Source organism: Argopecten irradians, chromosome 15 (genome assembly GCF_041381155.1).
Source record: "Argopecten irradians isolate NY chromosome 15, Ai_NY, whole genome shotgun sequence".
NCBI lineage: Eukaryota > Metazoa > Mollusca > Bivalvia > Pectinida > Pectinidae > Argopecten > Argopecten irradians.
The window spans coordinates 30,154,546-30,226,634 of NC_091148.1; the positions used below are offsets into that span (position 1 = coordinate 30,154,546).

The 72,089-nt window shown below is 35.7% G+C and overlaps 3 protein-coding genes across 4 annotated transcripts; 1 reads left to right on the forward strand and 2 right to left on the reverse strand.

The window, feature by feature from the left end:
• Positions 1–11,233: 11,233 nt before the first annotated feature.
• Positions 11,234–21,374, reverse strand: LOC138309838 (protein archease-like). 2 transcript variants are annotated; one of them, XM_069251076.1, is made up of 8 exons: positions 21,247–21,313; positions 20,909–20,933; positions 19,165–19,175; positions 18,520–18,633; positions 17,431–17,513; positions 16,751–16,803; positions 14,975–15,011; positions 11,234–11,443 (listed from the first exon to the last, which is right to left on the reverse strand). In XM_069251076.1, exons 1-8 carry the CDS (start codon positions 21,296–21,298, stop codon positions 11,360–11,362), a joined length of 459 nt encoding a protein of 152 aa, XP_069107177.1. In that variant the 5' UTR covers positions 21,299–21,313; the 3' UTR covers positions 11,234–11,359. The 2 variants fall into 2 exon arrangements, with proteins under 2 accessions (XP_069107177.1, XP_069107178.1); XM_069251077.1 differs by lacking the exon at positions 19,165–19,175 and having other exon boundaries at positions 21,247–21,374.
• Positions 21,375–21,394: 20 nt separating this feature from the next.
• On the forward strand, positions 21,395–32,874 carry LOC138309837 (dentin sialophosphoprotein-like). Its single transcript, XM_069251075.1, has 4 exons — positions 21,395–21,537; positions 24,540–25,584; positions 26,413–26,534; positions 31,073–32,874. Exons 1-4 carry the CDS (start codon positions 21,463–21,465, stop codon positions 31,118–31,120), a joined length of 1,290 nt encoding a protein of 429 aa, XP_069107176.1. The 5' UTR covers positions 21,395–21,462; the 3' UTR covers positions 31,121–32,874.
• Positions 21,828–23,147, reverse strand: LOC138309573 (THAP domain-containing protein 11-like). Its single transcript, XM_069250800.1, has 3 exons — positions 22,706–23,147; positions 22,371–22,446; positions 21,828–21,997 (listed from the first exon to the last, which is right to left on the reverse strand). The coding sequence occupies exons 1-3, from the start codon at positions 22,988–22,990 to the stop codon at positions 21,828–21,830; spliced, it is 531 nt and encodes a 176-aa protein (XP_069106901.1). The 5' UTR covers positions 22,991–23,147.
• Positions 32,875–72,089: the final 39,215 nt, after the last annotated feature.

Sequence of the window (72,089 nt, forward strand, 5' to 3'; positions counted from 1 at the left end):
AAACTTTAACTATCAAAATCCAAGATGGCTGCCTGGCGGCCATCTTGTTGACCGATCGGTCCCAAAATGCAATATGCACAACTAGGGGCCTAGGGGAACCATACATATGAAATTTGAGACAGATCCCTTTTGTATTTTCTGAGAAATAGCGATAACAAACTTTAACTATCAAAATCAAGATGGCTGCCTGGCGGCCATTTTGTTGACCGATTGGTCCCAAAATGTAATATGCACAACTAGGGTCCTAGGGGAACACTACATATGAAATTTGAGACAGATCCCTTCAGTACTTTCTGATAACAAGCGATAACAAGAATTGTTAACGGACGGACGGGACGGACGGACGGGCGGAACGAACGACGGACCACGGACAAAAAGCGATTTGAATAGCCTCGGGTTTTACTATTTTTGTGACCTCGGGTAGAATATCCCTATTCTTCATATCCACATATGAAAGAGTCTTATAGTATTGCATATACTAAATTTGCTCGAATGGTGTTTTATCAATTAATTAGGAATGGTGTTTTATCGATCAAGGAAAATGGGTCAAATTAATTTGAAATTTTGCAAAATGGCTTTGGGCGTTGGAAAAGTATGCGTTGCATATAGCTTCCAGGGCTGAAGTAGGACAGTTTACTTTAGATTGTTTCATAAATACACAAGCTTTATGCTATTTAAGAAGGATCTCACAAAAGCACTGGCTGTCAGTAATCAAAGTGCCAAGGCCACTCATAGATGCTGTGAATGAAGGACTCAACAAAGGAATAAAGAAAATGGTTTTTCATTTAAATATAGAATTTAGTAAACTATACATAAGTGTGCAGTGTTGAATTTCGGAGTTTAATAAAAAAAAATATTTACGATATACCGTATTTATTTTATGATATTTGAAGTTTTTCAAGAACAATAAGTTGAATAACTTATTATCCTGAAATAACTGTAATAAATATTTATTTCTAAACTATTTTTGAAATAACGATTTCAAAGAAACCGTTCAGAATCTTTAGTCATTTTTTTTATAATTCTTTATTAATTGCTAAATTATCAATTTCATCAAACCAACAAAGACGAAAAAAATAATAAGTAAACACCGTATCTGAATATCCATAACTTGCAAGAACATTTTTCGGAGAAATATTACCAGTCGGTATATGTTCTGGTTCCCTTTTTAGAAAACTAACATGGGTTACTTTGACGACTTTTTGACTTAAATCATGGCCAGATACTTTTGCCAAATGAAAGGTACATAATTCCATTATATAATCACTCGGATTTCTTTTAAATTCACGAAGAACGCTAGCCTATAACATCATAGAAAACTTCATGTAATGACACGGTCTTAGAAAGTGTCTATCTGTAAGCCTAAACAGTAGACTGTGGTTGCGAGATATTATCGTGGAGTTTAGCATTTGCCGACATTTTGACTTATAAATAAAAAGGCATTGGCCAAGATTCGTTTTTTTAGTAAAAGGGTACATTATTTGGTTACCAATAACAGTCAAATAGACTATTATGAATTCATAAGAACCGTCTATCATCAATAAAACTTCTTGCCAATACATCGGACTTTATGCAAGTCATCATATGGCTACCGTACATTACACGGCAATATATGTTCATTTGTCAATTATAAGTTTGCACGTACAAAAAAAGATCTATAACATCATTATATTTTGTTAAGTTTTATGTATGATAAATTTTGGGTTCTTTTTTCCTGTCAAAATTCTGCATTTGTCGATAAACAAAAGAACAGAACTCCCAGTGACAGATCAAGCTTAGGAGGAGGCCACTTACTCTAAAACTATTAACTTTTAACTGCGCAATAATAGCTCAGATATAGTTCGTCAATACAACCAACACAAAAAAAAACTTTATAGGCGTTTATAATAAATTTCTTTTGCAGTTTACCTTCCTAACATTTGATTACAAATAAATCGATCATTAGCATGAATTACGTAAAAATTTTAAAATAAACATACACAATCCAAAATCCACCGAAAGTCTTGTCGCGGAGGAAGACAGCGAAGAATTAAGGCGTTGTCGTGATTATTCGGGTGACCAGTGTTCTCGGAGTAATACAGATTATAATAGAGTCCCAACTGAACACTTAAAATAACACTCCATCCGTGGTGTATACGTATGTACAAAATTCTATGTCTGTGGTTTTGCAAATTATTGGGGTTTTATTTTTCATACCATCAAGTATAACGTGAAATGAACAAAACAACTTTTAATTTCATCGCGGAGTGGTTTCATATGTTTTTTTGATGTGGCACAGGCTCTCCGAGCATACCTAAGAATGCTGGTTCAAAAATAAACATGCAAATGGAACGTAATCTTGGTTTTCTATGTTTCTAATATCATAAAGTGAAAAATAAGATTTCTTATAACTTGAAAATGTGTCAATCCTAGTATGGACGTTTAAAACTTAATCTGAAACCTATTATTCAAATAAATCGATACAAAGTACATTCAAAGCCATTTTTACAACTAAGATAAAAAAAATAATATAATAACAGTCAAAAATATTTATTATATAGTAAATTTATAAACAAAACTATAAGGAGTGAAACATATCTTTCTCATAAAGGATTTCGAATTAAGAAAATGTGCTCGCAAAACTGACGAAATAGCAACCCAAGGATTTTATAAGTCCTTATACGTCCTTGTAGCAACCACAGTTTTATGAAATCGAGCGGGTATGGTTAAAAAAATTCCCCGTTACTCTGCAATTATGCAAATTTTGTAAGAGAATTGAATTCATTTTTAAATGTTCCGTTAACTCTACAGTGGGGAGGACAAGGTTTCTTTAATAGTCATAAAGATGTAATTAACCACCATTTAGCAGATTTTGAAAATTTGATACGACCCTTGTCTTCTAATGATCTAAAATTCTGCAGGATTTAGGCCTCTTTGTTAAAATTTGAACTGATGAAAGCTGTCTTTATAAATATTTAAGTTGTTGTTTTGATCATTACTGTGTGTTTATATGTAAATGTATGTTTTGCTATCGATCCCTTTTGTATGGATGTAAGGAAGCAATAAAGTTGAATTGAATTGAATTAACCGCTTGCCAATTTGACCAATATCGGGTCTTTTGGTCACAGGTGTTTCTGTATAAAAGGGAGAATTTTTGTGAATCTTGGACAGACAACAAATCGACCCCTTGTCACTGTGCAATAAAATAAGCTTTGGGCAGGAAGCATAAAAAGATACTCAGGGGGGGGGGGGGGGGGGGGGGGGGGGGGGGGGGGGGGGGGGGGAGGGGGGGTGGGTGGGGCCGACAGAGCATAAAAGATACTCCATCAAAGACACAGCATAAATGATACTCCACTGCCGACAAAGCATAAAAGATACTCATCCTATGAACAATAATTGGTGTTATATTGTGAATGAATGTATCTAATTAAACACAACAAGAGGCCCAAAGGGCCTTAACGGTCATCTGACTACCTTGACAATAGTAAAATTAATTATATATGGTGTCACTTTGTCAGGATCATGTCAGGATCATTATCAATTTCTTTCAACAAATTTTATTTCAAACAAGAGGCCCAATGGGCCTTTAAATATAGGAACTTAATTATACATAGGTGTCATGGTTGTCATCTTCGATTTGGGATCAACCAGAGATGTAACAATACTTTGTCTGGGACATGTGTCAGGATCATTTCATGCAAGTTTCAGCCAAATCCCTTCGTGTTAGAACTTGAGAATAAGTTCAAAAAATGTGTTTTCAAGATGGCGGCTGTGACGGCCATACTCGGGTATCGGAATCAACCTAAACAAATGAGGCCAAAGGGCTTAACGGTCATCTGACTACGCTTGGCAATATAAAATTAATTTTATATGGTGTAACTTTGTCCAGGACTATGTCAGGATCATATTTCAATTTCGTGTTCAACAAATTAATTTCAAATACAAGAGGCACTTAACATATAGGGAAATCTTATTAGATATAGTGTCATGGTAGCAATCTTCGATTTGGGATCAACCAACCAGAGATGTAAAAAACACAGATTGTCGGGGAACCCAATGTCAGGATCATTTCATGCAAGATTTCAGCCAAAAAATCGCACCAGGTTCTTAAGACTTGAAGAAGACAGTTCATAAATGTCTGTTTATCATAGATGGCGGACGTGTGCGCGGCCCTAATCTTGGGATTTCCGGTATCGGTCCCAGATATTATAACCTAACACTTTGTCGGGACAATGTCAAGATGTCAATTTCATGCATGTATTCAGCCAAAATCGCAACAGCGAGAACTTGCGAAAGATGTTCAAAATGTGTTTTTCAAGATGGGCGGCTCTTTCGGCGGGCCTTGTTGGGATTTCGGATCGACCGAAAAAATTAACAACACTTTGTCACGGGACCAAGTCTGGATCATTTCATGCAAGATTCAAGCCATATCGCACCGGTTAGCAACTGGTGTAAGACAGTTCAAAATGTGTTTTCTAGATGGCTGGCTAGTGGCTTGGCCATCTTGGATTTCGGATCGATGATCCCAATAAATATAACAACACTTTTGTCAGGGACCCTGTTCAGGTTCAATTTCACTGCTAGTTTCAGGCCAAAATCGCAGTGGTAGAAACTTGACGACAGAAGTTCAAAATGTGTTTTCAAGGATGGCCGGCGGTGGCGGACCAATTCTTGGGATTGCGGATCGACCCGAAAAATAACATACACTTTGTCCGGGTCAATGGTCAGGATCCTTTTCATGCAAGTTTCAGCCAAATCGCAACGGTTGTTTAGATACTTGTGAAGGAAGTTACAAATAATGTATTTTCAAGATGGCGGATGTGGCGGCCATCGTGGATTTCGGATTGACCCGAATTATTACAACACTTTGTCTGGGACACCCATGTCAAGGATCATTTCATGCAAGTTTCAGCAAATCGCACCAAGTTAGAACTTGGATGAAGAAGTTCTCAAAATGTGTTTTCAAGATGGCGGCCTGTGGCGAGACATCTTGGATTTAGGATCGACCCGAAATAGAACAAACACTTTGTCGGGACCATGTCAGGATCATTTCATGAGAGTTTCAGCTAAATAGCATCAGTTTAGAAACTTGCGAAGTAGTCTCAAATGTGATTTCAAGAGAGCGGACTTTGGAGGCACTTGTTGGCATTTCGGATCGACCCTGAAAATATAACAAAACACTTCTGTCAGGACCATGTCTGGATCATTTCAAGCACAGTTTCAGCCTAATCGCAACTGGTAGATACTTGTGAAGAATTTCAATATGTGTTTTCAAAGTGGCGGGCCCAATGGTGGCGGCCATCTTGGATTTCGGATCGACACGAAAAAATAACAAACACATTTTGTCGGGGACCATGTCAGGATCATTTCATGCAAGGTTTCAGCCAAAATCCGCACCCGGTAGGTTAGTAGAACTTGAGAAGAAGTTCAAAATGTAACCTTTTTTAAGATGGCGGCTTTGGCCGCGCATCTTGGATTTTCGGATCGACCCAAAAACAATAACAACACTTTGTCGGGGACCATGTCAGGTTCATTTCATGCAAGTTTCAGCAAAAATCGCAACGTGGTTTTTTTTAGAAATGGTTAGTTAGAACTTGAGAAGAAGTTTCAAAATGTGTTTTCAAGATGGCGGCTATTGACTTGTTGTGTGGCGGCCATCTTGGATTCTTCGGATCGACACGAAAAAAAAAAAATAAAAAATAACAACACTTTGTCGGGACCATATGTCAGGATCATTTTCATGCAAGTTTCAGCCAAATCGCACCGGTAGTAGAACTTGAAGAAGAAGTTCAAATGTGTTTTCAAAGATGGAGCGCCTGTGGCTGGCCATCTTGAGATTTCGGATTGACCTGAAAAAATAACAACACTTTGTCGGGAGTCCTCGTGAGTCAGGATCCTTTCATGCAAGTTTCAGCCAAAATCGAACCCGGACGGTGTAGAACTTGGAGAAGAAGTTCAAAATGTGTTTTCAAGAAGGCGGCTGTGGCGGCCATCTTGGTTTTAGGATTGGGAACCCGAAATGATAAACAAAAAAAACTTGGTAGGGACCAATTGTAAGGATCATTTCATGCAAGTTTCAGCCAAAATAGCACCAGTAGCTGAAGATCTTGAGAAGAAAGTTCATATAATGTGGTTTTCAAGATGGCCGGCTTCAGGTGAGTCTGCACCCCAATCTTGGATATTTCCGGATCGACCGGTAATTAAACAACAACTTGTCGGGGACCATGTTCAGGATCATTTCATGCCAAGTTTCAGCCAATTCCGCACCGGATAGAACTTGAGAAGAAGTTCAAAATGTTGTTTTCAAGAGGGCGGCTGTCGGCGGCACATTCTTTGTGATTTCAAATCTAACACGGAATATAACAATCCACTCTTGTCTGGACCAATTGTCTGGATTCATTTCATGTAAGTTTCAGCCATAATCGCTCCAGTAGAAATTCGAGAAGAAGTTCAAAAATGTTGACAAAGTTAACGCACGGCGGACGGCGCACGGACGTACGGCACACGGCGGACGGCGGACGGGTGCACGACGACGGACGAACCATGATGACTATAGGAGCTCTATCCTGACCATTAGGGTCTCAGATGGACCTAAATATAACAAATCTCTTTGTCTCTGGACCATGTCAGGTTCATTTCAGTGCAATGTTTCAGTTCAAATCACACCGGGTAGGAACTTGAGTAAGAAGTTCAAATTGTGTTTTCAAGATGGCGGCATTTGGCAGGCATATTGGTATTTTCGAGATCACCGAAAAAAATAACAACACTTTGTTGGGACCATGTCAGGATCATTTTCTGATGCAAGTTTCAGTCAAATCGCACTGGCTCAAGTAGAAACTTGAGGAAGAAGTATCAAAATTGTGTTTTCAAGATGGCGGCTGTGGCGCGAGCCATCTTGAAGATTTCGGATCGACCCGAAATAACAACACTTTGTTTGGACCATGTCAGGATCATTCATGGCAAGTTTCAGTCTATCGCACCAGTAGGCACTTAGCGAAGTTCAAAAGCAGACTTGGCGGGAACTGGTAGACTTGAGAAGAAGTTCAAAATGTGTTTCAAGATGGCGGCTGTGGCGTATGGCCATCTTGGATTTCGGATGACCCGGAAAAAATAACAACACTTTCGTGTCTGATATGGGGACCATGTCAGGATCATTTCATGCAAGTTTCAGTCAAAATCGCACCGTAGAACTGAGAAGAAGTTCAAAATTGTGTTTTTCCCAAAGAATGGCGGCTTGTGGCGGCCATCTTGGATTATCGGGAATCGACCCGAAAAATAACAAACACTTTGTCGGGACCCATGTCAGGATCATTTCATGATAGTTTTCAGTCAAATGCTCGGCACCGGTAGAACTTGAGAAGAAGTTCAAAATGTGTTTTCAAGATGGTTGGCTGTGGCGGCCATCTTGGATTTCGGATCGGGGGGGACCCGAAAAATAACAACACTTTGTCGGGACCATGTCCAGGATCATTTCATGCAAGTTTCAGTCAAATCGCACCGGTATTAGAACTTGAGAAGAAGTTCAAAATGTGGTTTTCAAGATGGCGGCTGTGGCGGCCATCTTGGATTTCCGGATCGAACCCGAAAATATAACAAACCCTTTGTCGGGGACCATGTCAGGATCATTTCATGCAAGGTTTCAGTTCAAAATCGCACCAGTAGAACTTGAGAGAGAAGTTCAAAATGTGTGTTTTCAAGATGGCGGCTGTGGCGGCCATCTTGATTTCGGATCGACCCGAAAAATAACAACACTTTGTCGGACCATGTCAGGATCATTTCATGCAAGTTTCAGCCAATCGCACCGGTAGAACTTGAGAAGAAGTTCAAAATGTGTTTTCAAGATGGCGGCTGTGGCGGCCATCTTGGATTATGGATCGACCCGAAAAAATAACAACACTTTGTCGGGGACCATGTCAGGATCATTTTTCATGCAAGTTTCAGTCAAAATCGCACCATAAAACTTGAGAAGAAGTTCAAAATGTGTTTTCAAAGATGGCGGCTGTGGCGGGCCATCTTGGATTTCGGATTCGACCCGAAAAATAACAACACTTTGTCGGGACCATGTCAGGATCATTTCATGCAAGTTTCAGTCAAATCGCACGTAGGGGGTAGAACTGAGAAGAAGTTCAAAATGTGTTTTTCGAAGATGGCGGGCTGTGGCGGCCATCTTGGGGATTACAGCCGGATCGACCGAAAAATTTAACAACACTTTGTCGGGGACCAATGTCAGGATCATTTCATGCAAGTTTCAGCCAAATCGCACCTGCCAGTAGAACTTGAGAAGAAAGTTCAAATTGTGTTTTCAGATGGCGGGCATGTGGCGGCCATCTTGGATTTCGGATACGAACCCGAGGCTAAAAATAACAACACTTTGTCGGGACCATGTCAGAGGATCCATTTCATGCAAGTTTCAGTCAAATCGCACCAGTAGAACTTCAGAAGAAGTTCAAAATGTGTTTTTCAAGATGGCGGCTGTGGCGGCCATCTTGGATTTCGGATCGACACCGAAAAATCAACAACACTTTGTCGGGGACCATGTCAGGATCATTTCATGCAAGTTTCAGTCTCAAATCGCACCGGTAGGAACTTAGAATGTTCAAGAATGTGTTTTTTTTGATGTGGCGGCATCTTGGATTATGGATCGACCCGAAAAAAATCAACAAACACCTTTGTCGGGACCATGTCAAGGATCAATTTTCATGCATAGTTTCAAGCAATTCGGCATCCGGGTTGAACTTGAGAAGAAGTTTTCAAAATATAAAACCTGTGTTTTCAAAAGGCGGCTGTCCCCCAATGGCTGGACATGTGGCGGGCCATCTTGGATTTCGGATCGACCCGAATAAAAATATAACAACACTTTGTCGGGACCTACCTGTCAGGATCATTCTCATGCAAGTTTCAGTCAAATCGCACCCAGTAGAACTTGAGAAAGAAGTTCAAAATGTGAAAATTTTTCAAGATGGCGCTGGCTGACGACGCGGCCATCTTAGGATCTCTGAACCTTCGGATCAGATGTACCCGAAAATACAACTATAACACTTTGTCGGGAGGACCATGTCAGGATCATTTCATGCAAGTTTCAGGTCAAATCGCACGGGTAGACACTTGGAGAAGAAGTTCAAAATGTGTTTTCAAGATGGCGGCTGTTGGCGGCCATCTTTGATTTCGGATATCGTTACCCGAAAATAATAACAACACTTTGTCGGGACTCATGTCAGGATCATTTTCATGCAAGTTTCAGTCAAAATCGCACTGGTAGAACTTGAGAAGAAGTTCAAAATGTGTTTTCAAGATGGCGGCTGTGGCGGCCATCTTGGATTTCGGATCGACCCGCAAAAAATAAACAACACTTTGTCCGGGACCATAGTCAGGATCATTTCATTGCAAGTTTCAGCCAAATCGCACAGTTAGTAGGTAACTTGAGAAGAAGTTCAAAATGTGTTTTTCAAATGGCGGCTGTGGCGGCCATCTTGGATTATGGATCGACCCGGAAAAAAAAACTAACACTTTGTCGGGACCGATGTCAGTGATCAATTTCATGCAAGTGTTTCAGTCAACTCGCACAGTGTAAAACTTGAGAAGAAGTTCAACAAATGTGTTTTCAAGATGGCAAATGGCTATGGACATGTGGCAAGGCCATCTTGCGATTTCGGGGATCGACCCGAAAAACCAAACAACACTTTTGTCAAGGGACTAGAAATGTCAGGATCATTTCATGCAAGTTTCAGCCAAATCGCACCGGTAGACTTGAGAAGAAGTTCAAAATGTGAATTTTCAAGATGGCGGCTGGTGACGGCGGCCATCTTGGACTTCATAGGATCGAACCCGAAAAATAACAACACTTATGTCTGGGACCATGTCAGGATCATTTCATGCAAGTTTCAGTCAAAATCGCACCTTGGTAGAACTTGAGAAGAAGTTCAAAATGTGTTTTCAAGATGGCGGCTATATGCCTGTGGCAGGCCATCTTTGGATTTCGGATCGACCCGAAAAAATAACAACACTTTGTCGGGACCATGTCAGGAATCATTTCATGCAAGTTTCAGTCAAAATCGCACTGGTAGAACTTGAGAAGAAGTTCAAAATTGTGTTTTCAAGATGGCGGACTGTGGCGGCCATCTTGGATTTCGGATCGATACCCGAAAAATAACAACACTTTTGTCGGGGACCATGTCAGGATCAATTTCATGCAAAGTTTTCAGCCCAAATCGCATCACGCTAGTAGAAACTTGATAAGAAGTTTCAAAATGTGTTTTCAAGATGGACGGGCTGTGGCGGCCATCTTGGATTTCGGATCGACCCGAAAAAATTAACAAACACTTGGTTTTTTGTCGGGACCATGTCCAGGATCATTTCATGCAAGTGTTTCAGCCAAATCGCACCGGTAGAACTTGAGAAGAAGTTTCAAAAATGTGTTTTCAAGATGAGCGGCTGTGGCGGCCATCTTGGATTTCGGATCGAGCCCGAAAAATAACAACACTTTGTCGGGACCATAGTCAGGATCATTTCATGCAAGTTCCAGCACAGCTCCAAATCGCACCGGTAAGAATAGAACTTGAGAAGAAGCTTTCTAAATGTGTTTTCAAGATGGCGGCTGTGAGCGGCCATCTTGGATTTCGGATCGACCCGAAAAAATAACAACACTTTGTCGGGGACCATGTCAGGGGATCATTTCATGCAAAGTTTCAGCCAAATCGCACCGCGCAGTAGAACTTGAGTAAGAAGTTCAAATAAAAAAGATGGCCGACAGAGCAAAAGATACTCCATCAAAGACACAGCATAAATGATACTCCACCGCTGACAGAGCATACAATTCCAAGATACTCCACTGCCGACAAAGCATAAAAGATACTCATCCTAAGAACAATAATTGGTGTTATATCGTGAATGAATGTATCTAATTAACACAAAAAAATATTATGAAATAATTTATTTTGCTTTTTGGTGCATGCATGTGCAATCAATACTTCATTCCATATTGGACATGGTGCCACACAATTTTTTGGGATGCAGTTAATTATTTATAATATTTTTATCGTGAAGTAAAATTAGAGTTTCAAACTTTTTAATGGTGGTAATGGTTTAAAGCAAGTAATTTTTGAAACTGAAAAAAAAACTAATTTGTCTGCTCCTGTTTTTTATTGAGATGAAATACCATTTGTAAGCGGTGGAGCATCTTTAAACTATTCACAAAGGGATTGCTTTATCTGAAGATCTCTGTAAAGTATATTGATAAAATGCACCCAAGAAAATGAAATATAAAATCACATTTATTAGGAAATGGACGAATAAATTAAAACAATGATGAGTTGCTCACATGGTACATAAATCGTAAATGTAGCGTTTTTATAAAACATTAACATGATACAATGTAGGTATATCAGATATCAATTATAACGAACACTTCATTCTTCTCTTCATGGATTTGCATGTTAGAATAGGTAATTGCCTTCACTTCTGTCCCCTGCAAAGAAAAATATATAAAATTCAACGTCTTTAAAAAGGCCATATAATGATCATATTTCACCCAACAAATAACCCCCTTTCATTTTTGAGGTCTCGAGTTACACTTACACTGATTTTAAATCTTTATCTGAAAATATGTACCTTACCCCTTACCTATTTATCAAATTAAATTGTGATTTAAGCTTTGTTCCTATTAAACATTTCCTCAATTTTTCTTATTTTTAAGAGTCATGGCCACTTATTTGATTGAATATGGTAAAACCTGTCTAGTCTGACACCTGATTTTTCTGTCAAATGACTTTAATAACAACCTGTGCTATCCGACCAAAATAGGCAATAGTGTTGTATTAGACAGGTTTTGCTGTAATTTCTTTTTAAAGCATATATTTAAATTATGTACAAATATTTACATGACGATCTATTGGCATAAGTTAACAGGAGGCCCAAGGGCCTTAACGGTCATCTGATTACCTTGGCAATAATCATATAGGAAATTAATTAGATATTGTGTAATGGTAGCAATCTTCGATTTGGTATCAACCAGAGATGTAACAACACTTTGTCAGGACCATGTCAGGATCATTTCATGCAAGTTTCAGCCAAATCGCACCGGTAGAACTTGAGAAGAAGTTCAAAATGTGTTTTGAAGATGGCGGCTGTGGCAGCCATATTGGATTTCGGATCGACCCGAAAAATAACAACACTTTGTCAGGACCATGTGAGGATCATTTCATGCAAGTTTTAACCAAATCGCACCAGTAGAACTTGAGAAGAAGTTCAAAATGTGTTTTCGCAATATGGCGGCTCTGGCGGCCATCTTGGATTTCGGATCGACCCGAAAAAAATAACAACACTTTGTCAGGACCATATCAGGATCATTTCATGCAAGTTTTAACCAAATCGCACCAGTAGCACTTGAGAAGAAGTTCAAAATGTGATTTTCAAGATGGCGGCCATCTTGGATATCGTATCGACCCGAAAAATAACAACACTTTGTCGGGACCAATGTCAGGGGATCATTTCAAGCAAGTTTCAGCCAAATCAGCACCGGTAGAACTTGAGAAGAAGATTCAAAATGTTATTATTCAGATGGACGGCTGTGATGGCCATCTTAGATTTCGGATCGACCCGAAAAATAACAACACTTTGTCGATGACCATGTTGCAGGATTCATTCATGCAAGTTTCACCAAACAGCACCGGTAGAATTTGAGAAGAAAGTTCAAAATATGATTTTCAAGATGGCGGCTGTGGCCAACTTCGGATTTCGTATGTCCCGAAAAATAAGAACACTTTGTGCCAGGGACCATGCATCAGTTTCATGCAAGTTTTCGCAAATCGCACCGGTAGAACTTGAGAAGAAGTTCAAAATGTGTTTTGAAGATGGCGGCTGTGGCAGCCATATTGGATTTCGGATCGACCCGAAAAATAAGATCATTTTGTCGGGACCATCTCAGGATCATTTCAGGAAAGTTTCAGCTCAATCCCACTGGTCAAACTTGAGAAGAAGATTGAAATGTGAAAAGTTTACGGACGGACGGCGCACGGTGGACGGTGCACAACGACGGACGAAGCATGATGGTTGTTGATCTTTTTAATTCATTTGAAAGCACTACGGAAAAATTTAAACTCAATGGTCTTTGATAATAAAATTGATCATGTTCCATGTTTTCTTTTTAAATAACTCATTCACCCTTAAATTTCATAATAGACTAGGCTAGTCTTTGAATTGGAAGAGCCTAACTGTGACTTCAGAGGTAAGCGAGTTAATTCTTCTACATGTTCTTAGATTTCCTTCAAAAAATAATGACATCACAATTGATCTCTACCTTCAAGGGAGGTATCTCAGTAACATGGAATAAAAAAATAACTTTAACTTTAATAGGTAATATGAGATCCCTGAAATATGAGACAGATCCCTTTAGTTCTTTCTGGGAAACAGCGGTAGCAAACTTCAACTACTAAAATCCAAGATGGCGGTCAGTCGGCCATCTTGTTGACTGATCTGACAGACAATGAACCACGGCACAAGGCAATTTGAATAGCCCGCCATATGAAATGGTGGGCTATAAAACCAACAGTTCCTTTATTTGATTTCTTTTGCAAAATGATTTATATGGCTTCCTTTGCATCAAAAGCTAGTCCAAATTTGGTCCTATTAAATGCCCCCTATTTTTTCAATTATTTATGTGTCCAGGAAGCCTTTTGGGTCATATACAGCATTTTTCAGTAATTACTTGTTCTAACGAGCTGGCTGGCATAATAACACTTGTAATCAACTTCCTTATTTTCATGTCTAACACATGGTCACTTTCATACTTTTGTTTGTTTGTTTGATTAATAAATGTCCTATTAACAGCTATGGTCAGATAAGGACGGTCTCCCATGTATGCGGTGTGTTGCTTGTATGTTGTGCGAAGTGTGTGTTTTTGGAGACTGCGGTATATTCCTGTCGTGTCTTCTTGTATAGTGGAACTGTTGCCCTTTTTATAGTGCTATATCACTGAAGTATGCCGCCGAAGATACCAAGAAACACACCCCACCCAGTCACATTATACTGACAATGGGCGAACCAGTCGTCCCACTCCCTCTATGCTGAGTGCTAAGCAGGAGCAGAAACTACCACTTTTATAGACTTTGGTGTGTCTCAGCCAGGGGACAGAACCCAGAGCCTTCCTCGCAGGGACGAACGCTCAACTCAGTCCAAACACAGCAATACCTCCCTAAATCAAGAATTCGACGGAAGTGGATGTGTCGCCTGCACAGCACCACAAAAAATAGTTATTTTATAATAAGGTGAAGTTACCAAGTTATCAATAAATATTTAAGTTATCGAGCGGAAACCATGGATTTATCTGTTTTAACGATTTTTTTAAAGTCCCATACCTCTTGTAAATATTGACAGATTTTGACCATTATCAAACTCATCCGAGATCTCATTGATATAAAGCAATATACTAAATTTGGTTGAAATTTTGACAATAAATACTAAAGTTATCGAGCGGAAACCATGGATTTATCTGTTTTGAAGATTTTGAAGTCTCATAACTCTTGTAAATATTGACAGATTTTGACCATTATCGAACAAATCCAAGATCTCATTGATATAGAGCAAAATACCAATGTTGGTTGAAATCCGACAATCAATATTTAAGTTGACGAACGGAAACCATTTCGTGGACGCCGACATAGTGATACCTAAGTTTCGCCCTTGTGGTGCAGGCGACACAATTATTGTAAATGTGGATATTTTTGCGAGTACTAATTGTACGATATACAAGTCAGAGTGAACAGTTTGTGTCACAGTGTTATAATATATATACTTCTGGCTTTTGTTAATATAGTAACAAAGTTTTATGTGCAATGAGAATGTTTGCTTTGTAAAAGACGTTCATGTAATGAGTGAAAAAATACCCCCTCCCCCCTTTTGCATAAATTTCTGCATTTACAGTAGTGTGTACATCCTATTGACTGGCTCTCCATTTCACACACCTTGTTTTCTGTTGGTTGATATTATCTATACTACTTACCTGAGGGTGTTTACCGATGACAAACTCTTCACCAAACCTGAAAATAAAATAAAAAAAACCCATAAAATCTACTCTATACACCAATTTGTATGCTTATTGTGTGGTACTATGAATCAACATTTTTCTCATGCTATTTACTATTCATAAAAGCTTATCTCCATGAATTGGTACATGTATTTACATTTTTGTGCATTTGTTTTGAAATACAAGAGATCAAAGAGGGATCTTGGCGCCCACCAAAGAATGATCTATGTCTGACAATGGAAAGAGGGATCTTTTCTCTGCTTTTTAAAACTTTTACTACACATTACTTTCTATGAAATTTGAGAAAGATCCTTTCAGTTCTTTCTAAAAATATATAACAGTAACAAACTTCAATTATCAAAATCAAAGATGGCTACCTGTTGACCATCTTGCTGACCAATCAGTCCCAAAATGTAATATGCACAACTAAGGTCCTGGGGGAACTCACATATAAATTTGAGACAGATCGTTTCAGTACTTTCTGAGAAATAGCGGGTAACAAACTTCTATTATCAAAATCCAAGATGATGGCCTGTTGGCCATCTTGTTCACCGAACGGTACCAAAATGCAATATGCATAACTAGGGACCTAAGGGAACCTGCACATGAAATTTGAGAAAGATCCCTTCATTACTTTCTGAAAAATAGCAGTAACAAACTCTAATACTATCAAAATCCAAGATGGCTCTCTGTCGGTATGAATGTATCAACTAGTGCAAATTGTAACACATGTGAGCAAATGAGAAATTATTTCATCATAGTATGTATAATGACTAAGCGAAATTTTTTCATTCGAATCCATCAGAGTTACTTCCCTTTGTTTCAATGGGAAATGAAATAATTAACTCTTAGTAAGACTGACGAAGTGAAACGAAGGGAAGTAACTCTGATAGATCAAAATAAAAAAAAACATACATAAAAACATCCATACTAACAGGTTATAGTTGGTAAATAACTCTTATATTCACTTATGAAGTGAAATGGAGGAAAACAAATCTTATAGACTAATGGAATGAAATGAAGGGAAGTAACTCTTATAGATCAACATGAAGTAGTATGGTGGCCGGTTAGCTTCACCTCGGGTCGTGAGATAGCAAGGGCAAGGTTGCAAGACGAGATCGAAAGATAGCACGGTGGTCCTAACTGGTCACCATTAAAAAATTCCACACCAGCAAGTCACAGGAGGAGCATACAAAGTCGTGTACATTGTAATATTTACAGTTTGCACTGACATGGACTCAATAATCATGCTATCTAGTATTATCATTATCAGTGTATAATGAAAGCACAACATGTGCGGCGATTCTATTGTTACGTTAATAGTCGATGGCGAAGCAACGTAGGGTCATGACCCCACTTTTGGCGGGAACATATTAATGACTCGATTCCAATCAGCTGTTCAATCGAATTCGTTTACGATGACAAGAGTGAAAAAAATATGGGTATTTAAATAACAAATATGCAACTGCCGCGAGAATAAATAATATTCATTTACGTGTAAAACTGTAAATATAAGGAATATAAATTTTATTTTGTTGAGGTTATGAGGGTAAAATGATAATGGAGCACGTGTAAATTATGTATCCCTGGCGAAAGCCGGGTTACCTTATATTTACACGGGTTCCTTAATTAACAAAGAAATAGAATTAAACACAACATCTTGTTTACGACACATTTTCTTTAGCAACCTGTGAAGCATAGGAGAGAAATGGTGACATTTGTATCTAAAGTATGAAGAACTAGCTAACTTACCCTTTGGATTTGATTTTGAAGTTTTCTCTGTCAAATTCAGTTATCACAATTTTCTGCAAAAGATAAAAATATCATTAAAAACAGTACAGAAATTGCTTTTTTTTTTTTGTATAATCATAGAAATTCACACTGTGTTTTTTATTGCCATTTAACTTTTATTTGTAAACTCATTAGTTCATTATTACAGTAAATTTTACTTTAACATCCTTTAACATCTGTGGCATAACCATTTTTTTTAGAATACACATCTGCATACAATGTGGATATGATACAATGTACATGTACCACAAAAGGTGAAAATCAGTCAATGTGAACAATCTAATTAAAATTAGACTTGTAATTCCGCTCTACTACGATACTCTAAGTTACGCTTCAATACAAGATCTTACGATGCCCCCGTTCAGGGTCACCTCAGCATGACCTCTGACCTAGAATCGGAACATCTCGGGACATACTATATGTAGCTAGTAGCTGTTTACACCTCCGAGAGAATCAACCACACTGAAGATTTCGTAGGCGACACGCTGATTAGCTAATTGTAGGGGTCATGCTGAGGTGACCCTGAATGGAGCATTGTTAGATCTTGTATTGGAGTTAAATGTAGAGTAGCGTAGTGGAGCGGAATTACAAGTCTTTAATTAGATTGTCAATGTAAATATGATACAATGTAAAGAACATACCCGTGGTATGAAGAATGGCTCAGCACAAAACACGAACAGCCATTCATCTAGGAAATGAAACAGGAGCTGCTGCATATCCTCACCTGGTGGAAAATTTGGTAAGTGATGGGGAGACAACTCTATATATAATTCATTTAAATATGTCACCATAACCTAAGTTAACAGCAGGGAAGATAATTATATACTGAATATATAGGAAACAAAATATACAATCCAGGTTGCAAGTGGTAGGTGAAGTGGAGATAATATATACATGGAATGAGTCAAACAATGTTCCAGGTAACACTGGATCCTTCTTTTTACAAATATATCACTCACTGTGAATTTATACATCGTCACTAAGACCAAGAGATCCCAGAGTGATATTGGCACCCACCAAAGAATGATCTATGCATTACGATTGAAAGAAGGATCTTTTCTTTGCTTTTCAAACTTGAACTATCAAAATCCATGATGGCGGTATTGTTGACCAATTGTTCCGAAAAATGTATGATGCAAATCTATGGCCTATGTGAACCCTAAATGAAATTTGAGAATGAGACCTTCAGTGCTTTCTGAGAAATAGCAATCAAATCTTCTTTTGACAGATTTGTCCCAAAATACAATATGCACAACTAGGGTCATAGGGGAACCTAGATATGAAATTTGAGAAAGATCCCTTCAGCACTCTCTGAGAAATAGCGGTAACAAAAATTGTTAACGCACGGACGGAAGGACAGACGGACGACAGACCACGAACGAAGGGCGATTTGGAAAAATATTGATATAAAAAGTATTTTCAGTGACTTTCTTATTCTGCCAAAACTGGTGGCGGTCGCCATTTTAATCCATGTAAAGTAAGTATTATGAAGCACTAAATATGGGGCAAAGAAGAAATTCAAAAAGTGTGGGCAAAGCATCGTTCAATTTTCTGGGAGATCTGCCTCTTTATCAAGACACTTAAAGAACAAATAAATTATATACATTGTATTTCAGCTCTGCAGTTTACTCTGTCGTAGCCAGTTCCAAATCCATGTTGACAAATGAGAAGAGATAACGTCTCTAGTAGACTAAATCTTGACCAACCTAGTACTGTCATACATTACTCACCTTCAGCCTCTGTTTCCTCTACACTTGTCATTTCCACTGTGTCATAATCTGTTGTCATGTACCCAAACATCGCTGTAGCAACCTGTTCAAAAGCTTCCTTCAAGTTATCTCCCCCTTGATTTACAGTTAAGTCAAATTTCATCAAAATATAACATTTTAAATGAAAAGTTGGTAAATGCAACATAATTTACATGTTCATATTGAACATTTATTTTAATGATAACTTTCCTTCATTGGAAAAAGAAAATTGAAAATTGAACATTAATTGTGAACCCAATATGTTTATATATACTTTAGGAATTTGAACACATTACATGTTTGACTAAACTCTAGCTATTCAAAGCAAATTTTGAAAATATGTTTAAAGCTTAATTGTTTAATTTCTATTATCCCTGTTCCTCAAAGTTTATATTGTAGAAAATAGTTGTATTCAGGGTTCTCGTTAAAAGCCGGTTGCCGGCAAAAACAGCTGTCTATTTCCTTGTATACAACCGGCTATTTTTGTCAGAAATAAGTATTGGCAACCACAGGGACCTGTGACCCCCAACCAAATATTATCAATTTTCAACCATCTATTTAAAATCTTAGTGAGAACCCTGGAGTATTTATCTCAATCATATTTTGACTTTGCAACACAAAGGATACAGGAATGTAATCTGAAATACAGAATATAGGAATGTATTGATAGGCATCAAAATGTATTGTAATAGGAAGGACAGGCTTATAGATAAAATCTTTTAAGGATAACTGTGCAACCGAAATAGAAATGTATCCATCTAAGTTAATGAACAAACTTTATATTTACAACCAGAAAAGAAATGTATTCATGTAAGTTAATGAACAAACTTTACATTTACAACCAGAAAAGAAATGTATCCATGTAAGTTAATGAACAAACTTTACATTTACAACCAGAAAAGAAATGTATCCATGTAAGTTAATGAACAAACTTTATATTTACAACCGGAATAGAAATGTATCCATGTAAGTCAATGAACAAACTTTATATTTACAACCAGAAAAGAAATGTATCCATGTAAGTCAATGAACAAACTTTATATTTACAACCAGAATAGAAATGTATCCATCTAAGTTAATGAACAAACTTTACATTTACAACCAGAAAAGAAATGTATCCATGTAAGTTAATGAACAAACTTTATATTTACAACCGGAATAGAAATGTATCCATGTAAGTTAATGAACAAACTTTATATTTACAACCGGAATAGAAATGTATCCATGTAAGTTAATGAACAAACTTTATTTTTACAACAGGAATAGAAATGTATCCATCTAGGTTAATGAACAAACTTTATTTTTACAACCGGAATAGAAATGTATCCATCTAGGTTAATAAACAAACTTTATATTTACATGTCCACCATACAGTATCTACATGGCTATCACTTATACATAAGCCCATCCTCGATACTCCAGGGGTTCCGATTACTTACGATCTCTACACCCCTGGACTATCTCATAGTAAAATTGGAGGCAGCTCAGCGGAAAACATTTGACCAATCACAAGCCAGCAAAGATTTCCTTTGAAGACTACAGAGAGAGGGACGCCCAACTTCAAAGCCACACAGTCAACCACAGTTTATCGTTATACGGCTCTTTTGATGCACACCAAAAGACTACATTACCTGTTCTGTTGCCTCCAGTTTTACTATGAGATAGTCCAGGGGTGTAGAGATAGTAATGATCGGAACCTCTGGAGTATCGAAGATACCATAAGCCTGAACTGACTTTTGACAATTCATCCCCTTTAACTGATTGATATATCATATGAAAATTAATGGTTCTTAAAAGTAACATGATAATAATTAAACATAATAGTCTAATTAGAAAACATTATTTTACTGTACATTGAATTTTACCACAACACCTTTTATATGTCATATGTCATATGTGGGAAAATTCATAGGCTAAGGTTAATCAATCATATAACCATGTACATTGTAGCTTATTCTTGACGACACTCAGATGTAAATTGTATAAATTCACTAGTTTGATTGAGCGTATTACGTAATATACAATGCACTGCCACATGTGTATGAATTTTGGAGATTTTTTGAGAAACATAAATAAGTTAATTTGACACTGATTCCATACACAATACAATGTGCGTAACAGGAGAGGAGAAAATGTAACGTCCAGACCGGGATTTGAACCTGGGACCTACATGCACCAAAACTAGCCGATTGATTTACATATACCAGGTCAACACAGTCCAATCCCGCTTCTGATGTTCAGTTGTCATACATGTGCAGTCTGGTTTGTTGATGGTCGAGATAGTGTTTAGAAAGAAATTTGGTTAATTAAGACATTTTGGTTAATTACCGGAGAAAAAATAATGTTTTTTCTTTAAACGTTTTTTACTTACTGGACATCTGCAGTGTGGTCAAGATCTGAAAATTGAAAATAAAATGTTTTTTTTTTTAAGTAATTAACAAGGGCTTGAGTTATACTTATGATAATTATGTACATATCATAGATATAGGGTAAATATCGGATTTATATATAACTGAGATTTCATCATCGACTGACACACATAAAATATGGACACACATGTCAGCTGATCTATGACTAGTTTTACATTTTTAGTGTTATTTCATTCACAAAACGACGGGATCAAATTTCTTTTCAGTTGACTCAAAATATGGTACATGAGAAATGTGATTCTATAGAGTAAGATGAATGACTCCGTATAGTTCAACTCACATTCATACTTAATTTCTGGTATTTCTTCTTGAAATTGACAAGCACCTGCCATGCTTTTGGTGTCCCGAGGAGTTCCGAAAACAAAACACTCGTAGTCAATGAGGCGCTTGTAAATTTTATTTTTAAATAAAAACATTTGACGGATCACATTCGGAACTCGTTTCCTATGTAGAAAAAACTGACCAATCAAGTCTTGGATACGAAACATGTTTAAATATGGCGATGGGTGGTAATGAAAGTGGAGGGAACGAAGAAATGGAAGGAGACTTCAGTTACGTTACACAGCTACAGGTATGATTAATGCGATAGTTGATCAATACCCCCTGACTACTTTACAGCTTACTCCGATTTGAACATTACAAAATCAGTTTAATAAAAGTCATCACGTTCCTTAACACTCAATAACAGTTTATTTTCACAAATTATCACAGGCGTCTGCTTCTGGTTTTGGGAAGATATAACAGCCTACCTCAATATGTACTCAGTACTATACGAACATAGGGGTAGACTGTATATTTGATTCAATTTATTATACAACACATTGCAGTCTGTGTCAGTATTGTACATCTGTTTTCCTACAATCATGTTGTAGCATTATCATACTCAGGATCCTTACCTAGACTGGTTGTTACATCCATTTCACACACAACACATGGCAGCTGGTTGTCCTGGAATATCTCAACGTTTTCATCCACAGGTCTAGGCTCAGGATCAAAGTCCACATCAGTCTGTTGTCCATCTGATTCATCTTCTGGAAAAATGTTCAAAATATAAAATTACATACCTTTTTATGTTGTATTGATATTTTATATAAAATTTCCTCCAACAAAAGGAAATAATAACATTGATTTTATTCATGATTACTAGTTTCGAAAGAAAAAAATCTATATAGCTGTGTAGTCTATAAAAATACAATGAAAAAAGGACAACAATCTACCATGGGGTAAGCTTTACAAGACCCCTCCAAACTTTATCCAGACTACCTGTACCAACTAATTAAAAATCAGTAATGGTAAACTTAATTCAGCCTCCATACAAAGTATGAAATGGCTATTAAACTGACAGGACATGTTTACTTAAAAGTACAGCATACAGGGATTGATTCCACAAAACCAACACTTTACCTTGAGTAACTGTCTTTACTGATTTCCATGTCTCTCGCTTTTGAATTGCAGCCATTGAACGCATATTGTTGGATTCCTAATGAAATGAAAATTATTTTTCCTATTACAACTGTATTTAGATTGAAACATTTTTTTTAATTCAAGACTTTCATTGTATAAGGTCTGTTCAGTATGATATGTATTGTACAGGTTTTATTATAAAAAAATCTACTTTAAAATAAATACACATTGCATAAGATGCTGTTTCCGTGTTTACATTATACGTACAAGTCAACAATGTAAAGTATTGTCAGTTTTCATTCGCCTATAATAATGCCGTTTACGTGTTTACTTACTTTATAGTTGTTCCACGGAAAGAGTTCCGGGATGTCCGATTCCTCATTAAAGTGTCTGCTGCAAACCCTGTGCCATGGTTTAGGATTGTAATCTAACCGCCGTATCATAGATAACCATCGTGATCTTAACCGGGGTTGTCTCTTCACCGTAGGGAATGATCTGAATGTTACATTTCGCATCCATGGGTATTTATCTAAATTCAAAGATTTGCGGCTGTCGGAAATACATCCTGGAACAGCACACCAGTATTTTGTCTTAGAGTTCTCACCTTTGGCTCTGCCCATTTCACTGCATTAATGTGCATATACAGCGATTGCGTGAAGCTGGGCTGGTCGCTAATGACGCCATCAAAAAAGTGCCCTAAATTCTTGGCGGTCACATGATCAGATCACCTATTTCTATCTCCGCATCAGAAGAGTTCTTTTATCTCGGAAACGGCGTATTATAATTAGGGATTTAAAGAAAATTGCATATTATACTAGCTATATTTATAAATACTACAAATATATATGTGGGGGATGGGGTGGGGTGCGGTGAAAGGGTGGCTTTAGCTGAGTCAGTAAGAGCGTGGACCAGTAAGTCTGGGGACTTAAGGTTTTATAGATTTGACGGATTTTTGGGCTGTGCATGAGTACTCCTCCCCTATTACAGTACACTAGTGACATGTACCCCTTCTGAAAGCTACATATTGTAGGCATGTATCACAACTACAGTAATTTGTACATGCAGTACACTAGCACTGATGACATGTCATAGCTTTGAACGATGAACTGAAGATTCCTGACAGATGGTCACCTGTCGGGAACGGAGTGGGGACAGGGTATGATTATTTGTTACAGCAGTAAACTAGCTGTATCAAATTTAATTACTGCCTCTGCCAGGGATCGAACAGGGGATCTATGGACTAGTCTTGTGCTCAATCAATCGAGCTAAAGAGTTCTATCTATCTGAGCGGTATATCTCAGTTAGTATTGACCAGTGTTACATACTAACTCCCCCGCCAGTAATGAACTAGCTTGTCCTCGATTGAGTTTCCAGGGGTCACAATGAATCATTCGCAGTACAGATTAGTATCCTTCCACAGCCCCTACCTGGGTGCCAATGTAGTATTTCAGGTACCACGTGATATCTGATAACATTTGTGCGGGACTATTGTTTCTATTGGTGATGGAATGACATCAAAAGATGATATCTCATGGTAATGTCATTTCAGCGGGAAGATTACAAAGAGTTATGTTCCATCACCACTGGAAATATTAGCCCCGCACAAACGTTATCGGGTATCACATAGTATGTGAGTTAGTCCAATTAATTAAACTATTTACTTTGCATGGAAACATAATATTATTGTAGTTTGCCATACTTAACATAAATATCCACTCCACAACATTTAAAATATTCCATCTGTATTATCTCCTTTAATTGATAATCAATTGATTCAATTGTGAAAAGTAATAATCGGTTATGGAAGATAACCTGGCTCAATACCAAACAGTGTTGGCATTCCATGTTTTCGTATAGCCGTGCGCTCTGGCCCTACACCTGACATCTGTCTGTCATAAAGTCTAAGTCTGGTGTCAGGACCAGAGTATCTTAGGCTAATAACTCATAAACTATACCATGCAACAAAATTTGTGTGAGATGAATTGTTAAGTACAAAACTACATTATCAGGCATTTTGAATACACCATGCAGTAAAACAAAGAAAATAATATTTTAGTGGATTAAAGAATCTTTATAAACTTTGCCACTTTTTCCCTTTATTAGATCTCAGATACACACAACAAATATATTAAAGGCAAATGTGTTTAGTGTAAATTTGATTTTTTGCAGGCATTAGTTCGAGGATATTTGACAAGGAGAAATCTTCAACATGTTCGAGATGAATATGAACAGATATTTTCTGAAGTAGAAGGAAGTGAGAAGTTATTTGTTTGCTGGCCTCTAGACAGTCTTTGTTTACCAAGAACACAAAAAGATCGGCCACCTATAAGGGAGAAACCAACACCAGTACAAAAGGAAATTATCTCTGATGAGGGAAAAACTGTGTCCCCTCTTCAAGATGATGATTTTCATCTTTCTGGACAACAGAAAAACCCATATGTTCAGGAAAAGTGTACCGCTGAAACTCAAACAAGCTTTATTGAAGATATTAATCTGAAATTATCTCTAGGTTCTAGTCTTGTCTCACAAAATACAGAAACTGAAGAACATGGGACACCGGGTAATATGTCTAGCAGGGAGGAGAGTTTTACAGTACGTTCAGATGAAATTCTAGTTCAGCAATCCTTTGATGACTCTAGTATAAAGCCTATCATTCCACATTGTGATTATGATGAAAAAAGTGCTATTTCTCCTAAATCTCCAGATTCGTCAGGTGGATTTGAACATTCCACTAAAAACTCAGGTAGTCGTTCCAGTTCTGGTAGATCACAAGGAAAGAGTTCTAGGATCAGTTCAGAAAAGACTGCAATCAGCAAACCAGCACCTTTGACAAACAGGTCAGAAGGTGGAAGGTCAGAAAGTGAAAGGTCAGAAGGAGAAAGGTCAAGAGCCTGTTCTACTGAATCTTGTGAAAAATCTAGCAGGTCAAATGTCAGGTCAGGACGATCCACTGGTAAAGATGAATTTAGGTCAGATGTCAAGTCTGATAGGTCAGATGTTAGTTCTGGCTGTTCTACTGAAAGATCTTATCGATCTGAAGTCAGAACAGACAGGTCAAAGGTCAAACAGGGGTCAGTCAGTAAGCCAGAAGCCAGTCTACATGACGAAGAGGAAGGTCGAAGTCCAGAGTTGATGACTCCGAGACGGTACATGCGTGAATCATCAGTACTAACTAACGCTACCTCTGTGTGGGACAGTTTCTCTTCTACAACAGGTAAGCAACTTAAACCAGGTAGAGTATTCACCGTAATTAGCACCAGGGCCCTTAAATAATTGTAAAAGGGGGTGGGGCGCTTATAGTATTAATGAATCTGTAAGTTGTGGACCATATTTTAAATCTTTCTATACTCATGTCACATGGTAAACAGTAACCATGCATACCTTTTAACCTTTGTGACACATTATTATGTCGTGATTCACATGTAAAAGACTCACAATTTCATATAATGTGAGATGCAATGCTGATATTAGAGGCATCACATGTTGTATAATATTGTTAAATTCATGGGATGGGAGCACTTATACAACTTCAACCCTTCTCCAGAAAAGGGAAGGGGCACTTACAGGGGGTAGGGGCGCTATAATTACGGCGAATACAGTATATGTGAATCATAACATACCCTGCATGCACTACTACTATTTTACCAGCAATATACAGTTCCCTATCTAGCCTACAATCAAAATGATAGCCATAGGGGCTTATTACCAAAATTCTTTCATACCCTATAGTTAAAGGTTATAGTAAAAAATAGAAATGAATACACAATTATTTCAGGGGCCTGTACCTTTATATATATTGGGAAAACAACTACATTTCATCTTTCTACAAACATGTATATTTTAGAGAGTTTTTCTTTATTTGGGAAAATATTTACATAGAATTGGAAAATTCAGCATATGCGGCCCCATTAAATGTACCTAAAAACTCACTGATTACAGAAGTGACACAATAATTTTGTGTGTTTTTTTTAAAGTTTTATTCATTCTTAGAATCTACACAATTTTGTTACGATTGTTTAAAATTGTAAATTTGTTTTTTCAGGTTATATTCCCTCCTCTGATCAGGGGCAGATAACTGATGATCCTGAAAAGCTGATGGAGATGAGAAAAAATGTTGCTATGGAGTTGCTATGGGTACAACAAGCAATCAACAGTCGCAAAAATGTAAGTCATAGAAATATGCTGTAATTACTGATGAATTATTTTGTATTTGCATATTACAGAGTTACCTACCCTTCGTGGATAGGTATTGATTGTAGAGTCATGCATATGTATTCATGACTGAAACATATTACTTTTCGGAAAAAACTGCAAGAGTTTTGCTAACAAATAAAAGACGTCGTCACAATGTATACCTAGCAACAAGAGAGATAACTCTGTAATATGCAAAGACAAAAATGGATTGAATATAAATACTCCAGATGCAGTAGTGACAAAAAAAATCAGCTTCTATCTACCTGAATGAGATTTATAGAATCTTTCACCCAACGTCCAAACAGAGTATTTGACAGCTTAATAATCTAACCCAGAGTGGCACTATGTTGCCAGGCATAATTTCACTGTGAAAAACTCTTCAAATGAAATAGAGGGTCTTACATATGTTGCTATGTAATATGACATTTATCTAAAGAGTTCAATAATTTGATATGCCACAAGCCTTTAGGCAAGTGGCACATCAAATTATTTAATGAGTTTGATAAAGTTCAAATTACATAGTCACAAGTGTAAGATTCTATTCATCACATTACTGTTATAAATAGAAATATTTTTAAAGTGAAACTTTTAATTTCATCTCTATATATTTTAAACACAGTAGAAATCCGGCTCGGATGTGACATTTCCATCTACAGAGTCAATCATGCGTCGTCATATATATAATACAGATTAATATGACATCAAATCTATATGTGAGGTCATATTAGTGTAATTACAAATGTGTTTTACGATATTATGACATGGCTGTATGACATAGCTGGATCGGCCAATGATGTGAAAATATGATTAAGCATTGAACTATTTTCCTATGGCAATTATGGTCTATATAGATGTCATAGGATGATAGTTTAATGCTTATATTTACATTATCAACTCATTTTAGGGTCTCTGTATTGTTTAAGCTAGACCAGGAAAATCGTTTACAGTGTATCAACGACGATTTAATCCACAAGATGGAACAGCCATTTTGACGATGACCAGTTGACGTCACCATGTCAGCAATGAACATTAGTGACCTCATAATGGTCACGTTTTGGGTGTCAGTTATGCCGTCATATTCTTCACTTTGTCTTGGTTAGTTTATTAGGTCACCTGAGACGAAGTCTCAAGTGACCTATTCTAATCGCCTTTTGTCCGTCGTCGTCCGTCGTCCGTCGTGCGTCGTGCGTCGTGCGTCGTCCGTCGTATGTCCGTAAACAATTTACATTTTCAACTTCTTCTCCAAAACTGCTGAAGCAATTTCAATGAAATTTTGCACAAACCTTCTAAGGCATAAGGCCAATCAAAATTGTGAATTATATGGTCCCCACCCCCCAGGGAGCTATGGGAGGGGCTAAAAGGGGTAAAATTGACTAAAATTTCAAAAATCTTCTTCTCCACTCACAGATGTGATGGAATTAAATACTCTTCATAGATAGAAAGGTCCTAAGGTCCTTTACAAAAATTGTGAATTATATGACCCTGGGGTCTCAGGTTTCCCCCTGGGGAGGGGGTTAAGTTTACTATAGTTTATATAGGGAAAACACATTTTTGAGTATTATTTGATCATTTGTAATAGGAAATGAGTCAAATATTGTCAGAATTATCAGTATGAGATGGCCATTGAATCCTATTAACCAATTTTCCATAACTGACCCCCAGGGGCCTTAGGGGCGGGGTCAAAAGGGGTCAAATAGGCTATAACTTCAAAAATCTTCTTCTGAAATTCTGGAAATGGTAGAATCACATACTCTTCGTAGATGGAAAGGTCTTGAGGTCCTTTACAAAAATTGTGAATTATATGACCCTGGGGTCTCAGGTTTCCCCCTGGGGAGGGGGTTAAGTTTACTATAGTTTATATAGGGAAAACACATTTTTGAGTATTATTTGATCATTTGTAATAGGAAATGAGTCAAATATTGTCAGAATTATCAGTATGAGATGGCCATTGAATCCTATTAACCAATTTTCCATAACTGACCCCCAGGGGCCTTAGGGGCGGGGTCAAAAGGGGTCAAATAGGCTATAACTTCAAAAATCTTCTTCTGAAATCCTGGAAATGGTAGAATCACATACTCTTCGTAGATGGAAAGGTCTTGAGGTCCTTTACAAAAATTGTGAATTATATGACCCTGGGGTCTCAGGTTTCCCCCTGGGGAGGGGGTTAAGTTTACTATAGTTTATATAGGGAAAACACATTTTTGAGTATTATTTGATCATTTGTAATAGGAAATGAGTCAAATATTGTCAGAATTATCCGTATGAGATGGCCATTGAATCCTATTAACCAATTTTCCATAACTGACCCCCAGGGGCCTTAGGGGTGGGGTCAAAAGGGGTCAAATAGGCTATAACTACAAAAATCTTCTTCTGAAATCCTGGAAATGGTAGAATCACATACTCATAGATGGAAAGGTCTTGAGGTCCTTTACAAAAATGTGAATTATATGACCCTGGGGTCTCACGTGCACGTTTCCCCCTGGGGAGGGGGTCAAGTTTACTAGGGAAAACACATTTATGAGCATTTTTTGCTCAATTTTCATAGGAAATGAGTCGAACTTGTTTAGAATTATTAGCCTGAGATAACATTTTAATATCATATCTATATTGGTCCTGGTCAACCCCCTCGGGCAGAGGGGCGGGGCCAAAAGGGGCAAATAGGCTAAAACTTTAAAAATTTTCTTCTTAAATACTGGAAATGGTAGAACCAAATACTCTTCTTAGATGGACAGGTCTTAAGGTGTTTTATGAAAATTGTGAATTATATGACCCATCACGTTTTCCCCCTGGGGAGGGGGTCAAGTTTACTATAGTTTATATAGGGAAAACACATTTATGAGCATTTTTTGCTCAATTTTCATAGGAAATGAGTCAAACTTGTTTAGAATTATTAGCCTGAGATAACATTTAAATATTATATCTATATTGGTCCTGGTCAACCCCCTCAGGGCACAGGGGCGGGGCCAAAAGGGGCAAATAGGCTAAAACTTTAAAAATCTTCTTCTTAAATACTGGAAATGGTAGAATCAAATACTCGTCATAAAAAAGGCAGGTCTTAAGGTGTTTTATGAAAATTGTGAATTATATGACCCTTGGGTCTCAGGTTTCCCCCTGGGGAGGGGGGTAAGTTTACTGTAGTTTATAAAGGGAAAAGACATTTTTGAGCATTATTTAGTCATTATAATAGGAAATTAGTCAATTGTAGTCAGAATTATCCCTATGTGATGACCGTTGAATCTTATTACCAAATTTTCTATGACTGATCCCAAGGGGCCTTAGGGGCGGGGCCAAAACGGGTCAAATAGGCTAAAACTTCAAAAATCTTCTTCTGAAATTCTGGAACTGGTAGAATCAAATACTCTGCATAGATTGAAAGGTCTTAAAGTCCTTTACAAAAATTGTGAATTTCATGGCCCTGGGGTCCCATGTTTCCCTCTGGGGAGGGGGTCAAGTTTACTTTAGTTTATATAGGAAAAACACATTTATGAACATTATTTGCCTATTTTTCATAGGAAATTAGTCAAACTGGGTTAGAATTATTAGTCTGAGATAGCATTTTAACATCATATCCATATTGGTCCTGGCCGACCCCCAGGGGCCAGAGGGGTGGGGCCAAAAGGGGTCAAAATGGATAACATTTCAAAAATCTTTCTTCTGATTTCACAGATTTAATGGAACCAAATAATCTTCATAGATTAAAAAGTCAAATTTATAAAATCACTGACTGACTTCAAGGGCCTGATGGGCAAATATATAGTGTTTATATGCATGTCTTTGTTTCATTCTGTATCTGAACACAGGTGACCGTTAAGGCCCATGGGCCTCTTGTATAGAAGAAGTGACAAGTAAATAAAAATATTTTACTATGTATAGAAAGAAAAATGAATCTTAATGAAAATAGTGCATATATTTTAGATTCTACTCAGTTTTAATAGATTGTGTTTTTAGGTCACCTGACCATATAGGTCATGTTGGCCTATTGTGATAGTCTTTTGTCTGTCATCGTGTGTCGCGCGACGTCCCTTAACATTCCCTTGTGTACACGATAATTTGAGTAAATATTAACCGAGCTTAACAAAACTTTTTATAAAGACTAACATTGGAAAGATCTCGTATGATTTAGAAAATCAGCTTGATTCAACGGGAATTTACAGAGTTATTCACACTGTGAACATGATAGCTTGAATAAATATGAACCAAACTTGGTGAGAATATCTTGGCTAAGTTTGAAAATCAGCTTGATTCAATGGTATTTTATGGAGTTATTGCCCTTTATACTACTGGTAATTGTTTGACTTTATGAGCACAATAACTTGAGTAAATGTGCTTCCAGCTTAATGTAACTTTGTATGTAGACATATTAGATTTATGTGAACAAAAGACATCAGTTGGCTAGTAATTAAATGACATAACTAATTTGTATCAAATATCAGGTGACTGTTAAGGCCCATGGGCCTCTTGTTTCATGTGGAAATTTTGATATTAATTAGATGTTTTATTTTTTCCAGTATTTAAAGATAAAAGGCCAAATGAAGATACCACTGTCCAGCTCCTGATGTCAAAGATTTTACATATACATATAAAAGGAAACAAAACTGGTGCTGATAGACTGTAGTCTTATACTATACTTACAGGAGTAAAACATATCATATGGGGTTGTTTCAATCGTGAAACAAGTACATACATGTATTTGTCAAAACTGACCCTTGTCAAATTCAAATTGCTGTCTGTCCCAGCTTACATGCAATTATATGGCACTTTTCATCTTAATTATGTATATAGTAATAAAAAGCTGGCTATAATGTCCACTCAAGCCAAATATGTTGGCTCCAGTGATGTCCAGTTTAGACAAATTATACTACAAGTATATGTTTTATCATTTTATTTGCATGTAGGTATTTTGTGTAAATCGGCATTCCAGGAGGTTGTGACTTTACACCAGATTCCGTTAAACATGAATGTGATTTTCCCATATACAAAATTGAATATGGTTTAAGACTTAGTTTTATTTAAAGTCTTTTCAGTTTGCTCCATTATTGATCAAGGGACACTTTCATATCTCCGTAAGATTTCATTAGTGCAGCTGCTTAACAAGAATTTATGTATATAATCTAAGAGTTAGAAAAGTCTCCTTGTTTTATGGATTCTCATGTGATAATTATAAGAACCATATCATATTTTGTCTTTTGCATATTACATAGTAATCTCCCATACAGGTAGGAACAGATTGACGAAATTATTTTGTGAGATAAAAACAACATACATTTTAAATATCAGTACCTACATATGTAACTGGGAGGGCAGATAACTCTGTAATATGAAAATGCAGAATACATTTGCTGTTATTTAGTAACTGTGATATAAATGACGGCTTTTGGTATACAATAGTACAATATTTCCTTCAAATGATTTCTTCTCATCAACCAAGAGGTCCAGAGACCTGATCTTGTTATGTTTCTTGCATGCTTGTTACAGATGTTAGATACATGATTTACAATATTTTAATAACTACCGAGTTTTTACGGCAGAGATCCAGATATAAGTTTTGTTGCATGCTTTGATATAGGACCATTTAGTTTGTTTAAATGAATGACCTTGACCTTTCATGGTTACAGGAGTAAATTGTTAAGTAATTTCTTTCCAAAAATACTTTTGATTATTTACCGTATTCGCCATAATTAGTGTCCATGGCGTTTAAATAAGTGTAACAAAGGGAGCGATTATTAATGAACCAAAATGTAAGTTGTGGACGAAAAAAGTAAGCCATATTTAAAAATTTTCTGTACTCGTGGTACATTAATCTGTTACAGTAAATAGGCCTATATGCATTTTATCCTTTGAGATACATTATTAAGTCGTGATTCACATGTAAAAGATTGAAAGTTCATGTACACATGTAATATGGGATACAATGCTGATGTTAGAGGCATCATATGCTGTAAAACATTGTTAAATCCATTGGATGGGGGCATTTATACAACTTCAGCTCTTGTCCAGAAAATGGGTGGGGCGCTAATTACAATGAATATGGTATAGATAGGACTGCTTACAGCTGTAGTACAATGTATGTGACAGAATGAATAGGCCACAATCTTAAGTCTAAAACAGTGTTAAGTTTACACTTACCCAATCACAAATGATGTTACAAAAGTTTATGTTATTTTTTATTGGCTTATCAAAAACTCAAGTCTAAGACTGTTTCATGATCCTTGGGCGTGGTTATTATATAGATAACCAATTCAGGCCCATTAGGCCTTTTTATTTTTTTGTGATTGATGAAGTGCTCAGGAATAAACATTTTGATACTCTCTGTTTATCTTGCTGTGTTTTGTTGTCTGACATACTCTCTGTCTATTTTACAGCATCCTCTATATTCTATGGATTTGTATCATGCACTCCCATGCCATTAAGTTTCCATTAAAATCCTTTAAACATGTTGATCCATCCCATTAATTTGTATTACTGATTTATTATTGGTCATCTATAACTGCAATTAGATTCCCATCAATTCCAAGGAATTTTCAGATTTACCTAAAAAGAATCTTTGGTTATTTTCATATGCAATTCTTTGAATTCTTGTAAATAATCCTCACTTAATTTTGTTTTTACAAGGCATACATAATAATTGACATTAATGGCTGGAAATAGTATGGAAAGACTTTAATCCAACACTGTAGTTTCAGTGTGACGGTTTTACACACTGTTTAAACTAGTGATTTTTTGTATGCATATATCAATTCTTACGTATAAAACAGCCGTAGAGAATATTTGAATACATTGAGCTGGAAAAACATATCATCGGATGCACTATCAATTCCCAGCATCGTTTATAATCGCCTATATACATATAACTTTCTGCACTGCACAATATTCATTTTTAGCTCACCTGGCTCGAAGGGCTGGTGAGCTTATGTCATAGCGCGGCATCCGTTGTCCGTCCGTCAACATTTCCTTTAAATCGCTACTAGTCATAAAGTTCAACATGGATTGTAACCAAATTTGGCCACAAACATCCTTGGGGAAGGCAAACAGTGTTTGTATAAATTTTGGCTCTGACCCTCCGTGGGCAAGGCCCAATAGGGGAAATAGAGGTAAGTCCTTTAAATCGCTACTAGTCATAGAGTTCTACATGGATTGTAACCAAATTTGGCCACAAACATCCTTGGGGGAAGGCAAACAAAGCTTGTATAAATTTTGGCTCTGACCCCTCCGGGGGCAGGAGGGGCGGGGCTTAATAGGGGAAATAGAGGTAAATCCTTTAAAATCGCTACTTGTCATAGAGTTCTACATGGATTGTAACCAAATTTGGCCACAAACATCCTTGGGGGAAGGCAAACAAAGCTTGTATAAATTTTGGCTCTGACCCCTCCGGGGGCAGGAGGGGCGGGGCTTAATAGGGGAAATAGAGGTAAATCCTTTAAATCGCTACTTGTCATAGAGTTCTACATGGATTGTAACCAAATTTGGCCAGAAACATCCTTGGGGGAACGGGAACAAAGTTTGTATAAATTTTGGCTCTGACCCCCGGAGGCAGGAGGGGTGGGGCCCAATAGGGGAAGTTTCTCATCAGTTTCTCATCAGTCCAACATCATTGGGAAGCCACAAACGGCTTGTTAAGATGTATAGTGATATTTACAATAATGGTAAATATTTAAAATGATTGCTTAAATCCTTAATAGTATGTCCTAGGTTTATGTATTATATAATGTCTTTCCTAGGTTGATGGTGAAAATTTCGTGGCGTGGTTTTTTCCAGTGCTTGTTTAGCCTATTTTTGAAAATATTCAGGTTTTCAGCATTGACCACATCAACAGGGAGAGAATTCCAGGACTCCACTATGCTGTTATTGAAAACATTTCTTGCCGAGTTGAGACGAAAGGGTTTCTTGTAGAGTTTTTTATTATGACCTCTTGTACCTGTATGTCTCATTGGAGTACACATGTTCTCACTGGTAACAATATCAAAGAAATAGAGGTAAATCCTATAAATCGCTACTTATCATAGAGTTCTACATGGATTATAACCAAATTTGGCCACAATCATCCATGGGGGAAGGGAAACAGAATTAATACAAATTTTGGCTCTGACCCCCAGGAGCAGAATGAGTTGGGCCCAATAGGGAAATTAGAGGTGAATATTTTAATTCCTTCAGAAGGAAACCAATGTACCTGTATTCAGAACATACTTGGCATTACAAACCAGGCGAGCAATACAGGCTCTCTGGGCCACTTATTTTGTTTTGTTTGTTATCTCATGGGCATGGGTAGATAAATACCGTTTCTAAAACAAGTTATGGGACAGAACGCCCTCTCTTTCCGTTAAGTTTGTTTGTTTGATTACGTAAACGTCCTATTAACAACCAGGATTATATATGCGGTAGGTTACGTTTAAGAAATGCGTGTTTTGGGAAACCGGTACATTCGTGTTGTGTCTTCTTGTATAGTGGAGCCGGTTCCTATATCACTGAAGCATGGTGCTGAACACACCAAGCAATACATCACATGAGAAGGCCTTCCATAAACTCTTGAAATCATGCAGTAAGAGAAAGTTTTTAAACAGCACTTTTACTTTAAACATATTTTATTGTAAAACACAAAAGGATCAGGCACAAATTATTCCAACTTATACATGTACAGCCGTCTTCTAACATTATAACACAATTAACATATTATACATGATGACTTAGATAATCTATAGAGATTAAACAATTCAAATAATATTATTTTAAATACATTTATAAATAATTGTGTAGTAAAAGCTTTTGTATGTATAAAGCTTATATGTATGTTCAGAATCTTCCACTGGACCTAATATACGATTGCACATGTTCAAAAATTTTACAATTTATCTCCAAAGCCAAATTTTCATCACCAAAAAACAGCAAATTAAGGTTTCCAGATTTTGTTTATTAATTTTGCTATGTATGGGCATCTTAATAATTTGGACATTCTAAGAAATAATGATAAGGATTTTCACAATGATTTCCACAGTTTGTACGAGAACAATCGACTATATTTGAACGTAAACGTCATTTTGAGTACTACATTTGTGCCTCAATCTGGTGTGAAAAATATTTACTTTTCCTTCACCATAGCTAAAACAAATTGGTCGACGAGAGACTATTTGTTGATAAGACATAGGCAAGAAAAAACTAAAAGACAGATTGTAGATGTTGATTCTATAAAAGATTGTATCGGATAAAGTTTTTTGGCTAAAACACAATGTTGATGAAATGATAAAATGTTAAGTTGATACGATGTGATAAGATTAGAGAACGTTCATATTTGTTAAAAATACCGATTTCCTAGAGATAATTGAAAATTCGTTTATGTCGCACGACATGAAACAAAGTGTACATGTCGGAGAAATCGTAATACATTGTACTTATCCCTTATGTGTTTAAAACAATACAATGTATTGAAATATGTTCCACTGTAAAAGGAGAATTGCATGAATGGCATGTAGGGGGATCCTCCCCTCTTAATAGATAGGAATGTGTAAAATATATGTGCCCAGTTCGGAGCCGAGAGAGAACAACTTCCTCTCTTCGGACTGGACAGTTTAGAATTTTTCGGTAGACCACATTTGTTTCAAAATGTGATGAAAGAATGTGGCTTTCGCGGAATAATTGAGGTGCTGAAATACATCACCCATAACACATTGAACTAGCTGTGTGCGTACGATGACGATATCCTGTAACTCGAGTGAAGTAACATTAAGGAATGTCATCAAACGTCTGTCAGATACAAAAGATCGTTGGTAACTACACCAGATGCAATGATTTGCTGACAAATTGAAATGATTATAATATGTTATGTATAAACCAGTACAAATTGCAATTTCAAATTTCTATTTAGTTGTTGAATACATCTTTATATGTGGGATAAAACGATGGGTTTGTATCGTTGTTTCTTTATGGTAATTCATTTCAATATACGCACAAGATCCCATTCCTTGTAGAATGTATGTGTCACGTGAAGGTGTTTATAACTCTGTCCAATGTTAACTGGTACGTTCCCCTCCACAAGGAAATGTTTATTCATTACAAACACCGGGAACTAACGGAAGCCTGGTAGCGTCGCGTTGAAAACAATGTCATGTATATCATAATAAGACAGTGTGTTTTAGTATAATGTGACCGGATGGGTTGTGTTGCCGTGTCTTCGGCGGCATACTTCAGTGATATAGCAATATAAAATGGGCAACACAACACGAACATACCAGTCTCCCAAAACACGCAACTCGCACTTCACACAAGCTACATACTGCATAGATTGGAGGCCGTCCTTACATGACCCTGGCTGTTAATAGGACGTTAAAATAATCAAACAAAAAACTTATATAAACACCGTATAAACAGACAGTGTCATTTACGGACGGCCTCCCATGAGTACAGTGTGTTATGGTTGTGTTCACTAAATGATGGTTAAAGTGTACACGGAACGGAAAATAATATTTAGATATGTTATTCTCTTTGCTCTCCTGACAAGAATGTTGAAAACCGCATCAAAATCGGCCATTTCAGTACCGAGATACCGCCCTCCGAAGTGCTCGATTTTTACCTGTATATCGACTGCTAATCAGGGAATCGGCCGCTCACGCTGATTTGGGGAATAACCGGATGTGACGTCACGGGGACAACGGCAGTGAGGTGTTTGGTAGTGGGGGTTATAGCACAAAGGTGGACATATATGTATTCCTGAAATGGGGTTACGAGAATTTTACAAATATATATACAGTATACAGTTAAAATGACGTTTTAATCATATATAAAATATATAAAATATGAAATATTGCAACTGAAATCAGGCTAAATACATAAGTAGATTAGAGGAAACATGTATAAGTTATATATGTTCTGGTATAAGCCAGGTGGACCTTGTGTACAAACTTTTAACTAGAAATCTTATGTCTGTTTTAACAGCTTACTAAATTAACAGACCTCGAGAATATTCAATTTTCATTATGTGATCTAACAGACGAATTCGAAAAATGATGGCGATATAATTATCCATTTGAATATGTTTCTGTATAAATAAAAATTCACTAGGCCTATGGATTTCAAGAATCAGCATGACGAATAGAAAATGTGTGAAATGTATTTCATAGTTCAATACACGTAAATATCATAGACATAAATTGGGGGGGGGGGGGGGGGGGGGGGGTTAAAAATAAAAATAAAAAAAAAAAAAAAAAGGAAACCACTTGAGAGATTGAATTTATGATATATAATTCATATATATAGCTGTAACAAGGTTCTCTTCTTTTAAAACTAAAAGTACCTGTATACCGACATGTGTTATTTTAACACAATCTTCAACGGTACCTTTTTTGGTCATATAGATTATCATTATTGGTATTCAATAATGATCGATATTGACCAAAATTCACTAAGAATTGCATATCCGTAATCTAGCAACTATCAGAAATATCAAAATTCTGACATTGTGCATTATATTTGCATTGTTCTTTCTCGACATGCCATTTGTAAATAATTTTGTAGTTTCTGTTATTAAAATACATATACATGTAACCAGAAACATATATACAAGACAAATGTATATGCATCAGTCTTTCTGAAATATATACATCTAGTGATTGATACATTTGTTACATGTTATGTACGGACGGTATATTTTACTGTAAACCAGGGATTTATAAGTGTAAACAAATATGACATAATATACATCAATTACATGATGGTCCATCGCTAACTTACCTGTGATCTTACTTTTGACACAACCTGACGAGAGCTAATCAACAACGCGTGACAGGTCACTAAACACCTTTCTTACGTAATCTGGTTAGCCCCCCTCATTAGTCTCGGTTGAACACGCGGTTTTAGTTTACTGCAGTATACTGGCAATGGCAAGCCGATTTTTAACATTTAATCATATTCCCTCTTAAGTTAAAATATCATTTGAATTTATTTCCCTTAAGTGTAATACTTTTTATCTTAAGGTAAATAAACGCTTTTGCATTATGTGTCATTTTCCCTTAACATAAAACGAAAATCACTTAAGGGAAATTAATATAATTCATCTTAAGGTGAAATCATTTTCACTTAAGTTAAAATCGTTTTCACTTAAGGGAAATGAGCACATAACGTATGGGTATCAATATAACCCCCATGAGGACAAAATATTGAACTGACCCAAAATTGACCAATAACTAAGCGTTTACTTTCTGTCCAATCAAAACCAGCCTTCTGTAGGCGTTATGTTGTTACTGTAAACAACATGGCAGCGCCCTTAAAAACTAGCGAGATGAAATGGTTTGAAGTAAACTCAGCATGGACGCCGCGGCTGTCGTACAAAACGCTATCGAAGCTGTGGAAAGGGCGATTCCTCGTCCAGACGAGATTGTAGAGACTACCAGAATAATTTTCAGAAGAAGACAGCGAAGAGGGACGGTGGTAAGCACACGTTTTCAATATTTTGAATAAAATTTCAATCAATACTGTTACACTTCATAAAATTCTTTATTATAGTCGATACTTCATGCAAAATACCTTATCAAAGTTTCTTCTTGTATATATATCTATGTATTCCAATTTAAAGTTGAAAATTAACACTTACCAAGAAAAAAAAATTTATATTGATCATTAATGGGAAGTCTGGCAAAATATCTGTATACTTGTTTTATTAATGTCAGGTTTCTCAAACAGCGTCTTTTATGGGTTCTTAAGTTTAGTGTCTTTGTATATTAAATCTCATATGCAGATAAACTTTGTAAGTTGATTGTATACACATATTAAAGTTTCAGTATTAAAAATATTATTGTATTATGTACATGTATATCATTCTACTGATGCACAAAAGGTTTAATATTAGCATTAAAATGCTATCATAAGGTTGATCGAAACACATTTATTATACTATATTGTTCTTATGTAAGACCAATATTAGAGAGTATGCAGATATTGTCTGCAGTAACTGTACTGATAGTGAATCAAAATTACTTGAATCTGTTCAAATTGAAATGAAATTTATTACAGAAGTGGAACATCACATCAAAAACTTTATTCTGAAACTTGTTTGGAACTTTTATCTTCTAGACGATACAAACATAAACCTATTTTTATGTACAAAATATTACATCATATAACACCCATATATACTTATATGACATAGTCGCACCACTTATTAATAATGAAGTTCCGCTTCATAATCTGAGGCACCATAGGTTCTTTAATAATCCTCATTTTACATTAAATCTTTTTGGTAATAGCTATTTTTGCGTTGCCATGCAAATTCGGAACTCATTTGACACTGATATAACTTAAGCGCCATCATTAGATATATTTAACAAAAATTGATTAATGCAAATCCTATAATTTACATATAACAGGGTACAGACAAAAGCCCCCCCCCCCCCTACAGACAAAAGCCCCTTCATACTAATGGAAAAGTAAACAAGCTCCTGCATTTTTAGAAAAAAAGATTAAATTAAAAAAAATAGAATCAAAATATCATTTTTTTTGAATTAATTTTATGTTTCAACTACAGTTCAAAATAAGACACAATATAGAAATTTACTGGATTACTGGGATTTTGATAAAAAATTAATTTATTTAATGATTTATAGAAAAAAAAAGTAACAAATTATTTTGATGTTACACTAATTATTACACTATATGTCCTCCACTCTTTCATTTCATTTCAAAATATTTTATTAAACAATACAAGTTATACAGGAATTACAGAGAAAGATATTATATTGATAAATGGATTAGACAACAGGCAAAGCCTATATAGGTCCTCTCCGGAAATCCGGTTTTACTAAACTAATTAATTATTAATAAATAAATATAGATAGTGTTGTCTCAGTATATAAATATAATAGAAATGAAAAGAAAAGTGTATAATATTAGGAGCATACCCAAGCGGGCCATAGAAAAGAAAATTTTTAAACATTTACAACAGGTAGACAAATAAGTAAATATATATTTAAATGAATAGGTAATAAATAGGCAATCTCTTTTATAGAAAATACATTAATTAAGTTATACATATCACATCCACACACACATACACACCCTCTCATACTGGCCTTAAATATATCAATACATGCATATATTTTAATATTATCATAAAACTATTTGTACAATTGAAATCTCTTAGTTTTTTAAATATAATTACTTGTATGAAGTAATATCATTTCATTAGTATATCATTAGTAAAATCGATAGACCCAGACAACAGAATTTCAATAATAACAAAACCCAAAAGATTAGAAATAGAGATAATTGATGTCTAAAACCAGAAAAATGATTACAATCAAAAAAATAATGTTCGGAATTTTCAGTTGGAGCACCACATAAGCATGAACCATCATCAGTCAAATGATCAGAGAATTAGTCATAATTTAAGTCACTGGCATTATTGTGCAATTGGCATAAAAGGATATTTAAATTTCTTGGTTTACAATTCATAAATATGTTGGAGATTATAGATGGAAAAGTTGTTTTTAATTTCAATTTAAATGAAGAAATAGAAGAAGATTCTCTGATAGAGTGTTCTAGTGAATTCCAAAGTTTCATAAATGCTGGGAAAAAGCTAAAATTATAGTTGTTAGTCCTTGATTGTGGTAAATTTAAGAACCTTTCATTTCTAAATGCATAATTATTATTAGTATTCACTTATTGCTAAAACAACTTAGACTCTATCAATTTCTTTTTCTTCTGCCCCAATTATACAAATTATTGAAATTCAATTAATGATATACACACCAAAGTTGATTTTGTTATCTACATTAATTCATTAAATATATACATAAGTCTTCGCCACAATTCTAATTATGATGTAAAATGCTTCTGTCTAAGTCGAGTCCCGTCTAAGTCACTAGCTTACCGGAATGAAAGGAGAATGAATGAGTGTGTGTGTGAGCAGTTCATAAAATAATATTTTAATTAATTGAATTATTATATATATACACCCCTATGGAGACTTGTTCTGTTATCTGATCCATTTATATGTATTTTCTTACCTTATTTTTAATATTTCTCAAAGAAAAATAAGAAGAAGATCAAACTTTTCAGTGATGGTATTTCATAATATTTTATTGAGCAACAAAAGGATTGGATAACAGGCAATGCCTTTATTGATCCTTTTCTGAATCCGGCAAAATGGTATATGGTGCAAAGTTAGAAACTCTTGTTAATGAAAATAAAAATAATTTACTCGCTTTGTCCTTTTGTTACCCATGGGGCATCCCATTGCTTAAATAATAAAATATTTTGAATTGCATATAGAAAAAGTAACTCAAAAATTCAATTTCAACATTGACGAATGGTTATAGTATCCTTTTATCAGATCCATTTATGTGACAACAAATTGTAGAAATTGAAATTTTATGCTAAATGAAAACAAATAATATAATAATTTGATAGATAATATAAGATATCAATTTAACTGCACAAAACTATTTTTGACCTTGCAAATCATATTTTTAACATTTTCAATTTCCTTTATTTATGAGAAATTATTTTAGATGATTACTTACATGTATTTAATTGGTTTTTTTTTTTTTCTTAATTTGTCATATGTGATCATATAATTAGTCACTTGCAACCACATACTTCACACCTTTGAGATGATTTTATAAATTTACTGACATTGTGTGTATATATGTAATCGCTGTCATCATCATACTGTCAGGTGTCATTGTATGATCTATAGCGGTTAAATACGCATACTTAGTATATATGTCACCTACAAGTGAACTCGTCGCCAACACCTGACAAAGCAAATGATGTCTTAATTGTTTTAATTATATAAACTCAAGTGTCATTGTTTGTGAAAATTATGGCTTGTGTTTTCAAAGGAATGTGCCGATTATGTTACTAAAAAGACACATAATGGAAATAGAATTCTTTTTACCTTAAGTGGAAATAATGTGTAAAGGCACCTTATGCAAATCAAAATAACACATAACGGAAATAAAAACATTTTCACCTTAACTGAAATTACACATAATGGAAATGAAAACATTTTCACCTTAAGTGAAATAACACATAATGGAAATAAAAATCTTCTCACCTTAAGTGAAATAACACATAATGGAAATGAAAAAATCTTTTCACCTTAAGTCTAAAAAACACATAATAGAAATAAAAATCTTTTGGCCTTAATTGTAAAGACACATAATGGAAATAAAAATCTTTTCGCCTTAAGTGAAATAACACATAATGGAAATGAAAACATTTTCACCTTAAGTGAAATAACACATAATGGAAATGAAAATCTTTTCACCTTAAGTGAAATAACACGTAATGGAAATAAAAAATCTTTTCTCCTTAACTGAAATTACACATAATGGCAATAAAAATCATTTTCGTCTTAAGTGTAAAGACACATAATGGAAATAAAAATCTTTTCGCCTTAAGTGAAATACACACATAATGGAAATAAAAATCTTTTCGCCTTAAGTGAAATAACACATAATGGAAATTGAAAACATTTTCACCTTAAGTGAAATAACACATAATGGAAATGAAAATCTTTTCACCTTAAGTGTAAAAAACACATAATGGAAATAAAAATCTTCTCACCTTAAGTGAAATAACACATAATGGAAATAAAAATCTTTTCACCTTAAGTGCAAAAACACATAATGGAAATAAAAATCTTTTCGCCTTAAGTGAAATAACACATAATGGAAATAAAAATCTTTTCACCTTAACTGAAATTACACATAATGGAAATAAAAATCTTTTCGCCTTAAGTGTAAAGACAAATAATGGAAATAAAAATCTTATCACCTTAACTGAAATTACACATAATGGAAATAAAAATCTTTTTGCCTTAAAGATGCTCCACCGCCGACAGAGCATAAATAATATTCGTTATTTGAACAATAATTGGTGTATTATCGCGTATATATATATGTCTAATTAACACAAAAAATAATATAAAATAAATTATTTTGCCTTTGGCGCATGCGCAATCAGTACTCCATTTCATATATGATATAGTGGGACGGAAATTTTTTCGGGATGCAATTAATTATTTTTCATATATTTAACTTGATGTAAAATAAGAAGCTCAAACTTTTCAATGGTGTAAGACAAGTAACTTTTGCAACTGAAGAAAAATACTAAATCGTCTACTCCTGTTTTTGATCGTGAAAAATTACCATTTGTCAGCGATGGAGCATCTTTAAGTGTGTAAAAACACATAATGGAAATAAAAATCTTTTCGCCTTATGTGAAATAACACATAATAGAAATAAAAATCTTTTCGCCTTAAGTGTAAAGACACATAATGGAAATAAAAATATTTTCGCCTTAAGTGAAATAACACATAATGGAAATAAAAAATCTTTTCACCTTAACTGAAATTACACATAATGGAAATAAAAATCTTTTCGCCTTAAGTGTAAAGACACATAATGGAAATAAAAATCTTTTCGCCTTAAGTGTAAAGACACATAATGGAAATGAAAATCTTTTCACCTTAAGTGAAATTACACATAATGGAAATAAAAATCTTTTCGCCTTAAGTGAAATAACACATAATGGAAATAAAAATATTTTGGCCTTAAGTGTCAAGACACATAATGGAAATAAAAAAAAAATTTCGCCTTAAGTGAAATTACACATAATGGAAATAAAAATCTTTTCATCTTAAGTGAAATTACACATAATGGAAATAAAAATCTTTTCGCCTTAAGTGAAATTACACATAATGGAAATAAAAATCTTTTCACCTTAACTGAAATTACACATAATGGAAATAAAAATCTTTTCGCCTTAAGTGAAATAACACATAATGGAAATGAAAACAGGTATAGAGATTTACGCAGCACGACATTGGCAATTCGGAAGTATTTTGATTTTGATACTTGTTTGCCGGTTTAAGTAATAATAAGGCTCCAGGTCATGATGGAATTCTAAATGAATACTTAATCCACCGCAGAAATTCTTATGCCATTATATTGTAAGATATTTAATATCATATTTGATACGGGCTTCATTCCAAGCTCATGGAAGATAGGGGTTATAAAACCTATATATAAGCGTAAAGGGGATCCTAACAATTTAGATATAGGCCATGGGCTAGGAGGGTCCCACATGCACCCCCCCCAAACCTCCGAACCAATATTTTTCTTAACCCTTATGACCCACTGATCACAAATCAAAATGTTAACATTGCATAAGTTGGGATGAACTTCCGGTTATGACGTCATCAAGATGGCCGCCATCTCAAATTTTATTTGGTCCTCTCATATGTTTTTAGTGTTCTATTGTGGTCATTTTGATACCTCATTTGTTCTACTTCAGTTGAAAAATGTCAATGTTATGAATATTTTTCATTTTTTAGTGAAATTCGTGATGGCGGCCATCTTGATGACGTCATAACCGGAACTTATACAATGTTAACATTGTTTTTTTTCTTGTTTTTGTTTAAACTGATTTATAAATGGACAAAAAACTAATTAGAAATAATAGTTTGCGGTTGGAAAACGTTTTTGTTGCGTCAAGCAAAATATGAAAAATTTCCTAAAAAAAATACCATTTTTGAGCTTAAAATCCTTCCTGCGTAAAAATCACTGCATATATTTGGTTATTTGGTCCTGATGTGTTTTTCGTGTTCTATTGTGGTCATTTTGATACCTCATTTGTCTACTTCGGTTGAAAAATGTCAATGTAATGACTATTTTTCATTTTTTAGTGAAATTTGAGATGGCGGCCATCTTGATGACGTCATAACCGGAAGTTCATCCCAACTTATGCAATGTTAACATTTTGATTTGTGATCAGTGGGTCATAAGGGTTAAGAAAAAATATTGGTTCGGAGGTTGGGGGGGGGGTGCATGTGGGACCCTCCTAGCCCATGGCCTAATAATTATAGAGCAATAAGTCTGTTTCTTGTCTCGGTAAAGTTTTTACATCCATATTAAATTGTAGACTAAACAAAATGGCTGATGAAATAAACTTGATAACTTCTGCCCAGGCAGGATTCAGGAAAAACCATTCAACAACTGATAATATTTTTATTCTACATGTTCTAACTTCTATCTATTTCTCACTTGGTAAAAAAACTGTTCTGTTCGTTTGTTGATTTTAGAAAAGCTTTTGATTCAGTTTGGAGACTCGGTTTATGGCAAAAAGTTCAAAGAAGCAATATAACAGGGAAAATGTTTAAAGCAATTATTAATCTATATGAAAATACAAAATCCTGTGTCAAAAATGGAAATGATGTATCTGATATGTTTACTTGCAACGTCGGGGTAAAGCAAGGAGAAAATTTGTCACCCTTCTTATTTGCTATTTTTCTTAATGATATTGAAACTTTTTTTGAAGAGCATGGTGTCAACTGTTTGAAGAATGTAAAAGATTTAGGTAATACTATTGGAATGTATATTAAACTATTTGTAATTCTTTATGCAGATGATACAGTTATAATGGCTGAATCAGCTAACGATCTACAGTCAGCCTTAAATAAATTTGAAATTTATTGTGAAAATTGGAAACTTGAAGTAAACACAAATAAGACAAAAATTGTTATTTTTTCAGAGAGGAAGTCTCGAACGCGTTCCTTCATTTCACATTATTTAACAAAGAGATTGAAAAATTGTAGATTCGATTTTTCTTATCTAGGAATATTGATGAATTATAATGGGAGGTTTTCATAAAAACGAAATTGAAACTGTTGGAACAGTCAAGAAAAGCTATGTTTGCTGTTTACAAGAACAAGTAATATAGAAACATCCCTCTTCCTATTGATCTCCAGTTTTAAAAGTATATGATTCCATTGTTTTACCAATATTGATGTACTCAAGTAGAAGTTTATGGGGTCACGAAAATATTACAGCTATAGTAAAAGGCTTCATTTACTGTTTTGTAAATCGTCATTATACTCCGGCGAAGTTAGGAAAAAGTGAGGTGTAAGTAGTCACATGGTACATGGTATATGTGTGAATTATGGAGCATTTCCCAGCTCACTATATAGAGGTTAAAAGAAAGCAGAATTATTAAGTTTCTGGCATAAGAATTGATTACTGTACTGATAATCTTTCAAGTAAATTATGATATATAGTTGACTAGTTGAAACTTGGCAAACAAATAAATAACATGGAGATTTAAATGGATAGCAAAAGATTGTTAAAATTTGTTTGTTTGTGAGAAAACTTGGTTTGTAATGTATTGTTTGGGGACTTCCAGAGATTGATATGTACTCATATAATAGAGAATATTTGAAGAATCTTATCGTAAAAACAAAGGCATTTACACAGATCAATTTGTACCAAGAAATGGTTTAAATGATTATCGCAAGATTTCATCTAGAGGGTCGTTACGTCTATTCTATTTTTAAAAGCAATTTTGAATTTGAAAAGTATCTTGTGAAACTAAAGCCAATAGATAGACAAATCATCATAAAATTCAGAACCTCGAACATGCACTTACCTATAGAAACTGGAAGATGGACTGGGACCCCTGAAGTAAATAGAACTTGTTATCTATGTTTTACTGATATTGGAAACGAATATCATTATTTGTTTCAATGCAGTAATGAAATGGTGAAACGTTTACGAGAAATGTATATACCAAGTTACTATTATAGAAACCATAGTGTTATCAAAATGAAAGGCCTGTTTACTATATGTAACATTACTGTTCTGACAAATATATGTAAGTTTTTGAAGAAAATTGAAAAACTATTGATTGAGCATGTACATCACTAATACATATTGTAATGCACTGTCGCGCTATGGGCCCAATATACTTGTATGTTTATATTATGTATAGTGACCTCCTGTTACATACTTGTATGTCTGAGAGTGAAATAAAATCTGAAATCTGATACTAGATATTTGGATTAGACATAGACATCTTCAATCTCATTTTTTCGTCTGACCCGTGCATGATTTATTTTTCAATTAAAGACACTAATGATTGAACTTGAGCAAAATATCAACAAGTCGTCGGATATGCTGTATTATATGAAAGCTGAATGTATTTCGTCAAAAAAAATGGATCGATTTCAGTTATAACGCAGATAAAGATGCATTTACATATATGCAAAAAAAAAATCTGTTTAGAATCATACCATCATAATTCGTATTGACAGGCCTAGGTTATATGAAAAAGTCAGAAATTTATAAAGCGAGTTTGACAAGTAGACATTCAACGACACGAGACGGGTTTTGGATAATCCTTGGTATAATAATGATGTATATGTGGTTTTCTACAACGTACGTGGATTATTATGTACATTTAATTGTGTATAATTATGCAGTAATCGCGCAGAGATGTTCAATTATCTACGAGAGGTACATCAATATATGCATGGTATAAATCCCTATTTTCAAGCGTATTCTAAACTCATACCTGTGATTGAGGATAATATTAATTAGGTATCGGACATGTACACTGGTATTTGTGTATTTAAAATCGATATTTACCAACAGATAGTTTTTATTAGATGGCAGACACCGAAAATCGCCACTATATCTTATGCGAGTAGAGTAGGGCCCGTTGTCCTCGTGACGTCACAGTTCAGGGGTCCTGAATCGGGGTCAATGGCTTGGGGCTTCAGGTGTGTTCTAGAGAATAGTCGCATTATCTCCAATACCGTAACCGCTATGAAGCTCGCACTTTCTCCATTCTAAATTTTATCCAATAACGCATTTATCAAGCCATATATGCCAAACCATTCCGTGTACACTTTAAGTGACTCCTATTATGTCAGTATGCACTTTATGTGACCCTCATTTTTATGTGACTGTCACATAAACAAATCACAGTATCTGTGTATAAATGTATGTTATGTGGCACAGCAATCAGTCTGGCGAAGTGTCACATATTTTTTGGGCAGTGTCCATAATATTAAACGGACGTCTATAGAGCAGTATAGGAGTTACTTCCCTTACCCCCGTTTTCCAGTTCTCCTATAGGTTCCGAATCAGTCGAGGTGTTCCGATTGTTATAGGACTATCGCCTGGAATAGTCTCAGTTAATTAGACGCTTATTGTGTACGGAATCTCAGTAGTATGAAGCGTCTGAGTGAGATAGACGTACCGAATCGGGAGCGCATGCGCGGAAATATAGCGGGAATCGGCCATGTCTGAAGTTGCCGGAATGAAAAATTATAAAGGCAAGACGTTGATATTTGTCAGATTTAGTTTGACAGGAGTTGGAGGAGTTTTGTGTTTTAGGGTGACTTTTTCAATTGGCCAATCTCAATTATGCTACGAATTCATAACTTTCGGAGCATAAATGCAAAATTCCGTGGTTAGACATATCCAGTATATTTGTATCAACTTTTAAATGCTATAATAGTGTTTGGAAAACATCAAAACTATGGAAATGACCTAATTTACTCAGAAATTGTCATTATTAAAAATTGAACAATATGACTTTTATCAGTTATTTTATAATGACATATATCGACGAGACTGACCGAAATGCAACAATATTACATCATTTTTATTGATGTTAAGCCTTCTGAACAAGAATACTGGAAGTGTCTAACCGCCGCGAAATTTTGTAATTATGCTACGAATTCAAAACGTTTTTTTATTGTAGAATTTCGCGTGTAGATATTTCCGGGTTTGTATCAATTTTTAAATGCTATATATAAACCTGTTTGGAAGGCAAGAAATCTATGAAAAATGACCTAATACTGCTTCATATATCAGTAATTCAATTAGAAATTTTTGTTATTGCAAATCGAACAAAATTCCTTTCAACAGTTTTTTTATATAATGACATATATTGAATAAACTAGACGAAAATTAACACGTTAATGACATTTAAGATTTGATACAAATACCGGAAGAGTCTAACCACGGAATTTTGCAATTATGCTACGAATTAACAACTTTCGTAGCATAAATGCAAAATTCTGCGGTTAGACATTTTTCAATTTGTCGATTAGGCCATCGTGATTCCACTTGATTATACTCTGGGAAATCGTGTCAAATCAGTCGCTCTGTACATGCACACTAACCTTAACACATCCATCCAAACATACATACATACATACTAGAAAACAATGAGCTTTGCAATCACTAAGCAGAACGTATGTACTCAGTATTCGTACCTTGAGGGCACACCTTGTCATTTTCAGAAATTTAAATTCTTTCACTCTATTGATTTGAAATTATAAACAAAATTTGAATGCTTACATCGTAGAATAAAGTTCAACAAAAGAAAACACACAATTACAATTCATCGCTGTCATTTTCCTTTTTTACATGTGTTTATCTTTTGGTAGACACTTAAGTAGCACGTTTCCATATTGTTATATTCTCTTATCTATAATAATCAAAATAAATCATCAATAATAATAAAAAAAAAACATTTTTTTCCAAATCTCATTTTCAGATCAATGTATTAAATGTGTATTTTTATTATATTCGTTAATGATAATTAAGTAGCGAAATTTCAAAACTTGATACATATTCAGTCATGGCATACATTACCCAAACTTGAGAGAGATATATCCAATGTATAATATTTTTGCTACCTAATGTGTTTACTGCAGTTATGACTGGATTCCGATAAGAAGGCAGGAATATAAACTGAAATGGCAATAACGATGAGAAGAACATCAAATATTTTCTTACTGCAAAGCAACATCAAACAACATTCTACATTTTGTTGTTTTGTTACTGAATTATTACAACGACTGCAAGCGATTGTATTTACTATTTAAATGGACGAATGGTAAAGGTGAGACATTTTACAGTCGATAGAAAATCGTTTATATATAATTACGTAAGTTTTTATTCTTCGACCATTTTGCTACTTTTTAAACTGCGATTAGAAATGAAAGTAAAACAAAACCGTTTTTGACCTTTTGCGACTTCACTACAAAACTAATTACAATTGTTATTACTATGTATCTGATCAAATCGTCCAGAATTAGACATTCTGTAGTCAATTGATATACATTTCGCCAACATAGTGTAACTTTTAGAATATTTTATGAGTTTTCTCCTTCGCATAATATGCTACTTAATTTCCAACCTGCGATTAGAAATGAAAGAACACCGGAAATACAACAAGAGATCCCAGAGGGATCTTGGCGCCCACCTAAGAACGATCATTGTCTGACAAATGAAAGAGGGATCTTTTCTCTGCTTTTTCAAGCTTATACTACATATTACTACACATGAAATTTGAGAAAGATCCTTTAACTACTTTCTAAAATATATAACAGTAACAAACTTCAATTATCAAAATCCAAGATGGCTACCTGTCGGCAATCTTGTTCCCTGATCGGTCCCAAAATGCAATATGCACAACTAGGCCCCTAGGGGAACCTGCTCATGCAATTTGAGACAAATCCCTTCAGTGCTTTCTGAGAAATAGCTGTAACAAACTTAAATTGTTAAAATCCAAGATGGCGGCCTGTCAGCCATTTTGTTCACCGATCGATCCCAAAATGCAATATGCACAACTAGGGCCCTAGGGGAACCTGTACCTGAAATTTGAGAAGAATTCTTTTGGTACTTACTGAGAAATAGCGGTAACAAACTTTAAACTATCAAAATCCAAGATGGCAGCCTGTCGGCCATCTTGTTAACCGATTGGTCCCAAAATGCAATATGCACAACTAGGCCCCTAGGTGAACTTACATGTGAAATTTGAGAACGATCCCTTCAGTACATTCTGAGAAATAGCGGTAACAATCTTAACTATCAAAATCCAAGATGGCTGCCTGGCGGCCATTTTTGTTGACCGATTGGTCCCAAAACACAATATGCACAACTAGGGCCCTAGGGGAACCAATATATGAAATTTGAGAAAGATCCCTTCAGTACTTTCTGAAAAATAGCGGTAACAAGAATTGTTAACGGACGAAGGACGGACGGGAAGGACGGAAGGACTGACGACGGACCACGGACAAAAAGCGATTTGAATAGCCCACCATCTGTTGATGGTGAGCTAAAAAGGAAAGACGAATGGTGAACTGAAAGGTTTGTTAATCATTATTATCCAATCGCATCGAGCTGTTCTTTGTGTTTGGTTCATGTCATGTTAATGTAAAGGTAATAAATAGTGTTAGATGTTTTATCGCCCATATATATATTTAATGTTATATGCTACCAAATTAGGAATGTTTTTAATTAAAAAACAGCATGTAGACATTATGCTACCTAATTAATTTACCTCAACTAAAATTATTGTGATCAAAACTGCTGAGTAACAGATATTTTGAAGATAATTTGGGCCTCTTGTTTCTAATTGTAAGTGAATCGGGACTGTTCGCGGATCATTTTTAAATTTCTAAACGTGATTAGGAACGCTACCTAATTATGTTTATCCTAAAGATTGAACACATATTGAGAGGAAGGAATAAAATAAACTCCAAAGACTTAACTGAGAACAATGTCTATGACAAAAATAAGATTTGCTGTCTATAAGTCAAGGAAGTTCAAACAAAATCCAATATCTTGACATCTTGCTACTCAATTACCGCTACTGTTGCAAGCAATTGGTTTATTTTACAATGAATGCCATAAATATTGTGAGTATGGTACATTTCTTAGTAAATTGATATACATTTTGCTAATGTGATGTAATTTTAAGATGATATGGTTAAATCATCGTCTTTGTAAATTATGCTGCTAGCTAATTCAGATATTGCGATTAGAATCGGAGACTGTTGTGAAGGAAGTAATGTACACCGAAGTGAAATGACTTAAAAAGAGGATAAAGATGATAGATGATAAGGATCTAAAACTATTCGTTTACTTTGAAACGTGATAAAAAATTCATGATTCTCTAGGTTAGGCCTTTTGGAGTCATTTGATATATATTTTTATAATATAATGTATGTTTGAGATGATCTTGGGAGATATTCTTTTTTGGAAATTATGATACGTACTTTTCTAAACTACTGATTTTGACATATTGCTACTTAATTATCAAAACTGAAATTATTTTCAATGCATTATCAAAACTGAAATTATTTTAATGCATTAGAAGACAGAAATGTTTCATGGCATACCCTACCAAATTAGGAACGTTTCACAGTTAATATGCTTTAGAATTAATTAGTATGTCGATTTCAGACTATTTCAGAAGAGAAAAAGAACCATTGTGCTGAGAGGGTTACGGTTAATTGACAGGTGTGTGCATTTGCACTGAAATATTCGTGTTTGAGGTAATCGATGTTAATATCGAGGGAAACAACAAACTTAAAAATATTAAAATTGTTAATACTAACAAATCAGAAATGCTTTTTAAATTAAAACATACTGTTGACTTTACTATGCTTCATAATTCAATTACAAATTTCCATATTTTGACATTTTCCTTGGAAATTCAAAAACACTAACTGTGAGTTATTTATAAATCAATAAGTCGTCAGAGTGAAGGCCATGTTAAGGTGATTAATATCCGACTTTTTGAATTATTAATCATTACCAGAGATTCCTAGTGAGGAATATTTTGTAATTTAATTTCCAAACCGAGATGAGAAATAGACGTAAATAATGACCAGAAGCAGACATTAAAGAATCATTTGCAGTGAGATAATGTTCCTCTTTTACTATTACTATATTACTATACAACAATAAAGTTTAATTGCATTAGTGTTCCGATATTTTCGCTGCTCATTGCAATTAAAAAGTTAATCATGTTTTCAAAAAAGCAATACATCTTTTTTTTAATTATTCATGTGGTACCAACGCTACTTAATGCTGACAATTATTTACTATTATGCAAACAATACATTTCAAAAAATCTTCATACATATGCAAGTCATATACTCTGCAAAATAGATATTTATAATCTCAATAGAAATAGCAAAAAAATATTCATCAATAGTTTTCCTTTAAGAGTTTTCAAAATTAGTTAACGCAGGTTTTCAATAATGGCTATTTCAGGTTTCAACAGGACAAACATGCTAAATATCAAACTGAATCTTAACCTCAAAACTAAACCTAAACCTTAATCTTAACTTTAACCTTAAATCTTACCCTAACAATAACCCAACACCAAATAAACTCATGAATCAATATTTGTCCCGATGATAACTTATATAGCGTATTGAACGACTTTATCATTTCTATTAGCTTAGGCATGGGTCAGTGTTGTTGCACGAAGAATTGGTCAACACGAGAAGAATACACAAGGGTAGCAGAAAAAGTAGAACAAATATTGCAAACTGTGGACTTGAATACTGTTGGGATTGAGAGAATATACAGTGCTATAGTGTCCTAGACATTGCAACTTTGTAGAAAGACTGGTGGACATGGAAAGATTCGTCAGTTCGATTAAGTTAATGCTCAGACATTTGCCTCATGAAAGAACACGTGCAACGACTGAAACCTAACAGTCAAAAAAAAAAAAAAAAAAAAAAAAAGAAAAAAAAAGGTGGCTAATACATTTGAAACAGGATGTATTGAAATGGTGTGAAAGGATTGATTAAAGAAATGCCGGCGTTGTGACTTTAATAGCGTTAGACACTATTAAACACAATTTTCAGCATGAGGAACAGATATTGGATAGACATATTATTCCACAGATTCACCAATGCAGTGTATCACAATAGCTTGTTTCCGGAAAACAATGATTAAGGCTGTTTTAATTCTCAGCTAATTGACCACTGAGTAACCTTTGTTTTTAACTTAATTTTCAGGTAAAATTATATTAGAATGCATGAAACGTTGTGTTCTTGTGCCATTGTTGAGCTTTTTCTATGTTTTAATAATTACTAAATCAACAGCTGACATTCGTCTGATGGTAACAATTTAGTCATTTAATATTCAATAAAGGAAACCGTGACGTGCATTCCTTTACTTTGGTTAATAAGGATTAAAGATGACCACAAACAAGTCACATTGGAACCATATACATTTAAGATAAAAACGGAAATTAAAAGCAAGTCCATTTATTCAGGGTTAATGTTTAGGTTAAGGTTTAGGTTTTACGTTGTGTTTAAGCTTAAAGTTAAGGTTTAGGTTTGATGTTAATGTTTTGGTTTGGGATACGAATTATAAATTGTTTTTTTTTGTTCTTTATTTGTTTATCTTAACACTAGAGAGGTTCAAATATATAATAGGGATTTTGTATTGTGTAACAGAAACTAAAATTATTGCACCGCTGTGTTTATAACAAATAAGATCATATCATTATTTCAAACCAAATAAAATATATGAACTTTTGCTTTGTTTTTAATACGCACACTAGACTAACATCAATCATCAGTATTTATTAATAACATCTCATTCAAAACCTAGCTTGCCATTAATGTATGAATGTCTATTTCATGATAATTGTTTTTATTCAATCGAATGTAAGAAGTTCTGATATTAATACACGAGACATTGATATGTAGTTCCGGATGTTATTTTCTTTCGGTTTTCTTACAAACTCTTAGATATTCAAATAAAGTATCTATGTTACTAATTTGCTTTAAAGAGTTGCTTTAGAAATTGCATAAGTTTAAACTGATTGCTTAAATAGACAACACTTTTCTTGTTTCACTTCAGATTCGAATCCTCTGCTACACATAGTACGTGTCAATTAACTTTTTCTTTTCATTTACTGCGATTATGTTTAACAAACCATTAAATTTTGTATTGCAGAACGTTATGATTTTCCACTTTCAGGACGAAAATAAAAGCTATTTTTGCTCATTAAATACTTGAATTTGAAGATATGATTATTTCTGACTTTTAGGAAAATATCCCACATATTCAGACTTGTATCGCATTCAATATTTCCGAAACATTCTTCTGTTAAATCGTTTTTCTTTGTTGTAACACACAAAAAGGACTATGCATATATAACTTGTAATCAGGATTCAAAAACAATTAAAGATCTTGTATTTGTATGATGTTTGAAAAATCCATTCGAATATATTATGTTCCTAATGGATTTTTTTTCATACCTGGTTATATTCCGATTATTGTATTTTTTCCCCAAACAAAACGATGTTTGATAATACATGATACACTGTTTCTGAACAAGCTAACATAACATTTAATATCTTTGCTGCGTTTCCGATTCTAATCCTCTCCTAAACACATTAAGTAACATGTAATCATAATTCAAATGCTATGTACTTTTTGATAATAAATATGTATTTCTTTTATGTTAATTAAAAATGCATACAATGATTTGTCGACAACCCCCCCCCCCCCCCCTTTTTACCCATCCACTTTATTATTCTGGGTAGCTTACTTTCATTTTTACTTATCATAATATTACTTTTTGCATGTAATTGTAGACTGTAATTATCGACTTTCATCTCATTTGTGAGATGATATGAATTATAAAGTACTTGGGGATATTCTATCGAACCCCTCCTTAATGTCAACTGTGCTAATGATATGTCATTCGTGCTAATGATTTTACTGCATCTAACAATATTGTGATCAAATCTACTGAGGAACATCAATCTGATTAAAATACAGATCCTTGTTATCACTACGTTGGATAAGAGGATCTGAGATTTTTGTTTGTTTGTTTGATTTATTAACGTCCTATTAACAGCTACGGTCATGTAAGGACGGCCTCCCATGTATGCGGTATGTTGCGTGTATGTTGTGCGAGGTGAGTGTACTGGGAGACTGCGGTATGTTCGTGTTGTGTCTTCTTGTATAGTGGAACTGTTGCCCTTTTTATAGTGCTATATCACTGAAGCATGCCGCCGAAGACACCAAGCAACACACCCCACCCGGTCACATTATACTGACAACGGGCGAACCAGTCGTCCCACTCCCTGTGTGCTGAACGCTAAGCAGGAGCAGAAACTACCACTTTTATAGACTTTGGTGTGTCTCGGCCAGGGGACAGAACCCAGAGCCTTCCTCACAGGGGCGAACGCTCAACTCAAGGCCAAAAGTGAGGCGGTGCCAAGGGAGGCATTAGGAAAGATAAAGTCAGTTGAAAGAAGAGAAAAGATAAGATCCTAAATTTAGTCGCCTTTTACGGTCATGCAATAGGGGCAGCAGGTACAATTCTAACGCCCTACCTGCAAGGCAGAAGTACTAAGCACAAGATAATGTATCTTAATGTCAATCTGAATCTGTTAATTTATGTTTGATGTCGAAGTGTATTATTTCAACGGAGAACTATACATTTAATTGACTGTGTCCTTAAGACATGGAGCTACATGTATAATGGAGTACATGTACATGTATGCAATTTACAAACACGCATGCACCGGGTTTATGTAATAAAAGCTTGAAGTGCATCAATTGATACTGTTTTCATGTCGTTTTTGAATTATACTTGTTACAAATTAATAGGATTCATCACGAAGCAGAATTTACAATGCGATGCTCATTTAGTTTCACACTCATTTCAAAATGTAAATAATCCAGAAAAATAATAAAACAATTATAGCATTTTGATTTCGGTCAATACATGGTTATATCGACCACAGAAAAAATATTGACCTCGGTCAATATTTTTTCTTTGGTCGATATAACCATGCATCGACCTCATCAAAATGCTTTATTTGTATATTATAACTGTTAGATATTATACTGTGTGTAATATGTAATCTCCTGGTTGTTGGTATGGCCATGTAAATAATACTTCAAGATTTGAAACTTGATTTACTGAGTTTGTCAATTCTGTCACTGAGTGGTTGAACTTAAATATTTATAGCCTTGTTACCAAAGATGTAATAGTAATACCTAGTTATAACTGACTACTTTACACGATGGGGAGAAGCTTTTCCTATGCCAAAACAGGAGGCTAGTACTGTAGCTGATATTTTGTTGTACAATTTCATCACTAGCTTTGGAATACCAAAACAAATCCATTCGGATCAAGGGAAGCAATTCTAGTCAAACCTTTTCAAAGAATTATGTAAGCGGCTTGGAATTGAGAACACCATGCGCACTACTCCTTATCATCCACATGGAGACGGTCTTGTAGAGAGGTTGAATCGCACGATAGAAGATATGCTAAGCAAAATGGTGTCAAAGGACCAACACGCAAATTCGTGGAATTTCCATCCCCCGCTTTCAGGACATTGTAGGTAAACATTATTGAGGTTAGGTTTCACCTTGGTTGAAACATGAAAAAATGAACTGAAGTCTTATTCGGAAGTAAGATGTGTAAAATAATGTACGCTGAAGTTTGACTATTAAACTTGGCTGAGCTCTTAAAGCATTTAACTTCGATACTAACTTTTAAGAAAATCGGTTAACATTTGTTAATATTATTGCACAGGGAATGACAGAAAATTACGTTTTAAATACATCAAAGGGCCATAACTCCACCAAATAATGTCGGCCAAAATTGGCAATCGAACTTGGCCAAGCCCTTAAGGTATTTGACATTGTTACCAAGTTTGAAGAAAATTGGTTAATATTTACTAGAGTTATTGCAGGGAAATGGCAGAAATGACTTTTATATTAAATCAAAGGGCCATAACTCTGCTAAAACAGGCCTTGTTACCATGTTTGAAGAAAATTGGTTAATATTTATTAGAGTTATTGCAGGGAAATGGCAGAAATGATTTTTTTATCAAATCAAAGTACCATACCTCTGCTAAAACAGGTCTGTTGAAAGTCGCGATCGAACTGGGCCGAGCCCTTAAGACATTTAACTTTGTTACCAAGTTTGGAGAAAATTGGTTTACATTTGTTACAGTTATTGCACGGACAAGAAATGTGACAGACAGACGGACAAACCCAAATTAATATCCACCGTTTCGGAGAAAGCGGGGAATAAAAAGATTGGGAAGAGAAAATACCACTAGTGATGTATGCGTATGGGTCGTCTGTACATGAAAGTACTAATGGGACCCCAGCTATGATGATGCTTTGACGTGAAGTGGAACTTCCTGTGGACCTTTTATATGACAAACCCCTGCCAAATGAGACTCATCTTGAAAGAACCTCAGTGGATTTCTTAGAGAACCTTTGGACCAGAATGTGGGCGGTACATGATCTTGCACGTAAACAGTTGACTCGAGCGAGTGACAGACAAAAGAGGCACTATGACCTAAATACTTCGACGACAGTATATAAACCGGGATATGATGTATGGCTATACAACACAAGGTTACAGGGTGTTAGTAGGAAGTTAACCTTTGTTTGTTTGTTTGTTTGATTAATTAACGTCCTATTAACAGCTATGGTCATGTAAGGACGGCCTCCCATGTATGCGGTGTGTTGCGTGTATGTTGTGCGAGGTGCGTGTTTCGGGAGACTGCGCCAAAGACACCAAGCAACATACCCCACCCGGTCACATTATACTGACAACGGGCGAACCAGTCGTCCCACTCCCTTTTTGCTGAGCACTAAGCAGGAGCAGAAACTACCACTTTTATAGACTTTGGTGTGTCTCGGCCAGGGGACAGAGCCCAGAGCCTACCTCACAGGGGCGAACGCTCAACTAAAGGCCAAAAGTGAGGCGGTGCCAAAGGAGGCGCAATAGGGGCAGCAGGTACAATTGTAACGCTCTACAATAACACAACAGTTGTCAGACCTAGTGTACAAAGTAAAGGGGGCATTCAGTTCTAAAATAGAAATAGTGAACATGCAGAAATTAAAGCCATACCAGGGCAGGGTAAAGAAGTAGTTCATACTGTTATGTATGACACATGCCACTAAATACATGCATTTATTAGATAAGGGAGATAACACCTATAGCTACATTGTATATTATCAATACATCCTAAGGTCATATCATTAATTTAGGTTATAGAGCTTTCTAGAATATTATTATGTATAAACAAATATGTTTGTAAACATGCTGATTATAAGTAGGGATCTAGAATGATCTATTTCCAGAAAGTTTATTTGTTTACTGTTTTTAGTTAGATATTTCTAGAAGTAGAAGGTTCTCCAATATTCTTGAATTAGGGTTTAACTATGTATACTCCAGCTGTCCCAGGCTAATCAGAACTGTACTGAGACCTGTAATTAGACATATCAAGAATTGTACAGCGCCATATTAGATTCTATTTGGAGAGCTATTGTGACTTTATCTGTGAATTGTTACAACGCATTGTGTGGATTTATTCATATTGCCTGGAACTTTACAAATTATCTGTGGACATTAATTTTCCTCGTGAATTTGTGAGCATTATTAATTCGGAAACTGGAAGGATCAAGGATTATACCAGGGCATTCGCATACAGATAAGTAACACTTTAAATCATCGTATTACTCTTGTACCACCACCAATTACTTTACATATTGTAAACCATCTGTGTATAATATTGTATATATAATTAAACTGTGTTTTGAATTTAGCTGCTGGTTTCTCATTTCTGTTATTCTTGGTCGTACCAGTATCCCCGTCAGATAAGAATACTCAGGCCATAGAGACAACCAGGAGAAACCCTATATGGATATTTGATAGTACACCCAGTAGTAAAGATTGTTTATATTCATATGTTTCAGGGAAACCTATCACCATGTCTCACCAACAGTATAATACCTACAAAGGAGAGCGTTAACTGCAGGCAGCGCAACCAATCCCCCTCCATTAGTGTGATAATTGCGGGAAGAGATTCTACAGTAGAGGAAAGTTGCATCGTCATGTCAAATCGGTGCATGGGCCACGGTTGTACTGCCATATTTGTAACTTTTCGACTCCTGGAGCGAGGGCCTACCGATTGAGGGACCATCAGGAGAGACCCCGTCGCAGAGGCAACCCAAGAGGGAGACAGCCGAGGGAGGTGACGAGTGACCTTTGACCCACCTAGGAGGACGGACATCACAACCCCTCAGACCAGTATGCTGGATAGGTGTCCCCATCCCCTCTGTTGTCAGTGGGGGGGGGGGGGGGGGCTTCGCCACTTGTGGTTCTGGTAGAGGAGGTGGACGTTTTGGGCTTGGGCAACATTGAGATCCCTGGAGAGACCAAGGAAGACGGAACAGGTGAGAAGGCTGGACCAGTGTTAGGAACCACACAACTAGATACCAGACAGGTAGTAGCATCTACACCAGTGGTGGAGAAAGTGACCAGTGTGACCACTGAGGCTCCGCAGCCCAGGTATTCGAGGCTAGCCGTGACCATTGTATGTTGGACAGCAACCGGACTGTTTTGAACTTTGAGAACTTGGCAGAGGATCCGCACTGTTTTTCTTGGGTGCCCATAGTTCTATACTGGAGGGGAATACCGCAAAACTGTTGAAGAAGCACAAAAACAGAGCAAGGAGCCAATGACATCAGATTAAACGATATTTTGTACCGAAGGTTATATCATCGTGCGACGTATAGAGAGGGCGACACTGCAGACGGGACGACTTTTCAACTGACAGACTTTTGGAATGCAAGAAGACCTCGGAAAAGGTGATGCAGACGTAGACAAATTTTAGTAGGTAGTTGGGATGGGGGGTGGATATTTCCAGTAGTTTGATATTAAAAGGCCTATGTAAATGATTTGTATCATTATAATATTACTAGCGAGTAATTTTGAACTTTTCACATAGTGCCATAATCGTGTGTTGTGTTAGTATAACCAAACACTAGTAAGGGTATTGACGAGTGACGGTGTATATTATATAGGTACAGTGAGTATTTAGTACCATGCTATTGTCATATAGTGTAAGAATTATTATAATTGTATAGTGTTATACAAGGTAAATGTTTCTGTGAGTGGTGCATAGAAATTTATGTGAAGACTGTGTGATAAAGTGAACATATTTGCACATTCAATATTTTATACTAGAATAAGAGTTAGTGGTAAAATTGAATTATTATACTAGAAGAGTTAGTAGTAAATTCGAAGAAGAGAATAGAGAATATTGAGTTTGGAAGTTGTGAGTAATAATTAAGCACATTAATCAGTAAATAATTTTTATTCAATGTTTATTAATTTAATATTGTTATATATCCTTGGTAGTGTAAATATAAACTTCGTAATTTAGACGAATGTAACAGAAGAGTAACAGTTGTACAGAAAAACAGAATAGCATGTTTATGTATATATCTTTTACTAAGTCATTATTTTTGATAGTTTAGTCCACAAGTACAACTACATGTAAAAGATTGTAAATTATACCTAATGTTGTATTTAGGTAAGTCCGGGGCAGATATTTTAGTGAGGTGGGAGTAATGTAGCGTGACTAGGATTACGTCTATTGTACATATATCTATATATTGCTATAACTGTCGTCATTCCATTACATGTATTAAGTAAATATAAGTTTGTAACACGTATAGACCGCGTTTTCCCATGACATGCACCTCGCACCACATACACGCTACACACAGTTACATGGGATACTGTCCTTACATGACCATAGCTGTTAATAGGACGTTAATAAATCAAACAAACAAACAAATTGTAATGATTAATCTACGGTGACATGTTTACGTTTACAGTTGTACCAACCGGCCATGTGACTGGATGAAGTTTGTGAGATTGTCGTATTTACCTGCGGTAACTATACGTGTTACAATAATTCTAGATTTTAGCGAGTTGTATCTTATCTTTGCGATGTTGAGTTTACCTATATTACGGTCGTTAAGTGATGTTATTTGTCGTTTTAGGCATCGGAAATCTTGCAAACTTTGCAGCCTTTTCTGTCTCGCCTATTGTGTTGCGCAAGTCCGCGGTTGGGAATTATATTTCCGGTTTCAACGTATGCCCTCGGGTGGGTTGCGCCCCTGCAGTTGATGTAGTAAGTCAGACCGATATCCTACGGTCTACGCAACTCAGCCCCTATCTTCCCATGTAAATGGCTTTGGTGTATTTAGCGTGATGTCATAGTTAGGCTATTTATAGAACAGGGGTTTTACAGCTTGTTTACAATGAGCAACTCTGTCAAGGTCTGACTTATGGTAGTTCCAGGTAGTGTGGTACTACGATAGAGTAGTGGAAAAGTAATAGTAATTAATTCAATGTGGGATACTACTATAAAGAGAAAATAGTATTTATCTGTGATAAGTGAGTTAATGTGGAAATATACTATTGAAATCTATTCTAATGTAGCTATAATATGTAATCTCCTGGTTGTTGATATGGCCATGTAAATAATAATACAAGTATTGAAACTTGATTTACTGAGTTTGTCAATTCTGTCACTGAGTGGTTGAACTTCAATATTAATAGCTTTGCTACCAAAGCCGTAATAGTAATACCTCACTGCCAGATGTTGTACCGGTCAGGAACCTTGTTACATGACCATAGCTGTTAATAGGACGTTAATAAATCAAACAAACAAACCTTGTTACAAAAGGTGTTAAAGTTGTACCTCGCTACCAAGGGTTTGAACCTTGTTACCAAAGGTGTTAAAGTTGTACCTCGCTACCAAGGGTTTGAACCTTGTTACCAAAGGTGTTAAAGTTGTACCTCGCTACCAAGGGTTTGAACCTTGTTACCAAAGGTGTTAAAAGTTGTACCTCGCTACCAAGGGTTTGAACCTTGTTACCAAAGGTTATAGATCACCTCGCCAACCAGAGGGCTAGCTATACTATTGAAGTAGACTCGAGCACGTTACAATAAGAAAGAACAGAAGTTCCCCATCCAGTACGGAGAACTAGTATAGACAAACGTGAGTACACGTAAAAACAATAAACTACACGCCAGTACTGAGAGAGATACAGGTGTATGCAAACATCTCGGCTTATTTCAAATGCCTACAACTCCATTTTCAGAAATATCCATGGAAGCTTGCCTGTTTTCACCTATTTTCTTGGCATTTGATACAAATGTAGCCATACAGATGATGACAAACACTTTGTTTGTTTGAATTATTAACGTCCCATTAACAGCTATGGTCATGTAAGGACGGCCTCCCATGTATGCGGTGTGTTGCGTGTATGTTGTGCGAGGTGAGTGTACCGGGAGACTGCGGTATGTTCATGTTGTGTCTTCTTGTATAGTGGAACTGTTGCCCTTTTTATAGTGCTATATCACTGAAGCATGCCGCCGAAGACACCAAGCAACACACCCCACCCGGTCACATTATACTGACAACGGGCGAACCAGTCGTCCCACTCCCTGTATGCTGAACGCTAAGCAGGAGCAGAAACTACCTCTTTTATAGACTTTGGTGTGTCTCGGCCAGGGGACAGAACCCAGAGCCTTCCTCACAGGGGCGAACGCTCAACTCAAGGCCAAAAGTGAGGCGGTGCCAAGGGAGGCATTAGGAAGGATCAAGTCAGTTAGGAAGAATAGAAAAGATAAGATCCTAAATTTAGTCGCCTTTTACGATCATGCAATAGGGGCAGCAGGTACAATTCTAACGCCCTACCTGCAGCAGACACTACCACTTTTATAGACTTTGGTGTGTCTCGGCCAGGGGACAGAACCCAGAGCCTTCCTCACAGGGGCGAACGCTCAACTCAAGGCCAAATGTGAGGCGGTGCCAAGGGAGGCATTAGGAAAGATAAAGTCAGTTAGGAAGATGAGAAAAGATAAGATCCTAAATTTAGTCGCCTTTTACGATCATGCAATAGGGGCAGCAGGTACAATTCTAACGCCCTACCTGCAGGGCCAGATGACAACACACATGTAAATTATGTAGCGTAGCTTGGATATTTAATTGTGTGTGATCTATGTTCATTGTTTTCTATGATTGTTTAGGTAACTCGAGTTATTTCCCTTGCTCAAGGGGAGATTCTCCCCTTGAGCAAGCTATAATTAGAACTCACACTAAGACAACAAAGCGGTTTTTAGAGAAAGATTTTTGGTATTTATAAGAAGTTTGCGAAAGACGTTTTGACATTCATATGGTTTAGTTTTTGCAGAAGACACCAGCTTGACAGCAGAAGTGATTGTTGGACACTCGTGACCTTCTAAGGGTTTGTATTTTGATAATTTGTTCTAGTGTTTCATAATTCCTTTGTTCTGGGAGATGCGCGCTATCTCATTTGTTTACGTCGTATTTATCTCGTCCAAATCTGTTTTACGATCAGGATGTGTGATAAATATTACATTGTACTATTGGAACATAGCTACATCAGACGTTTAGGCTAACATATGCGCCATAATCCAGAGGATCGCAATCTAAGACTCAGTGAGGAGTTCAATGTTATGATTCGAGCTAAGGGAGGTTTTAACATTCGAAATCTTCTGCGTAATTCTGTTTCTTTGTTGTCATTTGCCTTACCTTCTGTCAGATGAGCTAAAGGTCCTTATTGAAATTTTGGTACTGATGTATGCAGTTGATACCAACCACTGAAACAAAAAAGAAAGGTATTTTGTAATATTCGTGTGTTAAATGGAATTTCCATTTTCCTTAGAAAATTTTCTTTGTTGCTTTGAGTGTCATATTTCATACATTTTTTTTTTGATTGATTAATTAACGTCCTATTAACAACTATGGTCATGTAAGGACGGCCTCCCATGTATGCGGTGTGTTGCGTGTATGTTGTGCGAGGTGCGTGTTTTGGGAGACTGCGGTCAGCGGCCTTTCGAGCTAATGTTCTAGTGCAAACAATACTCAATACAGCAAGTTAGAGCAAAGAGTCAACTTTTGCCAAATTTTACCTAAAATCTGTGGCCAAAAACTAGTTAAAGAATTAAGAGAGATTGAATTGTCTCCCTTAGACTGCATTTTTACTCCGAATTAACTATCTTGGACTTATTGGTGGTAATGTGTGAACTAGTGTATTTTGCAAGAACTCATGTGATTAATGGACAGCTGTACAAGTGTGTGGTGGTCTGTAGATATTTGGATTCGCAAATATATGTGGATTCATTGTATTTATCTTTAAAATGAACTTTTTCAGATGTTAATTCTTATATTAGTCGCTTTGGTTGGTTTTTATACAACATGTACAATAGCCATTATTATTAATAACATTTGACATGTTTATGTTTCTTACTTTTCTTTGGAGTTTTTTAATTATAACATGTTTTCTATGATAGACTTATGTTATTTTGTTATTTGTAAAATGTCCATGTATTACAGTTCTATGAAAAATACACTTTGAATTTATTTCTGGATCATTTGGTTATTGTTTTCATTTCGTGAACACTCTCTTTGAACTTCTCATGGGATCCCGTAGTACTTATTAATCTGTAGTGAAGACAGAATTTAAGAATTAAATCAGACTTACCTGTAAGTTGAAATTTGATGATAATTCTGTCTTCACTCCAGATGGTACGAAGGGATCACATACCCGCCCTGTTTGGTACCCACCCTTTTTCTTTTTAGGATTTAGTGTATTGTTAGTATTCATTTGCAAGTCTTATGATGGGGTATGTTTAGTGTTCAGACCTCATATGCTTAAAGCAATGGACTGGTCGATCATGCGCACCCCCCCACGCAATCTCATGCGATCCCTTCGTTCCATCAGGAAGTGAAGACAGGAATTATCAACACATCTTTCAATATACAGGTATGTCTCATTTGTATCTATTAAATTATTATTCTTGTACAATCCTACCTTACAAATTGGAGGCATTATCCACAAGGTCACATTTATACCGAGTCTATCCTACACCCTTTATTGCAGAGATCTAAGCGCAGGTTGCAGAAAACTATTCCACTTTTATTCGAGATCTATAGCCTACCCTGTGCTTTACCACTAATAGCATGCCACCGAAAAAAAGAACTCGCTACATTCGGTCACATTATGACTGACCACGGGCGAACTAGCTATAAGCGCTAAGCATGAGCTGAATGACCAATCAAATGAATGCTACTGCCAGAGGGATCTTGGCGCCCACCAAAGAATTATCTACGTCTGACAATGGAAAGACGGATCTTTTCTCTGCTTTTGAAACTTTTACTACATATGAAATTTGAGAAAGATCCTTTCAGTACTTTCTGAGATATTTAACAGTACCAAACTTCAATTATCAAAATTCAAGATGACTACTTCTCAGCCATCTTGATGACAGATCAGTTTCGAAAATGCAATATGCACAACTCAGGTCCTAGGGGAACCTGCACATATAATTTGGGACCGATTGCTTCAGTACTTTTTGAGAAATAGCGTTAACAAGCTACAGCTATTAAAATACAAGATGGCGGCCTGTCCAAAGTCCTACCTTGAGCAGAGATCGTTTTACACAGAAAAACTCCTTGCTTATGTTGAAAAAATAATATTTAGACGACAAGTAATGTAAGTTAACTCTATACACATTGTTTTATAACTTAAAAGCAGTTAACTATTGTTTTTATCAGCTTGACCGTCTGTGAAACGTCTATGAACTGAAGGTGCACCTAGCGACCTAGTCATTGAATTTGATAAGTTTTTATTGGGAAATTTGACTTCAATATTGGGAAAATAAGGCATTTTTTGGCTAGGGGAAACGCCGAAGTTCGGCTGTAGATTACACAAAGAAAACACTGACAAGACTGCATTGCAGTCTTACCAACAGGATTCGGGAAATGGCTACACTACCAGATGTTTGTACCAGTCCTCAAGTCGCTGTCTGATTCCCACCCCGATCAGTTCAAGACGCCAAGGAAAGTGATCGTTTGCTGGCCACTTGTATCCTTAATGCAGGATCAAGTGAAACGTCTAGCAAGCATAGCTTACATGACCGCTGCCTATAAAGGTAGCAAAGTGCACAATACACTGCACTACACTAGATATATGCCTATGGTGAGTTTGATCAAACAACTATTGAAAAACTTCCAACAACTGCAACCCTTGATGAGAGCAAAGAGGAATCGGTGGAAGGCAGTGACAGTGACACAATTTCTTACATATACGAATCAGACTTGGAGTTGGCAAATATGGAGATGCCAAAGTTGGAATCAGATTTATTGCTCATACATAAATGAGTGTTATATTTGTTGACTGGTGAAAATAACCATGAATTTTTATACTGATATATGGAGCAGTTGTTTTGAAAAGATAAGTGCATATAATTGATAAACTCACAAAATTTTGATAATGTAATTACTCATGAATATCAGCGATACATGTATCAACATTGATGTATAAAAAATCATTTTAACATGCCTACACGCAAGGAGTTCATTTGTTTGTTTGTTTGATGTTTACGGCCCATCGACAACTAAGGTCATTTAGGGCCAAACTACAAGCAATAACCAAAAAAAAATGTAAATGTTGATTTAATAAAAAGAGTTACATAGGATATAAAATAGTTTTAGCTAAAACACATGAGAAAACTCATGCACAATGTTGACGAAACGATGAGTGTTGCGTTGATATGAATATAAGTTGAGATGAGAAAACGTTCAAATTTTGTTAAAGGAGTTCAATGACTATAATTGATATTAATATATTCATGTATCGGGAGACAGGTAGCGTATAGAGATAGATCAATATTAGGAAAATTTCTACTATTTTCCTGTTTAGCTTGTGTGTATATATATATAGCTATATATCAACATAATGCAGTCTTGTCAGAGGCCAAAATCAAACTTTGTGAATATTACCAGTCAATTCTTAGAATATTTTATTAAAATCAATATACCGGTAATTAATTTTGCATTGTTTTCTGGTTGACAGTTCCAATCCAACGCGGATTCACTCAGTTTGCAAACAAAATTCCGTTCATACCCTAAAAATAGTGACATCAATGCTTACATTATCAGACACTAGTACCTGATAAATAAACGTCTATATTTATAGACAACCTTTTGCACAATTATCCGCCCCCTTTATAATATTTATTTGATAGCTTAAGACGCAATCTTTGAAAAAATTCAACAACAAAAAACGCTCAAAAAGTAATGACTCAATTTTTCTCAGTATTACAAAAAATTTGGACAAGGCAAGTCAGTATTTATATTGTTTACATTAATTAGTATCTTTTTTGTGACATTTTGAGAGGTTTTCTCTTGTTTTAACGGTTTTATTTAAGATTATCCGTTATGGCTGGTCGAGGGAGGCAAGCTTTGGTGTTGGGGCAGTTTCATAGCGCTTTTAGAGCATTATGCTTTAGGCTTGCACGGGCAGGCTAATTTAGCAAGATAAATATTCATGTATTAAAGAGCTGTACTGTGAACACTTTAACATTTATTTAAATAACTTATTCAGCTCATATCTCGCTAAAAATTATAGTATATTGCCTTCATATTTTATCCTAATATCAGTCTCATGTTTCTCTCACACATTGCTGCTGAAAAAAATCAAAAAGCTGAGTTAACACAGACACCATTAATTTCGAAAATGACTCCGCCAGCAGTGCTTCACAAGTGGGGAACGACCTCGGGGTGTCCGAGGTAGCTAATGGGGCTACAGCAAACATATCGACAGAGAGTGGAGCCATACTTAATGACGAAAGCCAGGCCCAGCCATTGCCACCCACTTCCGAGTCATTTCAAATCACAATTGATTCCGGGACACTAAAAATATATTAAAGGAAGCCTTCCAAGAGGGATTGAAGGAAGCGAGGGCAATCTGGTACTCCATATATCCACCCACGGCCAGTCAGACGGTGAACAAGCAGCAGTAGCAGATCAAGCACTAACAACTATAGCTTCCATGATAGACAATACTAGTACTGCTAGCTTCATTGGTGGATTGCCTTCTTTGTTACCAGCATTAACAGTTGCGTCACAAAGAAATGTAGGCAATGGATCGCAGTTTCATTCTGTGGGCATTCCACTGCATACCAAAGTGCCCGATAAGATCAAAGACAAAATTTGGTCACATTCTTTTGTGGTGTTGGCGTCTATTACTGACAAACATGCAGATTCACTGCAGCTTTTGATTAAAAGTGACGAGTCGGCAAACCAGTCGATAGAGTGGGTGCAGAAGCAACCAAAATCAAAAACTCTTATCTAATGGACCAATCAATTCAATTTACTAATCGCCGTTTATAATACTAGTTCCTTGTTCGCCAGTTGGCTGCGAAAAATGCAGACTGGAGACTTTATGACAATAACTTCCGACAGTTGCGCGCAAATGCACCGAATTCCATACCGTGGGACATCATTCAGATGGAATTGTGGAATGAGGCGGTTTCGCGTCCACCACCTCTTTGTGTTTTTATGGCCCATCGACAACTAAGGTGATTTAGGGCCAAACTACAAGGCAGGCATTAGTATTAGGATATAAACAAGGATTGTATCTAAAAGAGCAGGATAAGAAAAAGGCAAGTAAAAACTAAAAAAATTATAAAAGTTGATTTAATAAAACGAGTTCATTGGATAAAATAGTTTTGGCTAAAACAATTGTTTGTTTGATTAATTAACGTCCTATTAACAGCTATGGTCATGTAAGGACGGCCTCTCATGTATGCAGCATGTTGCATTTATGTTGTACGAGGTGCGTGTTTGGGGAGACTGCAGTATATTTATGTTGTGTCTTCTTGTATAGTGGAACCGTTGCCCTTTTGATAGTGCTATTACACTGAAGCATGCCGCCGAAGACACCAAGCAACACACCCCACCCGGTCACATACTGACAATTGGCGAACCAGTCGTCCCACTCCCTGTATGCTGAGCGCCAAGCAGGAGCAGAAACTACCACTTTTATAGACTTTGGTGTGTCTCGGCCAGGGGACAGAACCCAAAGCCTTCCTCACAGGGGCGAACGCTCAACTCATGGCCAGAAGTGAGGCGGTGCCAAGGGAGGCATTAGGAAAGATAAAGTCAGTTAGGGAGAAGAGAAAAGATAAGATCCTAAATTTAGTCGCCTTTTACGATTATGCAATAGCGGCAGCAGGTACAATTCTTACGCCCTACCTGCAGGGCCAACGTACTGGTAAATTGGAATCGCTGATGACGATAATCAAATTTACGGCCATCAAGTCACCAAGAAGAGAATTATGTGACTACCGCCATGATCATTGAGAAATCAGGTACGTTAACTTATTGTGTCTACAATCATTCCTTTAAGTCATTTTTCATATATCGTTCAAAAAATAGTTTATGATAGCCGCTAACGTTAACTTAGTATCATGCTCTAGTTATTTCGCTGATAAAGCATTAATGTATGGCACGCCGTTTTGTCATAAAATACACATAATACTTAAGGGCAAATCTTTTGACCTTAAGGGCAAAAAATGTTTTTTGTCATTATGTACATTTAACGTTAAGGGCAAAAGATTTGACCTTAAGGTCGAAAAACTTTTTTGACCTTTTTGACCTTAAGGGCAAAAGATTTGCCCTTATGGTCAAATCTTTTGACCTTAAGGTTAAATGTACATAATGGCAAATAATTTATTTAGTGCCTACCCATACCTCAACGGACATAATGGACTTATCCACATTCGGTGAATTCCGAATGAATTTTCGACCAATCAACAAGCACGTTCTAGAAAGGAATTGACTTGACACTTGGTACTGTATAAACAATATGGCGGCGCCCTTTGCCTTAAATTCACGAACTTCGGGATGTATTGTCATTCGGTTCCACGATAGCGTCGATTCAAGAGGTGGCAGCAGCTTCCCTGGATCGAATTCAGCGCGCCCGAGGGGAAGTAGAAAACAACATCGTTGCAGAGACGAGAAATCTTTTCAGACGGCGTCGGTTCCGAAGAGATGGTGGTAAGTACGTTAGCCTAACTGTTATTCATCTGTTAATTGCCGCGGTTTTTATCGAGTGTTTTTGACGATAATTTGTTGTAGAGCATTCAAGTTGTACCACCATACAGTTGCATAAGTTGACAAACTATTTAAAAATCATTTTCTAGAGTGTTCATAAGAGCATGTACATTATTTTGACGTTTAATACGATTCGTAAATTAAATTAGGTATTATACCTAGAAACAAGTTCTTTTCAGAATTTACAAATGTAGTTTACCCAAATAATGAATGCATTCATTAATATATTCCTGCATGTATTTGCTTTGATTTAGAATTGACTTTCCTATCACATATATGTATGCTGATACTTTGATAGTTGAGTATGATATAATTTTAACACACCATATATAGGCCGTTCACCATAATTAACTAAGTATTATTTGACATATAATTATAAACTCTGTAAATAACCATCTTATCAGATATTCCACATGCTTTGATTGAATTGATAAAATTTTACTGTAGCTGCTAAACGCTTTCCTTTTCCATGACTGAAATGGATTTTACCTGATTTAATATCAGATTTATACAATGCAATTGACACTGTACGTGTATGGTTTTGACAAGATTTTCATGAAATTGCAGCAGTTGAAATAGACAAATTAATTGATGTTTCCCCTAATTTCATTTTTGTAAAACAGACATGTACAGTAAGTTTATGACATAATTTTTATTCTTTAAACTTAATTATTCTACTTAGTGATTTTTTTTTTTAAAAAATGGTAACCTGCAGAAGTAATTATATATATTCAGAAAGAAATCTGCAAATATTTTTCTATCACATCAATTAAGGAAAATATTCAGTGCTAATTTTTTGTATAGTTATGTATCCTATAAGTATTATTTTTGTTTTAAGTGATTTTTTTAAAAACAAAATATTTGTCAATGAATATTATCATACCAAAAGCTTTGAAATAGCAAAGATGTGGTATTACGGTGTCCCCATCTTCATAAGGATAATTAAGTACCAACATACTTTGACCTGTAACAAACTATTTGGTCTTTAACTTATAAAGTGAAATGTATTATGAAATATAATATATTTATATATAACAATTTTTTATTTTCATTTGAAAACAATTTTTCTTTGTTCCTCACCTATATAATAGTACAGAAACAATTAAAAACTAGATTTGATCGCGATCAAAACACGGGATTTCCACCTATGTAATGATATAAGT

What these genes read in the sequence shown, in the direction of transcription:
- LOC138309573 (XM_069250800.1), bottom strand. Translation starts at nt 22,990, where the DNA reads ATGGGCAGAGCCAAAGGTGAGAACTCTAAGACAAAATACTGGTGTGCT. An exon ending in TTCCGTGGAACAACTATAAA is followed by an intron (nt 22,447 to 22,705) that starts GTAAGTAAACAC and finishes TCATTTCATTAG; the next exon opens with GAATCCAACAATATGCGTTC. An exon ending in AGTAAAGACAGTTACTCAAG is followed by an intron (nt 21,998 to 22,370) that starts GTAAAGTGTTGG and finishes ACATTTTTCCAG; the next exon opens with AAGATGAATCAGATGGACAA.
- LOC138309838 (XM_069251076.1), bottom strand. Translation starts at nt 21,298, where the DNA reads ATGGCAGGTGCTTGTCAATTTCAAGAAGAAATACCAGAAATTAAGTAT. An exon ending in AGCCATTCTTCATACCACGG is followed by an intron (nt 16,804 to 17,430) that starts GTATGTTCTTTA and finishes TATCTTTTGCAG; the next exon opens with AAAATTGTGATAACTGAATT. An exon ending in TCATCGGTAAACACCCTCAG is followed by an intron (nt 11,444 to 14,974) that starts GTAAGTAGTATA and finishes TTTTCTTTGCAG; the next exon opens with GGGACAGAAGTGAAGGCAAT.
- LOC138309837 (XM_069251075.1), top strand. Translation starts at nt 21,463, where the DNA reads ATGGCGATGGGTGGTAATGAAAGTGGAGGGAACGAAGAAATGGAAGGA. An exon ending in CAGTTTCTCTTCTACAACAG is followed by an intron (nt 25,585 to 26,412) that starts GTAAGCAACTTA and finishes TTGTTTTTTCAG; the next exon opens with GTTATATTCCCTCCTCTGAT. An exon ending in CAATCAACAGTCGCAAAAAT is followed by an intron (nt 26,535 to 31,072) that starts GTAAGTCATAGA and finishes TATTTTTTCCAG; the next exon opens with TATTTAAAGATAAAAGGCCA.